Genomic DNA, 72,089 nt, shown 5'->3' on the forward strand with positions numbered 1-72,089 from the left:
CTTGAAAAGCTTTTGTACTGCTGGCGCATGGAGGTCCCAGAGCTGGCTTCAGAGAATTGGGAGGATGTTTGGGATTATACCATGCAAAGCTTGGTCTCAGCCAGACAGTCTAATCCGATTCTTCATAGAGTTTATCTAACTCCTCAAAATTTTTTATTTTGGGGTCTACATCCACTTTAAATGAAAATCTTTGCAGGCCCCTACTTTAGATTATTGGAAGTCTGTAGTCAACAAAATGATCCCATTGTATAAATTCACATATGAATCTAGGAGATGTACCCTAAAAAATGTTATGTTCCAATGTGTGAGATATCTGGACAGATTCCAGGGATACTGTTGTATCTTCTGCAATGCTTCAATAATGTGCACTGCCTTGCTTCTAAATACCTGTTTTCGCTTGGTTCTGTACACTCTGGGAAAGTTAACAACTACTTAGCACCTTCCAGCAGTTTTGAGAGAGGTTACTTTGGGCTTTGGTTACCAGCTTTTAAGTTTTATGTGTTTTGGTTATTGTCACCTTGTTCTCTGTTTTCCAAGCCTGGGTATGCCCAATGGGCTTTGTTTTATGTTTTATAATCTCCACCATTTCTAAATTCAATAAAAATTATTTGCAAATTAAAAAAACCCCACAATTGCTAAGGTATATGAATACATTTGGATACTGATATGTATCTATGTTATATCTAGCAGAATATGATACTCAATGAACGGGTCTTGAGGAAGCTACGCAGTTAGCGAAATACGTTGACCCATGGATGATCAAACCACCTACACACCTCGAGTCTATCGTTGTGTACAATAGGTATACTTGTAGAAGGTGTTATGTGATTATATTTGTGTCATATTCAGATATTATTGTGTTGTTTTTAATGGTATTACGCACCATGCATTTTTTATTTTAAAATATGTTGTAAAATAAAAATGTAATTTTTATGAATATTGTTCCTGTCTTATGCAAATGCCATTAAAGTCCATCACAAGCAGGGTTAGTCCTTGCACCCCTTTTTTGCTACCTATGAATGTTAACAAACCCATGGGGGGAGATTTACTAAAACTGGAGCACCAGGAATCTGGTGCAGCTGTGAATGGAAGACAATCCTCTTCTAACTTCAGCTTTTTCAATTAAGCTTTGATAATAAAACCTGGGAGCTGATTGGTTTCTATGCAGGGCTGCACCAGATTTTGCACACTCCAGTTTTAGTAAATCTCCCCCTATGCAATGGCGGAACTACTAAAGGTAGCACTTGCGACCGGGTCCTGGAATTCTGCCACTGTTGGGGGGGCCCCAGCAGGATTGCTTGCCGCAGGGCTCTGAGCTGAGGGCATTTGGAATACTTGCATACAGAGCCCTCCAGCCAGGGCTGTGTTTTGGCCTAGGCCTACAAGGCCTAGGCCTAGGGCGGCACTTTGCATGAGAGAAAGTCCCCCCACCCGATTCCCGGCTCCTGCGGCCGCCCCTCGCACACATGCAGCCCGCGACGGCCACCTTGGTGTTGCGGCGCTGCTGTGTATGGGTGTGCTTGGCAGAGGGTGGAGGGGCGTGTGTATGGGCATGCTTAGCAGAGCTCATGCCCCTCCACCCTCTGCCAAGCACGCCCATACACAGCAGCGCTGCCCGCTACAGCAAGGTGGCCGCCGTGGGCTGCATGTATGCAGGGGGCGGGCGCGGGAGCCGGGAATCAGGAAGACGGGTGGGGGGACTTTCTTTTATGCGGGGAGCGGCCGGTGACTGGCGGAGGTGGAGCCTTATGCTCCGCCTACCCTCCCCCACACTGCTTGACTCTTCTCCTTGGCACTGGGGCGGGGTCTGGCAGTGACGTCAGGAGGAGAGAGACAGAGAGAGAGGCACAAGGGAACCCCCCAGGACAGCAGGTAACGTTATTTAATAAATTCTATCAGTGTTATGGGAACAGTGTTGGTATTTGATGGCACAGTGGCTGCAATTGATGGGCACAGTGGCTGCGTTTGATGGCACAGTGGCTGCAATTGATGGGCACAGTAGCTGCATTTGATGGCACAGTGGCTGCAATTGATGGACACAGTGGCTGCGTTTGGTGGGCACAGTGACAGCGTTTGAGGGAACAGTGGCTGCAATTGATGGGGCACAGTGGCTGCATTTGGCACAGTGGCTGCAATTGATGGGCACAGTGGCTGCATTTGATGGCACAGTGGCTGCAATTGATGGGCACAGTGGCTGCGTTTGGTGGGCACAGTGGCTGCAATTAATGGGGCACAATGGCTGCGTTTGATGGGCACAGTAGCTGCGTTTGATGGGCACAGTGGCTGCAATTGATGGGCACAGTGGCTGCGTTTGGTGGGCACAGTGGCTGCGTTTGGTGGGCACAGTGGCTGTGTTTGGTGGGCACAGTGGCTGCGTTTGATGGGGCACAATGGCTGCGTTTGATGGGGCACAATGGCTGCGTTTGATGGCACAGTGGCTGCGTTTGATGGGCACAGTAGCTGCGTTTGATGGCACAGTGGCTGCAATTGATGGGCACAGTGCCTGCGTTTGGTGGGCACAGTGGCTGCGTTTGGTGGGCACAGTGGCTGTGTTTGGTGGGCACAGTGGCTGCATTTGATGGGCACAGTGGCTGCGTTTGGTGGGCACAGTGGCTGCAATTGATGGGCACAGTGGCTGCGTTTGGTGAGCACAGTGGCTGCGTTTGGTGGGCACAGTGGCTGCGTTTGATGGGCACAGTGTCTGCGTTTGGTGGGCACAGTGACTGCAATTGATGGGCACAGTGGCTGCGTTTGGTGGGCACAGTGGCTGCGTTTGATGGCCCAGTGGCTACAATTGATGGGCACAGTGGCTGCGTTTGATGGAACAGTGGCTGTGTTTGATGGGGCACAGTGAGGCTGCAATTGATGTCATTTTTTCTGAATTTTTTGGTTTGTTTGCACCCCCCCAAAAATTTTGAGCACCAGCCACCACTGGCATGTACATAGTGCTCCATGCATGCTAAAATCAATGCAAACCCTTTAAACAGTTCACATTTAGTGAAAGTGCATTAATATGCAGATCATGATATTGCAATAAAGTGCTCCATCAATGCTGAAATCAATAAAACTCATTAAAGAGGAGTTTCGCCCCCCCCCCCCCCCCTGAAAACATTAAAACTCAGCAGCTACAAATACTGTAGCTGCTGACTTTTAATATTAGGACACTTACCTGTCCAGGGATCCCGCGATGTCGACACCTCAGACAATTTTCGGATTGGCTCTTGGGTTTTGCCACCATCATTCATGGTAAGGGAAACCGGACGGTCCACTACTGCACGTGTGCGAAGCACGTTGCACTTTCTGAATGCCCCAGTGGAGGAAGGAGGAGGGGGGCCGAACTTCAGAGGGGGCAGCGCAGTCTCCAGGGAGTGGGGAAGGGTACCTGTCAAAAACAGGTACCCGTTCCCCCCTCCCCCCTGAAAGGTGCCAAATGAGCCTAAAGAGGAAGGGGTGTGGTTTACAGGTGATAGGGTGGGTCTTAAACAGGAAGGGGTGTGGCCTCGGCAGCAAGGGGTGGGTTGTATTTAAATTAGGGGGGGTGCATGAGTTTAGTCAGGCCTAGGGCAGCACAAAACCTAAATACACCACTGCCTCCAGTGCAGCTCTGTCACACACTTCCTCGGTTCCTGTCGCTTCCATCTTCACCCAGTCTTCCTTCCGGATTCCATATCTTCAGCTGCTTGAATGGCTGGACTGTGTTGACATCACTCCATGATACACAGAAATGCTTCCTAAATGTGGCCTGAGCTGCACATGTGCATGCTCAGATCACATTACTGCTGATAAGTGTGTGTGTGTGTGTGTGTGTGTCGGGGGCGGGGGGGGGGGTGACAACAACATTTATGACAGTAGAGATATCTAGGGTCTCTGTTTCTGTTATAAAAACCCTGCCTGTCAGTGTTTTTTTTTTATTTGTACTTTACTACCACTTTAAGACTCTATACCTTGCTTCTTGTCTGCCCATACCATGCTGTAACTCTTCTTGGACACCCCACCTAATGTTGCCTCCCAGAGACATCTGTGTCAGCCTCTTTCATCTGCCATGAGTCCTATTCTGGAGTCTTCTGTCCACCTCTAAATCTATGTAAATAAAAGTTACTAGGGTAAACCTATTAAAATATCAGATATAAAGTTGGCACTTGTAAATGTTCTTTGTTTCATCTTCAGGAAAGGACCCATCTGCAGGTGAGGATGATGCTGATGTTTGTGAGGGAATGTGAGACGTGGTTTTTGAAGAAAATAATAAAAGCAGAGTGGCAGTACGCAAGGCAAGGAAGCAGACTGAGGAGACTAAAGTGGTTATAAAGACAGAACTTTTTTTATTTTAATGCATTCTAAGCATTAAGATAAAAAGCCTTCTTTGCAGCAGCCACCCTAGCACCTCTAATACCTCTAATACCTACCTAAGGTCCCTCTAGATCCAGCGATGTTGCAGGAGTGTTTCGGCTGCCCAGGATTCCCCTCCTCATTGGCTGAGACAGCAGCGTAGCGCCATTGGCTCCCGATGCTGTCAATCAAAGTCAGTCAGTCAATGAGGAGAGAAAAGGGAGGGGGCAGGGTCAGGGCTTTATGTCTGAATGGACACAGGGAGCTGTGGCTCGGTTTGGGTGCCCCCATAGCAAGCTGCTTGCTGTGGGGGCACTCAACAGGAGGGAGGGGCCAGGATCACAGAAGAGGGACCCGAGAAGAGGAGGATCAGGGCTGCTCTGTGCAAAACCATTACACAGGGCAGGTAAGTATAACATGTTTATTTTTAAAGAAAAGAAATTTGACACTTTACAATCACTTTTTAAATGAGTGCTACATGACCTACCTGTGTATGTGGTAGAAAGAATCAGTGATAACCGCTGTGTGTGGTTTTTGGTTGGCTGTCATTAAACTGCATGCAGTTGTATTTGAATTTTATATCCAATTGAGTCCTCAAGAAATGCATTAAGGTAAAAAATGTTTACCCTTTAGAACCCATTTAAGCTCCAGCTGAGAGATGGTCTATAATGATTTGAAGGAAGTTGTTACCGAGACTGTACCAGAGGTAATGTTTGTGTTATGCATACTTGCACATTATGGGGAGCACTTCTGCAGCCCTATTTTTCCTCAGTTTCATTTTGTTGTTTTTAACCACTTCAATACTGGCACTTTTACCCCCCTCCTGCCCATGCCAATTTTAACTTTCAGCACTGTCACACTTTGAATGACAATTTGTAGTCATGCAACACTCTACCAAAAAAACACAGTCACTTCCAGCGCTAATAGGTCTTCCAAGGTGTGGAGTAACAGATAACAAATAAAATGGTGGTGTGAAAGGTATATATGGTATCCAAAACTGGGTGGATGCCGCCTTCCTCAGATGGGGTAATACGAAAGGAACTAGAAAAGAAAAACAGAAATGGAAGGCGCGCACACCTAGTGCATTACCAAAGATAATTTAATAATAAAAATGTTTTATATAAAAGTGGGTACTCACAAAATGCAACTGGCAAAAGGCCATAAAAACAATGCATGGACATGCATAGAACACAGGGTACAGCTAACGCATTTTGGGGGCACACCCCCTTCCTTAGAACTAGGCTGAGGAGCCTAGCTCTAAGGAAGGGGGTCCATGCATTGTTTTTATGGCCTTTTGTCAGTTTCATTTTGAGAGTACCCACTTTTGTATAAAACATTTTTATTATTAAATTATCTTTGGTAATGCACTAGGTGTTCACGCCTTTCATTTCTGTTTTTCTTGTAACACTGTACCCAAATGACATTTTTAGCATTTTTTCACATAGATAGAACTTTCTTTTTGGTGGCATTTAATCGCCACAGTTTTTTTTTTTTTGCTGAAAAAAACAAACAAAAAAAGACAGAAAATTTGGAAAAAAAAGTGTTTTTCTTTGATTCTGTTATAGAATTTTGCAAATAATCTTTCTTCATAGATTTAGGTAAAAATGTATTCTGCTGTATATTTCTTTGGTAAAAATAACCCAAATTCAATGTATGTTATTTAGTCTGTAGGAAAGTTATAGAGTCCACAAACTATGGTGTATATACACTATATTACCAAAAGTATTAGGACGCCTGCCCTTACATGAACTTTAATGGCATCCCAGTCTTAGTCCGTAGGGTTCAAAATTGAGTTGGCCCACCCTTTGCAGCTATAACAGCTTCAACTCTTCTGGGAAGGCTGTCCACAAGGTTCAGGAGTGTTTCTATGGGAATGTTTGACCATTCTGCCAGAAGGGCATTTGTGATTTGAGGCACTGATGTGGACAAGAAGGCCTGGCTCGCAGTCTCTGCTCTAATTCATCCCAAAGGTGTTTTGTCGGGTTGAGGTCAGGACTCTGTGCAGGCCAGATAAGGTCCTCCACCCCAAACTCGCTCATCCATGTCTTTATGGATCTTGCTTTGTGCACTGGTCCAAATCATTTGGTGGAGGGGGGATTATGGTGTGGGGTTGTTTTTCAGGGGTTGGGCTTGGCCCGTTAGTTCCAGTGAAGGGAACTCTTCAGGCGTCAGCATACCAAGACATTTTGGACAATTTCATGCTCCCAACTTTGTGGGAACACTTTGGGGATGGCCCCTTTCTGTTCCAACATGACTGCGCACCAGTGCACAAAGCAAGGCGAAAATATCAGATTATACATGAGTTTTTTACCCGTCCTGCAAGCGCACCGCCTCCAGTGTGAAAGCACTCAGACTTTCACACTGGAGCTGCAGAAGAGGCAGTTTACATGCGTTTTTCATGCGCTATTTTTAGCGCAAAAACGCCTGTAAAATGCCTCAGTGTGAAAGTAGCCTGGTTAAATTCCACAGCTTACAACCATTTGCTGAATGTTGTGACGCTTCATTTATTGTTTGCACCTGTGGGTTGAGGTACAGATGGGAGTGGTCTGACATAGCTAAAGTAATTCCCCTGCCCTTCTTCTGTCTGTTCACATAGGCCACATATATTTACAAAGGGGTTGTCAATATGTAATTGTTCTTTATGTTTGATTATCTGACATAATTCACTGCTGTTGCTGTTTTATCACCAGTGATGTTTCACCTGGAGTATTTCTATAAAGTGTACGTTTACGTTGTTCCCCTTTAAATGCCTTTATCATATCTGTAAACATACCTTCTGGTTTATCACAGATTGTGTTTCTTTTCTACTGCTGTGCTTTGCATTAATACTGCATATTAGGTGTGCCGGGGTGTTGGGACTGTTCTTGGGGTTGAGAGGCAGAGTGCGGAACCTAATATACTTAAGCGACTCCCCCGGGGGTAGCGCTACATGTGGGCACTCCTTCTTAATATGCGAACCTGCACATGTCTGAACAAGGACCAAAAATCATCTTAAAGTAGGGTATCCACAAACAACTGTTTATTTTAGAGGTCTAATTTAGAACATCAGTAAATTTGTATTTTTAACACTTAATCAGATAGATTCAGAAAAGGTAAAGACCTTTTACTACTGTCCATGACCCTGTTGGGGAGATCTTGCCTCACTTCATATCCCTCTGTCTGTCAGCTCCCAACTGTCCCCCTGATTTCGAGGGACTGTCCCTGATTTGGAGCAATGTCCCTCTGTCCCTCTTTCCTCCTCATTTGTCCCTCATTTTGGTCTGATCTATACAGATGTATATAAAATTCACTTTTTATCTATCAAAAAGTGCTTCCCAGTGCTAAACCTTTCATCTGATTTCTAAATCGCTGCATTTGTAAATTCCGAAAGCCGATATAAAGGAATAATAGTGGTAAAAAAAACACTTGTGGGTTTAACCAATCTTTTTTTTTTTTTTTGTACAATTCTTCTTTAAGCGGGTGTGGCAAGGGATGTGTCCTATGCCTGCATACTTTTGCTGATAGGGGTCCCTCATTCCCATCTCAAAAAGTTGGGAGGTGTGAAACATGGTTAGCAGTCACCAGGGGCCAGGACAGAAAGTCACAGACAGAAATACTGAGCTAACTTAAATTTGACTCTTCTCCATTTTATTGAAAACTTATGGTATGCTGCGGTTTGTGCCCCCATTGGAGAGATTCACTTCCTGTCTCGTCAGGATGGGACAGAAAATCTCCCCAATGGGGAACCAGAGCATAGCGAAAATCTACCAAAGCTTCTATGCCTTCCCCTCTTTATCTTTTTAGGAAGGCCTCATTCACGTTTAGGTTTAAAAAGGCACACATTTGAAAGTGCATTGGCAAACATTTTTGTGCTTTTTATGTATAGCAGTGTGTTTTTACATTTGATTTGATATATTAAAACACAAGAAGCAAAAGTGAGTCTGAATGCATATTAAAACATACCACAGCAAGCTAAAACACATGTAAAACAAGTGAAAGTCTCCCTAAAAACATATATATATATATATGGTGGTGCATGTATTTCTGCAATGTAAAAATGCAAAAGGGCCTGAAGAAGTCTTTTTTTACCTAGTTACTGCATATCCTTTCTGAATGCAGAACCCTATACATAGCTCCTACCTGACTTCATTCAGGACTGCAACACAATTAAAATACATCTACACACATTTATCCATGTGGATTGATTTTACAAATAAGGGAACCTGCCTAACACTCTATTAAAAATGCCCATTATATGAATTTATTTGACAGCATATCCAATAATATGAGGGTTAATAATTTTTATAGATGTAGGAGCATATATATGGCGCAGGTTGAGCTCTGAGAATTTGGCATCTTCAAGGTCCTTCCATGTAATCTTCCGTATGCTGCAACCATCAAAAATCAGCTTCCAGGTTGGATTCAGGACCTTCTGGAAAAAACTTGTCCAGCTGGACTCGTCTGTGGAGGCCACATGTTCAATGAAGTAAAAAGCTCCACCCTGGAAAATGAGAGGTGACATTATATTTATTTGAATATAAAAATGCTGTCCTGACATATTGCAATCATCCTGTTCTGTATTCTTCACATTTAGGTTCCATGCACACTAGATGCTCAAAAACCACAAAAAAAAAACCAAAAAACATGGGATATAAAAAATCTAATATTTAGCATTTTTTCCCAGAGTTTGTGCAGTGTTTAGGAGCTTAGGAGCTGACTTAGGAGATGACTCATCAGCTGTCAGCGGGATTCCCCGCTGACAGCTGAATGTAAATAAAACAATTGCTGCCAATAAAAATTGAGAAAAAAAAAAACGCATTGGGGGCACACCCAATCCATAGCAGGCCCTTGTGGGATGGATTTTAAGGGGAACCCCACGCCACAAAAAAAATGGTGTGGGGTCCCCCCAAATCCACACCATACCCTTAGGTCTGGTATGGATTTTGAGGGAAACCCCATGCCAAAATAAAAAAAAAAATGGCGTGCAGTCTCCCCCAAATCCTATTCCAGACCCTTACTCTACCATGCAGGTCAGGAAAGGGGGGAAGAGCGAGTGCCCAGCATTCCCCCCCGGTTAATGACAAGTGGGCAGGGTCAGCTAGTGACATCACCGGGTGACCCCACCCCTTAGTTTATTCAGTGGCAGGAGGCGACGGAGCTGTTCTCCTTTTTATTTTTCCGGGTCAACGCCTGATGTTCATCATTGATGATGAATCTACACCGGGGTACATTGTTTTTTTTTGTGTTTTTTTTAGTAGGGGTACAATGGAAAGAGTGTTATTAAAAATTACCTTTCCTTTTCAACCTGCAGCGCTGTAGCTTTCTGTAACATGCAATGCAATATGGCTACCTGTAGTGTTCTGTACACAGATGACGTTTGGAAAGCCCCCAGAAATGTAATTTCCTGCCTGTGTGATTGACTTACTGATTTTCCTAGAAGTTTGCACTAAGATACAAATCAGATTTTGAGCATCCCCTGCAACAAAATGTCATTTTTGGTGAGACACTCTCAAATGGAAATGTCTAAAGGGATGCAGACCATGCCACTTTCCTCATTAGATCCCTGCAGGTGCAGCAGCTGTTTGATAATTATAAAACCACTCCCATACAGATTCACCTTGCACATGGACACAGACAAACAAACAGCTATTCCTTCCCTGCAATGTACATTGACCACTCAGAGGGGAATGTTTTTTTTCTTAACAAAAGTGGAGTTACTCTTTAAGCTTGTGCAGTGGCCAGCTCCACTTGCTCTCTCGGTGGGAACATGGCCACCCCTGCAAGAAGACGTCAGTGTCTGTAACTCCGCCGGGGCTCACTGTTGGAGAAGAGGCACTGAGTGTTGTGGAGCACTTAGTACAAAACTGACAGCAGTTATAAATGGAGTGAAGTGAATCATGCAACACTGAGAACTTTATTATAAGATAAACTGGAGCACAGAATATTTTGATGTGCTGGGCACTTTGTTGAAGAATTTCTGACACTTTTTCATGAAGCACTGAGCATTATTATAGTAGGGTGTTTGTATAGCAAATATCTGTATGGTATATTCATTTAAAATAATGGAGTGCTGTATATACTGTATTTATGTTTTTAATACCATAGGGTGACTAATACAGGAGCTGGTAGAGATTTGCTAGGATAAGCATAGGTAATGAGTGTTAACACTGAAACTGATACTATATTAAAAGGAGAAGTAGGGCCATAGCTCTTTTGGTCCTACTTCTCCTGTTGGTCACAGAAGTTCACTTTATTCTGCACTCCTGTGACCCATTTTCAGCTGACAGTGGGCTAAAGTCTGCTGTCAACTGACGTAACTCATCCGGTCTAGAGAGATCTTGACTTTAAAGTCAGGATCCACCCAGATGGCTCAGCCACTCAGCATGCCACTGGACGACTGAGCCAGCCACCCCCTCCACAGCCCGGCACTCCATTGAACACTGGAGGGGTAGAGCAGAGTGCCAGTGACTAGCTTTCTGCTCACTGAAGACTGAGAACTGAGCGATCAGCGGTCTTTGATTGCTCAGTTTTTTGTCTTAGAGGCAGCGGGGGACAGATGCAGCATTAGAGCGATGCTGAATCCACCTAGGTGAGTATGTATATTTGTTTTGTTTTTTTTAAATCCTAACTAAAATACACTGAACGTGATCTTTGACCATGATATGACATTTGACCCTAACTCTAACCTTGACCCTGGTCTAGATTAAACCCTAATCTAGCTATTTTTTTGTTTACAATTTTCTCCTCTAGCAAGGTGCAAATGATACATTGTATAATTTTTCTCCATTTCATAGGAGAAAAAAACACAGTAGTGGGCTGTACAGTGACTTTTTTTTCTTTGGACAGAGTGGAGAGGGATTAGAACACCTGTCAGGTTTTTATTGCTGTCTGTGCCCCCATTAGGGAGATTCACCCTCTCTATTGGCCCCGTTTACCATTATCACTGAGAGTGAAAGTGAAAAAAAAAATCCATAATTTTGGATTTTCAACAGAGCAGGGATAGAGGGGAAATCCTCCAATGAGGACAACCAGGGATTCCTTCATCTTGGAGGGATTTCCTCTCACTTTCTGTTGTGCCTATGAAACATGAAGTGAAGGGAAATTTCCCCAATAGGACACAGATAGCAAAAAAATAAAAAATAAAAATCTGACAGGGTTATAACACTCCCTCCAATGTGAAAAAAATGTTAGTTTTAGTTCTACTTTAAAGCTGATCTCTAGGTTTTCGTGAACTTTAAATAGTTTGGTTGGAACAAGCTGGTCTAAACAAACTATTTACTTTACTAACAGATGCAGCAGTAGTGAGCGCTGTATAAACAGACAGAAACTTTCTATCCGACTCCCGGTACAAAATCAGTTGTGGCTGAGTTCTGCTCAGCCATTCGTAGTGGGCTTTGTATTCTATAAATTAATACAAAGCTTCCTCTGATTGGCTGAGACAGAGATTGTGATGTCATCTGCTTGCATTTCCACCTAGGCTCAGAGAAAGCTTTGTGAAGCAAAGCTCCTTAGCCAAATCCCCTAGACAGAAACAAGCAGTTAAAGGAGAAGCCTGGGCTCGTTTGGCTGGCCTTCTCCTATGGGTCACAGGAGTGCAATTCGCTTTGCACTCCTGTGACCCATTTTCAGCAGAGAGCGGTCTGAAGTCCGCTCTCTGCTGAAGTCACCAAGTTCAGTCCAGGCACCGCGTCATCCCAACTTTGGAAGTCTGGATCCGCCAGGTGCCTGGACTGATGGCAGTCTCAGCCTCTCAGCGAGCCAATGAGATGCTGAGACATCATTCTCCCACCCCTCCACAGCTCAGCGCTCCAGTGAGCATGGAGGAACAGGGCAGGAGAGCTGCTGATTGACAGTCAGCAGCTCTCCTCTCGGGGAGCTGAGAGAACAGAGCCATCGATGGCTCTGATCTCAGTGCAGAGCCGCCGGGGGACAGATACAGCATCGGACCGATGCTGCATCCACCTAGGTAAGCATGATTAGGGAAAAAAACCCAAACTCATACTTCTCCTGCAGTATGGGCACAGCTTGGGTTAAGTTTGGGTTTCTTGGAGTGCCACATGGAGGGGGTTCACAATGATACACATAAAACTTTTATATTGTTTGATCACGTCTGGAAGATTTTAAAGATTTGGATGAGTAATACCATCATGAAAAATGATACAGAAGAGTGCATGATAGATTTGAAACATTCGCGGGTTAACTGTTTACACATTTAAATTTTATGGATGATTTTTACTTGATATTTTATGTTTTTTTTTAATATTCACTGTTTTATGCGAGTATGTTTTTATAGCCCTGCACTTTTTATATGTTTATCTTACTAAACAAATATATAATCTGCTGCCATCAGGGAAGCTATGCCCCAGCCACACAACACCGCTACCTGAATCCTCAGTTTTGCCAAAGCCATGTACCAAAGATTGTAAAAAATAGGCTTTGGCAATATCTTGCTAAATTAGATCAGTGGCAGCTGGTGCTCGATAATTTGGGGGGGGGGGGCAGAAAACCAACGCGGGAGACGGACGTTAATGTGGCGAACACCCCCCCGTGCCGCTGTGGGAGATGTACGGCCTTTTTACCTCTGTCCTGCCAGACTCCAATCTCCCCTCCTTGAGCCGAGGAGTGCTGGATGGCTGAGCTGGGTCCGTCGGTCTTCCCTACTTCTCCCCCGGCTGCGTGTCTCCTCCCTCCTCCTCCCCTTGGCCAAAAACATTGCTTCTCCTTTCAGCCAATCGAGAAACGGGTCTCATGACCCGCTTCCTGATTGACTGGGAGGAGAATCATCATGAGAATAGCGAATATTCATTCGGTATTCTCACAAAACTGGGTGGGCTTGGAGCTCAGTGCTCTGCACCCCGAGCCCACCCTTTTTTGAAACCTATTAGAGCCTCCGGCTCGAAATAACGTGCTTAAAAAAAAAAAAAAAACCCCATTGGAATCCATGGTCCTGCGCCCTGCATGTAGGTCAGGGGCCCGGACGCATGGATAAGGGGGGCGGCGCCCTTGTGCCCCTAATGGATGGGCCATCACTGAATTAGATGTTTTTTTTAATTTAAATCACCGCATAACACGACAAATGGGTCTCAGTCAAATGTTGACCAAGTTTCCCAGCCAAAAGTGCTTACTCATCAGGTTGCTAAGTTTCTTTACCTGTAGCACATACCCAAAATTAAGCAGTAATATCCCCAGTTCCGATCCCTGTAAAGCACATGGCATCCAGGCACACTGTAGTTCACAATCACTCAAATCAAAAAACAGTCCATGCATGTCTTTTTGCACTTTATTTACTGGCTTAACTTGGGTAGGGTGCGGGTGAGCCTTGATATACTCCAAAATAACAGAAACAGAATAGAGGACAATAACTGTTCTGATTTTTCAGGATGCAACCTCCCCCTTGTATTGAGTAATCCGTGAACTACAATTTAGGGAACCCCTTTCCGAAGGTATAACCTGAGTAGGCAACTGTAGTGAGCTTTCCCAAGGGTGACAAGGACAGTCTCTAGGATCTTTAAGGCAAATACTCACTGTGCCCTGGGTGTTGTAATGTTTTCTTTTATTACCAGCCAGCCTCTGTACTGGATGCCTCAAGCCAGATCTTCTGTAGACTTCCTGCGCTGCTTCAGAGACTCTGGATGTGGGCCTCCGAGCTCCAGCTTCAGCTGTGACCCAAACGGATTTCTTCTATTCTGCAGCTAACAGCCCAGAGAGCCTCATCCCTCATAGCAAACACACAATCTCCTGCGCTTGAGAGTGGGTCCCAGGTGTCTATATTCCTGTCCTGGCTTTACTGGATATGCTTTGCCTTGCTGCCCTCTTAAGACTGGGGGAGTCTGGATTCACTAAAACAATAAAACAAAACTGAGGGCGCACTGATTTAGTGCATTATCCTCAAAACATATCTTTTATTAGTAAAATGGTGGTAAGTATTATGCTCACAAACAGGCTAACAGCATCAGAGCTTATCATGATAAAACAGTAACTTCAAATCCACAACATCTCATTAAATAATGGGAGAAATGGAAATCCAACAGGCTAACGTGTTTCCAGGGCTTGCCTCTTCCACAGAGCCAACTAACCAAACCCCTCAGGCTGGGTCTTCTCCCATTGGAATAAGCACCCTGCTGTTCCACGCCCCCACTTTTTGCCGGTGATTGGCTGAGGCTGCATGAATATGCAGGTGAGAGTTTGCCTCCTTCTCACACTAAATTCTGGAACCTACCAGAATCCAGGGAAAGCAGCAGCGCATGCAGCCAGCAGAAACCAGAACAGCCAAAAGTAATTGAACATGGCTCCTCTGCAGCAAACTAAATTTGCTTCAACTATAGCAACCGAGCTAGGAGGGTGCTACATACAGCCCTCGCCCAAAAAAATAGGCCCTGTCCTTATGGGCTGTCCAACAAAAAGGTTTTGTTCTTAAGATTGGAGTATCTCTTGCCAAAACAGGAAGGGATCAGGGAAAATAACAATGTCAACAATTTCTATGCAGCATTCCACATAACAACATTTTTGATATAAAAATTAACTTTAAAGAAATAAATAACATATTTACAAGTGGGAGGGAACACTGGTGCCTGACCAAGTAGGTGGCCGTAAGGCGTCAAAACTCCAATATAACATCAGCAAATTTAATGTATACAATCCTATTGGGAGCTATCTAACACCCTACTCCTAACTACAACGGTAGGGGGGTTAGCATTTACAAAGAACATGGCCAGGGAGAACACTTCCTCTGAAGTGACATCTGCTCAACACCTGCAAAGCAAACAGGTTAGTAGAACGCAACACTTTAAATCTAGCCCCTGGAGCATCACCTCCATGAAGGTGACCCTCAAAGGCAGCAACCCACTACACAGCCAAACACCTAATATACTAGTTTACCAGCCCTCCCAGAGTCCATGACTGGAAACCCAAATCCTGTCGCTAGACTTCTGTGTAGTAACTAATGGGCAGGAGGTTCTTGACTCGCCATCCATCCTGGACCCTGAATGAAACAGAGAGAAAGGCACCATAACTAACTAACTAACTAACCAACCCTAACTACTCTAACTACAGCACACAGAAACAGTTCCCTACCTAAGAAACCTCTGCAACAACAGTCTGTATGAGCTGCCAGGCCCTTGCTCTGAGTGCATCAGACCCAGGACTAAGCAACTTTATTTGAAGTCACTCTTCCTGCCGGGGATTGGCTGAGGTTGCATGAATATGCAGGTGAGGGTCTGCCTTCTCCACCCACAAAATACTGGAACCAACTAAAGTCCAGGGGAAAGCAGCAGAGCTTGCAGCTAGCAGAACCCAGAACAGTCAAAAGCAATTGAACACTGCTCCTTTACTGCTGGGTAGCTAAAAACGAAACTTGCCCCAATTCTAGCAACCTAGCTAGGAGGGTACTACAAACTTTAAAGAAATACTTGCTCATGCAGCTTCTCTGAGCCCAATGTATTGACCTTGCCTGTGCCCCCACTGTTTCTTACTGCACAGCAGTTGGGGATAATAGCTAGAAATTCTAGGTATGGGGAAGCCTGTGACCTTATCCCCTGGGACAGTGTCAGTGTCTTGCAGCCAATCACTAGTCTTGAGCACTGTCATGTTACCAAGGCAGTAACTTCACCACTACCCCAGGTTGTTGACAGTATTCTGGCTGTGGAGGAGCAAAGAGCTCTCTCTATGGAGATTTCCATTTATTACCAGTCCCAGAGACATGACAGGAAATAAGGGATCTCTCCAAAGCAAGACTTTTTCCCATTGGATGATTTTACCCTATAACATTTTGTATTTTTCGTCACTTTGCTATTGTTTTTTGGACAGAGAGGATGACCTCTACGCCTTCTCCAAAAAGTTTTGACTGTAGATAAAATGTCATTACTTTTAGGGGCGCTTTAGAAAATTCTCTTGTGTTCGGTGCTAGGAGTGCCACACTTAAAACTACCAGCACTTCCAGTGCCAAGAACAAGTGCTCTTGGACCTGTGATGACAGCATTAAGAGCATGAGAAGAGAAAAGGCAGAGGTAAGAGATATTTGCAATGTTTCTTGGTATCTCATGATATATTAAGAGACTGATTGTGTTTTAAAAGTAGTTATCCTTTAATGGTTGGGAAGCAAGAGAACATTCTTGAATCAAGAATTACAGCTGGACCTCCAGGGTACAGCCAGCATCATACAATGAAGAGGAGGGAATTGCCACTTGTGATAGGATATACTGTATGAGAATATCTACTGTGTTTCAAAAGTACAGTTGTTCTTTAATGGTTGGGAAGTATGAGAACATTTTCAAATCAGAGCTATAGCTGAACCTCCATGGCAGAGCCAGACAATGACCAAGATATATCAAAGAAGCTAATGTGTTTTAAAAGTACAGTTATCATTTAATAGTTGGGAAATTCCTAAATCAGAGTTGGATCCCCAGGACAAAGCTAGCATCAAATATTGACCATTGGTTGAATCGTAACTTGAATGGATGGGCACCCATACTGTGAAATAAATAATTAAAAATGCTTTATGGAGGAGGTGTAGGGGGAGGATATAATTAATGGTGGTTAGGCATTGCAGCCTAGTGCTTCTTCATGATGCAGGCCCTACACCTAACACTGCTTCCACTATTGCTACAAAAGTTTACACTTAGGACTTCACCTTTGAATTTTTGCTATAACTGGATAACTTAAAAAGCCAATCTAACTAAAGCTGATATTTCTGTTTTTGAAAGCGCTTGAACATTAGTCACATGAGTACCTACCTGTATTTCACCTTCATTACTAGGCTATTTACCAGTTTCCAGTGCTGTTCCACACTGCTAAAACCACAGCATGGGTGCAGAGCAGTGTGGCAATGACTAAGCACATGTGTGATACAACCCCCCTGTTTTACCATGTAGAGCAATGTTCCCCTGGTTTTTGTGCAGGATACCCACTATTTCCCTTAGACTTCTATTATGTCTTGCGTTTTTGGCGCATTTTATGAAAGTGCACCAATGATACAGCATGCAGGACTTTTTGTGCGCTTTCAGAAAAAGTGGCAAAAACATGGGACATAATAGAAATCTAAGGGAAACTGCGGGCAACCCACACGAAAACCGCTGGTACACTGTGCTGCACCTGCAGTGCAGCTTGGAAGCATGAAATTGGCCTAATACTTTGACTAGCAGTTACTAACTTAGGCAACACTGTAGACAAATTAATGTCAAATTATTTATTTTCAAATAGATAGAGCTTTCTTTTAATTGTGATTAATAACTAAAAATTAATTAGAATGTCAGGAAAGTGTAAACACCCCCAAAATTACCCTTTTTGGAAAATAAGATGATCTAATCTTTCCACAATTTTTTGGAAATGAAAAACATGTGAGTATCTAGGTGTTGAAAACATGGAGCTTGGTAATTGTGCAGTAGACCCAGTGCACACAGGTCATACACCGGGCAAGTAGGTGGTGAAAGGGTTAATGTACAGGTCACATATAGTGGGAGGATAGAGATTATGAGGTTATTGTGCAGATGTGCAAGATAAGGGAGGTAAATAGTTAATATACAGATTGCTGAAGAGACAGTATGGAGATCAGATTTATAGGAGAAAAGGGCGTGAAAGAGTTAGAAAAAACTTTATTTGAATTTACTGCTACCATGGAATCTACAATGATCAAGAACTAAAAAATGACTCATTCATTAATTCCTCTTTCCTCTGTTGTAAGAGTAAGGGGTGGGCTCCCAGCTGTTCTTTTTGTCTAGGAGGATTGAAATAAGCAGCATTACTTGTATCATTCCTCCTTCCCTCAGCAGCTTGCACTCTTTTCCATTCAATGGCGCTTCCATGATGTGGGTGGCCCATGGTGTTGGTCCTACATTGTTACTTATGCCGTGTACACACGAGCGGACTTTTCGACCGGACTGGTCCGACAGACTTTGACGGACTTTCGACAGACTTCCCCAATGAACGGACTTGCCTACACGCGATCACACCAAAGTCCGACAGATTCGTATGTGATGACGTACGACCGGAAGGAAGTTCATAGCCAGTAGCCAATAGCTGCCCTAGCGTTGGTTTTCATCCGTCGATCTAGCATACAGACAAGCGGATTTTTCGATAGAAACTGTGTCCGGCGGATTTCCGTCGTGAAGATTTGAAACATGTTCCAAATCTAAAGTCCGTCAGATTTTCGACCGAAAAAGTCAGATGCAGGTCCAATGAAGCCCACACACGGTCGAATTGTGTATTAGTTACATAGTTAGCCTGGTTGAAAAAAGAGAAGTCCATCCAGTTCAAGCAGCGAACAGGAGTGGCTTCAGAGGACCGGTGGTACAGCAAGAAATAAACTTGTGAGAGGAAGAAATAAGGTAAGTACTTCACCTTATTCCGATCCCTCTAGGCTAGACAAGCATTTAAAGTGGTTCTAAAGGCTTAAGGGTTTTTTACCTTCATGCATCCTAGGGTACTGGGGCTGAGACCTTGTGTGCCTGGCCACATGATGTGGGAGAGCGAAGAAATATGGGGTCTGCGCTAGTGCTTGCAGGGGCCCTATTCTGATGGGAGTGGAGTGACGGGGGTGCGCTGGACTGGTGGAGTGGGCATAGGCTCAGCAGTGCCCCTCTTAAATGCAACTACTTGACAGCAAGGTGTGGAGTAAGAAGGGACAGTAGGTTTTACAGAGGAGCTCTGTACATTTAACTACTGCACACTATGAACGGCTCATCCCTAGGCTGGGGTACAACCATAATGTTTGATTTTTACATGAACACGGCTCTGTCTGGTCCCGGGCATTAATGAGTGCTTTCACAACGAAAGGTACCCCCACGTGCAGGGTGAGTGGGCCTGCCCACAAGCTGGCCCAATAAAGAATGAACTGGTCACCTACACTAAACAGCTAGAGAGAGAGATGGAGAGAAGTGTTAGGACAATAGATGATTGCCTCTCTAAAGCATAAGCACAATGTAAAACACTGCAATCATGCAGAAAAAGCTGACAAATAGGAAAAACAGTATCTCACAAAAGTGAGTACACCCCTCACACGTTTGTAAATATTTTATTATATCTTTTCATGTGACAACACTGAAGAAATGACACTTTGATACAATGTAAAGTAGTGAGTGTACAGCTTGTATAACAGTGTAAATTTGCTGTCCCCTCAAAATAACTCAACACACCAGCCATTAATGTCTAAACCGCTGGCAACAGAAGTGTGTACACCCTTAAGTAAAAATGTCCAAATTGGGCCCAATTAGCCATTTTCTCTCCCTGGTGTCGTGTGACTCGTTAGTGTTGCAATGTCTCAGGTGTGAATGGGGAGCAGGTGTGTTAAATTTGGTGTTAATCACTCTCACTCTCTCATGCTGGTCACTGGAAGTTCAACATGGCACCTCATGGCAAAGAACTCTCTGAGGATATGAAAAAAAGAATTGTTACTCTACATAAAGATGGCCTAGGCTATAAGAAGATTGCCAAGACCCTGAAACTGAGCTGCAGCACAGTGGCCAAGACCATACAGTGGTTTAACAGGACAGGTTCCACTCAGAACAGGCCTCATCATGGTCGACCAAAGAAGTTAAGAAGGTAAGTGTGACCTAAACCCTATTGAGCATCTGTGAGGCATCATCAAACTGAAGGTGGAGGAGAGTAAGGTCTCCTACATCCACCAGCTCTGTGATGTCGTCATGGAGGAGTGGAAGAGGACTCCAGTGGCAACCCGTGAAGCTTTGGTGAACTCCATGCCCAAGAGGGTTAAGGCAGTGCTGGAAAATAATGGTGGCCACACAGAATATTGAAACTTTGGGCCCAATTTGGACATTTTCACTTAGGGGTGTACTCACTTTTGTTGCCAGCGGTTTAGACATTAATGGCTGTGTTTTGAGTTATTTTGAGGGGACAGCAAATTTACACTGTTATACAAGCTGTACACACACTACTTTACATTGTAGCAAAGTGTCATTTCTTCAGTGTTGTCCCATGAAAAGATATAATAAAATACTTATAATAATGTGAGGGGGTGTACTCACTTTTGTGAGATACTGTAGATCTAGGTGCCACAACCTCAGGGTGGTGGGTATCCCTGAGAATATCTGTCCTACAGAGCTGGCCCATTTCCACACCCATCTTATGCCATTGGGCCTGTCTGGACAGTTTAAAATAGAAAGGGGTCACTGATTAGGACTGCTACTCTTGAAAAGAGTGGACACGCATGTGATAGTTTGCTATTTAGATTTTCAAGATAGAATACAGATTCTGAGGTTGTATAAAACACAATGTAACCCAGTGGTAGATGGCCAAAAATGCTCTTGTTTTCAGATTACTCCATAAAACTTACCAAAATGTTTAAAACCTTCACCCCAGTACATTTCACAGTACTGTACATTTTGTGAAATGTAGATCAATACAAAAGATCTACAAAATAAATGCACTTAGATTTCAGGTACCAAAGGTCCATGTTAAGCAACAAGATCTGGCAAGCTCAGAAGAGCACCAGACTCCACTTGTATCTGAATGTTATGACAGTGCAGAATTGCGCTAATTGCATTTTTGTAAATGTTTCTAGCGAAATATCTACTAAGTGTCAGCAGTGGACCTTAGAAAATGTCTGTAAAATGGTACATCTGAAAACAATTATAACAAAGACACAACAGGGAAATTTCTCAGAATCAGATGAAAAACAACAGTCATGTCTGGCACATGATAAATTATTGTTTTTTTTTTGTTTGTTTGTTTTTTTGTTTTTTTACCTTAAAGCAGAACTCCAGTCAACGATAAAACAAAACATGAGTTGTCCATTAAAAAAAACAAAAAACAAAGCAGCTTTTGCTGCAATATTCGTCTTAAATCCAGAGCTATGTCATACTTATTTTCTGCCATAAGATGTCCTCAGTCTTCAAGTTGAATGAGAGTCAGCACTCATATTCTCGGAGCCGGGTTGTCATGGAACTTCCTCCAGCCTGTGATTGAACAGGGAAGGAGAAACAGCACAACAATGAGCGCTTTCTCCTCTTATCAGAATATTCCAATCAGCATAAACTGATTAGCTGCTTTTGCTGCTTTTTTTTTTTCAGTCTGAGCTCTGCCGTACAGTGATTGCAAGAAGCTGGTACCAAGTCAAATTACAGCACTTACATAGCTTGCATTTTAAAAAATGCATTTAATAATGCATTAGTGAATACAGAACTGCATTAATTTCATCTTTTATACCTGCCTGGAGTAGAAGTCCAGTCAAATACTGAGAGCAACAACAAAAAAAGAAAAAGAAATTGCGCTAGGTGCTAAATATAAATGATAATAAAGACTGAAATGGGGGACCGTGAAGGAAGTCCTGCAGCTAAAACACAATAACCCCAATACAAGGGCACATGAAATATACAAAAAGAAAAACAGTGTAGCGCTGGACTAATAAAGAGGGACACATGTATCGGTGTCTGTAATTATACAAGGACCCATAAAGTTATCATGAGTTAATAAATGATACTAAACAATAATCAATGTGATGCTGGTTTAAAGTGATCAGATGTGCATATATAATGAAAACACATGTGAATTATTCATCTGAAATCTACATCATCATGAAATAATAAAAAACACATACACAATAGTGATGGTCCTTATAAATGTGAGTCCGTACCCTAAAAAGTGTGCATAAAGAAAAGAGTACAAAAAAGTACAAAAAAATGGACAATAAAGTTCATAAGTGTATCAAATAAAAAACTGAATCCCAAAAAAATCCAAAGAGGGGTATTGCAGGGTTCAGGGTTACATGATCCACCTTTAGTGCAGCCCACCACCAGATGGTAAAATGAAAGGCTTACCAGAAAGCCTGCGACCGCCCTTACTCAGGGGGGTCAATACAGGCTTAGTAGTGGAAAATATCCAGAGATGGTATATTCCCTGGACTGTTCTCCCGTTCTTCTCACCAGACAAATGGTCCTCAGCAACGGAGACTCCAATGTGGAAAAGGTGCTCCCATAGATACCCTCAGTACTCCTTCTCGGGGGGGGGGGGCAGATATAAATGAGCCACAGATCCCAAGAGAAAAACAAAAGGGACTCCAATAGTGCAGATTGACTAAAAAGGGGGCGATTTATTGAGCTAAAATACAACAAAAGCACTTCCAGCAAAAAGTGACAGTGCAAAAACTCCTTAGCTGTTTAAAAACGGTTCGCGCATGCGCGATGCGTGTCGGCGTTGTGACCCTATGGCCATTTTGTCACAACTGACATCATCAGGAGTACGTGACCATGCTCGCGCATGCGCTATAAATACACAAGCGCTACAGCGCCATAGCGCATTCATTGACTGAAGGGGAACAGGGGCGGACATTAATCCAATATACATAATTGCTCCAATCTAATTAAAACGCCCATAGGTTAAATACGTGAATGCTCATTGGGTATAGAAGAAATAATCAGAGACATTCATACAGGGCAGAGGTGTATAATACACACTGCCATCTAGTGGCAAAAAAGGAGATATTCTCCAAAGTGAATTAGGTGCATAAATGCTCATTTAATGTGAAAAATAACTGTGTCATTCATACAGGGCAGAAGTGTATGATACACACTGCCATTTATTGGCAAAAAGAATGTTCTCCAATATAGGCAAACGCCAGAGAAACACAATTAAAAGTAATACACTTCACATAATAAGTGCATGAAAAATGTTACGTAAAATGGGATAAATACGAGTGAGGTTAAATAACCCACCAGCCATGATGCATCACTGGCCAAAGCACAAAAAAACAAGATTACAACATATAAAAAAAAATATATATTGATGTAGACACTTGGCTTATCAAAATATATAAAAATTTGTTTAAAATTACATAAAAATAAGAATTCTTTTATATAAAAAAAATAAATTTATTTTCAGCTGTTGTTAATAAAACAATTAATGTCCCACTCTATGTTCAACCCATTTGGGGCATGAGAACTAAGTCTATATATCCAATTCGTTTCGGATCTAGAGATGGTTCTTTTCCCGTTACTGCCCCGCCAATGGGGAACATATTTCTCGATGCCAATAAAAACAGTTCCCTTAGGATACCTGTTATGTACTGCATCATAGTGTCTAGAGACACTGTGTTTGTCGAAGCCCTGCTTGATATTGGTAATGTGTTCTGCCAACCTCATCTCCTGCAAGGGGAGAATCCCTTTAAATCCCCAAAAAACGTGGGGCGTGTGGGTGGAACTGGGATATTAGGTGCCAACAAATGTCTGAAACTAGTGGCTCCCCTAAATAAAATTTGTGGTTTATCAGACAGTAGGGGTCCTAAGACTCGATCATTTTTAATGACAGACCAGTGTTTTTTAATTATCCTTTTAATGGCCCAATGTTGGCTTGAATAGGTCGTAAGGAAAGCTAACCCAAAGTAGTGGACAGGGAGGACTTTGGATTTCAGATGAATAATTCACATGTGTTTTCATTATATATGCACATCTGATCACTTTAAACCAGCATCACATTGATTATTGTTTAGTATCATTTATTAACTCGTGATAACTTTATGGGTCCTTGTATAATTACAGACACCAATACATGTGTCCCTCTTTATTAGTCCAGCGCTACACTGTTTTTCTTTTTGTAAATACTGAGAGCGTTTTGGAGCTTTGGGTCAATTCATACTGGTCCGACATGCACTCCGACTTCGAGAGCACAGGTCGCATGACATGTCAAAATCAATTGCTCTCTATGAGAGCAGTTTTAACTGGTCTGACTTGTGTCGGTCTGACTTTGAAAATGCTTCCTGCACTACTTTGGTCCGACTTGGCCACAACAAAATAAAAAAAAAAAAACTGCGTGGGGCACCCCCAGATCCATACCTGGCCCTCGTGACAGTGGGTAGGTTCTCCGTGTAACATCACGTGGGTGGGGTCTCTGGGTGACATCCCCAGATGGCTACGCCCCATGGCTATATAGGAACTGGCAGACACTGGACCTGACACAACAGGGGGAAACAACGTCGGAGGAGGAGGACCGGGTCGGCGGAGGAAGAAGTCATCGGCGGAGGGAGAAGAACGTGGAGAAGAATCAGGAGAAGAAGCAGAGGGAGACGAACTGGAGGGAGAAGAACCGGAGGAAGAAGACACAGAGCTACGACGGGGAACATTCTTCATTTGTAATAAAGGACTTTTCGAAAACCGTCTCTTGTTTTATGTGAAACTACATAAGGTCTCAGGCCCCCTTGTTAAAGGGGGCTTCTATACTCTTAGCCGCCAGCCCACAGACCCCCAGAAGCACCGCCCAGGGTTGTCGGGAAGAGGCCCTGGTCCCCATCAACATAGGGACACCCAGCCCCCCATGTTGAGGGCATGTGACCTGGTATGGTCCGGGGGGTGCTTGTCCCCCCCTTCCCTACCTGCCAGGCTGCAGGCTTGGTCTGATATGGATTTTGGGGGGGACCCCACGCCATTTTTTCCCCTCAAAATCCATACCAGACCAAAGGGTCTGGTATGTTCTTGGGAGTGGGACCCCACGCTGTTTTGAAAAAAAAATTTGTAGTGGGGTTCCCCCTCAAGATTCATACCAGTCACAAAGGGCCTGGTATGGTCGGATCAAAGTTGGATCCCGTTCATTGAAGTCGCATTGAAGTCAGACATGAAATAGCATGGCAAAGTCAGATCAGAAGTCATATGACTTTTGTGTTGGATCAGTGTGAGCATAGCCTTAAACCTGTTCCCACCCCTATTCCAAGTCCTATACTAACTACCCTGTAAAGGAAAGATGTCTATACATACCTATTCTGAGGACGCTTTGGTCTGATCACTTGATCAGATCCCATAGCCGGCTTCAATGTAGAGGAGTGGCAACCCAAAACAGATGCCTTTATAGTGACTTTTCACACTGGGGCAGTGCGCTTGTGGGACATTATGAAAAGTCCTGCAAGCACCTTTGGGGCGGTTTGGGAGCGCTGTGTTTAGTGCTCTCAAAACGCCCTACCTATTGGAATGAACAGGCAGCGCTTCCGAAGCGACGGAAAAGCAATTCCGAAGCGCCTTAACACGGAAGTTTTGAACCCCTTCTTTGGGGTTAAAAGCTCCCCACTAGCGGTCGAAAAGCGCTGCTTAAACAGCGCTAATGCGCCACTAAAATGAGTGGCATGTTAGCACTAAGGTGGCCGTGGCTCAGTGTGAAAGGGGTCTAAGCCATTGTCAGCGATCTTTCTTCTTCACTGAAGTTGGCCGCTGGGGAGATCATGTGACCGGAGTGCCTTCTGAGTATAGTCATAGGTCATAAGTATAGTCATCTTTTCTTTATAAGGTAGTTGGTATAGGGCAGTGATGGCTAACCTTAGCACCCCAGATGTTTTGGAACTACATTTCCCATGATGCTTATGCACTCTGCAGTGTAGTTCAGCATCATGGGAAATGTAGTTCCAAAACATCTGGGGTGCCAAGGTTCGCCATCACTGGTATAGAGCTTAGAATGCCTTTACAAGGTAGTTAGTATATGGCTTAGAATGTCTTTACAAGGTATTAATATAGGGCTTAGAATAGGGGTGGGAGCAGGTTTAAGCTTAGATAGTTTTTGACTAGACTTCCACTTTAAGCAGAACTCCAGGTAAACAGCTAAGTACACAGGTAAAATACATATTTGGGGGTTGTTTTGCCAACCTAAGGATTTGTAATTCCATCCATTTGGTACTGACATTTTCACAGCTCTGACAGCCTTCTCTGTCGGAAGACCTGATTTTTTTCTGCTGCAGTTAAAGAAGAATGGACTTGTAAAAAAACTAAACATGCATACTCACCTTAGAACTAACTAATGAGTGATCACATGATCTTTCTGAAGCAGAGAGTGGTGACTGTCAGCCACTGCTCTCCTCACTGCCCCTCCAGTGCTCACTGGAGTGCTGGGCTGGGGAGGGGGCGGGAGCAGATGGGTCTGGCTCTTAGCATGCTGAGAGGCTGAGCCAGCTGTCGATCAGGCATTCAGGTGGATCCCGACAATATGGTCTTGGCTCCGTGACATCAGTTGACAGCGAGCTTTGGTCCGGTGTCCTCTGATTCTAGGTCACAGGGGAGCAATTGTAAATGCGCTCCTGTGACCCGGAAGAGAAATATTACCAAAAAAAGCTTTGCCCATTCTTTGCTTTTAAGTAACACTTACAGGTGTTGTCTCTCCCCTAACCTGTGGCTGGACACTGAAAGAAAAAGCAGCAGACTGATGAGGTCATCTTTCTGTCTGTTCTGCTCTCTCCTCCTATCATCATGTTCCTTGCACTGTAACATAACTGATTGGCTCCTTGTGGTGCTTCTCCTTTTTCCAGTCTGAGCTCTGCTGTACATGGCTCCTATCAAATAAAATTCAGGGGCAATTACCATGTCTTTGCATTGGGACTGCCTTGCCCAGTGCAAATGCAAATGGTGTAAATGAGCCTCCTAATCCTGCTGAGTCATAGCTAGAGTTCTTGAGTCAACAGGGAATATAAGCTTTTCTTATTGCAGAGCTATAGGTCTGACTCAACAACAGGGGGCAAGGCAGAGAGACCACTGCTTCCATTCAGAGACCAATTCTTTGCAGTGTGCTGGTAGCAGACAGGCTTTTCTACTCAGTTGGCAGAGTAGTGGAAATTTAAGACTTTGTGGGCCTTTTGCTTTCATGCACCTATTGTGCATTTAGCTGGGTTTTACCATTTTCAGCAGTGTGTTGCTTTATAAGAAGTAGAACGTAGCAATAAATATTTATTTATTAGGCATAAACAGGTATCTTACTCTAGACAGGTGCTAAAGAGTTATTACCGTCTGTCATAAAGCCAACTAGGATAAAGGTTGTAAAATTATAAAAGCTAACAGTCCAGAGCAGGGGTCTTCAAACTATGGCCCTCCAGTTGTTCAGGAACTACAATTCCCATCATGCCTAGTCATGTCTGTGAATGTCAGAGTTTTACAATGCCTCATGGGATGTGTAGTTCTGCAACAGCTGGAGGGCCGTAGTTTGAGGATCCCTGGTCCAGAGTCATTTAATATTAGTTGTCAGCAAACATTCTTTCTACAGCTATACTTAGTATCAAAGACAGCAACTTTTAATTGACATGCGTCAATTGTGTTAGTTCTTACATTTAGACAGCTGGGCAGAGAGTATAGTGCATGCAGTGCATTCATATGTAAAATATCATGTATCTTTGAAGGTTAGCCAGTGGAATGTAACTGTGAGACCTGGCCATCAAGTGAGAAAACTCTGCATTGTCATTTTCTATAAAAGGAAGGATTCCGGTGGTGTCTGTTCACTGTGGGGTTCAACACAAGCCTCTGGAAATACTGTGGATGCCTCCAGAGGCGTATCTAGTGAAAATGGCACCTATGGCAAGCACTGAAACTGCACCCCTGTCAAAACAAAAAAAAAAACACCTAACAAAACTAGAAGTCAAGCTCTTTAATCGTTCAATTAACAAATTATGGATTGGCACTACATAAAGCGCCCGATAGGTCAGTCCACCCCTGTTCATTAAACAGTCTACATTCAGTGAAAGTTCGTGTCCTGCAAAGTTTTCAGTTCATGAACTGTCACTAAATGTGGGCTGTTTAATGAGCTTGTTGCACACATCACTTTATTACACTTTATTTATGATATCTATTTATTTAATCCATATTGAGCACTATATTTGATTGGCTGCTTCTGCTTGGCACACACGCACAATCGCACATGATGATAACTTTTAGGTCATCATCACGTATGATTGTGCGTGTGTGTCAGGCCCAAGCAGAAGCAAGCAGCCAATCAAATATAGTGCTCAATATGGATTCAATAAATATGCATAGCCATAGATATCATAAATAAAGTGTAATAAAGGGATTTGTGCAGTGCAACAGCAGGTACTACTTTTAAGTAGACTGCGGATGCAACTACAGGAAATGACCAGAGACTGCAATTGTGACTACAGGAGATGACCAGACTGCAGATGCGACTACAGGAGATGACCAAACTGCGATTGCGACTACAGGACAATTTTGTCTTGTATTCCTATTTTAAATGGAATGGATTGTTTTAACCCGTAAGGGTTAAAGTGGTTGTAAACCCTCCCTCCTGACTTTTACCTATAGGTAATCCTAGAATAAGGCTTACCTATAGGTAGTGGAAATATCTTGTGCCGTTTAGGAGATATTTCACTTGTAGTGCGCCGATGATGTAATCAGCGCATGCGCTGTGAAGAAATGGACCTCCGTGCCATTTCTTCCCCAGCGTGTGGCATGACTGACAGCTCCCACGCGCATGCGTGGGAGTGACGTCACGTGGCTCTGGCCAGTCACAGAGCCAGAGTCCGCGGTAGGAAGAGGGGTGAAGATGGATGCCGCCTGCACAAGGGACAGCGCGGCATTCGTTTGCAGGTAAGTGTCACATAATGGGCCAGTATGCTATGCATACTAGCCCATTATGCTTTTAATTTGCAGGATTTGCAGGGCGCAAAAGAGGAAGTAAAACCCATCAGGGTTTACTTCCTCTTTAAGGGTTCACATATACTTTTGTTTTATCATGTAAGGGGTTCACATTTATTTTAAGTCTAATATGATTTGAGAAATGTAGTCACATGGCTAAAATAAAGATACTTGTTGTTAAAGTGATTGTTAATGGAGCCTATAGTCTCTTCTGGAAATCTAAGCAGTGCAAGTCTGATTTTGTTTTATTTGGCTTGTCACAGTGACATCAAGAGGGATATATACAACTGGGAGCCTAAAGGCCACTCTGGATTGCAAGTAAGCTGCAAAAATGCACTCTCATCTTGTTAAACGATGCTCATCCTATCCATAGATGCACATTATTGTGTTGTATATTCGTTTGTTAACTCCCCCCCCCTTTTTTTTTAGCTTGTTTCATTTTTGTGGCATCCTAAGTTTGTATTGGTAATGTTCTGGACCCCTACTAATGTGGATCCCAAGTCTGTCAACCTAGGTACAATAAGAATCATTTTTGGTTTCTGTTTTTGGGGTTCCAACCCACAAAATGCACACAGTGAAGTTGGAATTTGCGGTATGACTTCAAAGAATAAAGAACCTGATGAGGTTTAGTGCAATAACACAAATCTTAATTTTGTATTTAATCTATTTTGACATCGGTTTGCAACAAAACCATACCAGCAACAAAGCTAAAATTGACCTTTCATTTATAGCACAGCATGACCTGACCATATTCAGCACAGGTTATTCTGTATCAGTAACACTAGAACAATGTTCCCTGTTTTTGCTACTCTAAATGTAAAACAAATAAAAGGCTATCTGTAATCCTACCTGTAGTGTGTCCACGTGCACAGCTGTGTGCAGTGTGATAATTAAACTGGCCAGACTCAGGTTAAATTTGGTTTTGAAATATTGCAATTTTGAGAGAACTCAGTCACTTCCCACAGGCCTCCTAGCAACCTGATGTGGTTACTGTCAAAAGCAAGACCGCCTATTCTCTGTCCCACCCTTTCATTTTCCTTAGGCTTATGGGACAGCCTCAATAAATCTCATCTCATCTCCAATAAGCCCATAGCCCCCTTGCTCCTATCTTGTCTAACCCGTTGTTCAACCCGCGTCCAGGGCTGGACTGGGATAAAAATTTGGCCCTGGACTTCATCCAGACCGGTCCACTTTATTTGTGCAAACAAGCACAAAAACAGTATATAAACTATACCCAATTGTGCAAAAAAACATAAGTAGCATAACATAAGAAGTCCTCACTAACCTCTTTTACTATTTCACTTATTTTCCTCTGTATTTTTCTCATCTTTCTCACATCACTGTGTGAAGTTGAGGGCGAACCAAGAAAGCCATTACTTTGACAGGCTGTCACTGAAACCAGCCCGCTGAGCCATCGGCCCACCGGGAAACTCCCTGTAGTCCCGATGGCCAGTACAGGCCTGCCCGCGTCTCACCCCCCGCATTCTTCAAATGGCGGACAAATAAGGGATTTCAGCGCATAGCAGACTTCTGTGTGTGTGTGTGGGGGTTCTTTTGCTCCAATTATTACGGGAAAGACACCAACTTCCTGAAACTGAGGTCTATCATTATACACAACTGCCTCATTTCTTACAGTCAATACAATGACTGTGAGATATTGCTAGCCAGACTGCTTTTGAAAATGTATGTGTAATATGCGATATACAGCATGACTTTATATCCACAATTTACTCCATGCTATTGTCATCTTCTAAACAACGTTATATGATAGAATGGGAACAGGACCTGCAAGTGGAGTTGGATCTTGAGGATTGGCACAATCCAATGGGCAATGCATCCAGAACATACCGGTATATTACCACCTCACTTATAGAGGCAAATCACAAAGTGCTGCTTAGATGGTACATGGTCCCAATGAGACTGGCTTCCTACATCCTGAGAGCCTCCCCATGCTGTTTTAGAGGCTGCTCCCAAGATGGTTCGTCCCTCCATATTTGGTGCTAGTGCCCAAAAGTTTATCGATTCTGGATAGGGGATACAATTTTCTCTACTCGTTAATGGGCACAGATCTTAAAAAAGATCCACAAGAGGCCCCGCTGGGACGCCCAGTTTTAGAAGCTTTGCGGTGCGTGTGAAAATTGACCTCTTTTGCCTTTTTGGTGGCCTGAAAGCTAAGTTGTGAAGGTCCCCTGTGATACCGTTTGACCTGTTTAAGGCCAAGCTATCCTGGATAAAGATCAACAAGAAACTATCAACCATCGTCAATCATAAAATTCAACAGTTTGAAAAGATTTGGGAACCTTGGCTTAACTATCTGATAGGGCACTTGTAGAGTCTGAAGGCGCTTCTGGAGTCTAAGCTTGGAGTATCATCATCACAAGAAAAACACCTTACTTACCCTTTACTTTTCCCTTTTTCCTTTAGACGGCTTTCACACTGAGCCATGGGGGGCGTCGGAGGTAAAGCGACGCTATTTTTAGCGCCGCTTTACCGTCGTTTTAGCGGCGCTATTTGGCCTTTTTGTAACGCCCTGCCAGCGCACTGCTCCAGTATGAAAGCCCTCTGGCTTTCACACTGGAGTGAATGTAGCCGCTTTTTCAGGCCATATTTTTAGCGATGTAGCACCTGAAAAATGCTGGCAGTGTGAAAGGGGTCTTATTTTTCTTCTTCCTCGACTGCACCCCCAGACCGGTTAAATGGAGCCTGGGAATTCTTCTATTTAAGGGGTGGGGTAGGCGTAAAGGCCTATTCTCAGGCCTCTTCCTCTTTTGAATATTATCATTGGTTGATCTTGATGGATAATCAGTCCCTCTATTAGACATTTGTATTTGTTTGATATGCACTACCTGTATTTTACCAATAAAATTATTGGAAACGAAAAGTTGCAATTTTGGAATGTTTGATTTTCTAATAGGTAATGGGGTTGAATCAAAGCTCATTGTTGACTGTACTGACTGAGGATAAAAATTGAAGGAGCAGGGTGGAAAAATGTTCCCAAACTAATGAAATTCAAACAGTGTATGTGGTTTTTGTTAAGGAAATACTTTTCTTTCCAAAATCAAATGTTAAAAGCAAACAGAAATTTGAAGTACTTTCTAATGGTCTCTGATGACGGTATTGAATGTGCTGACGAAATGTTTCATACAATGTACATAAGAAAATTTACCAGTGTATGGCCAGCTTAAGGCAATGCTAAAGAGAAAGCAGCTCCAGGTGAGCACATTAGCTATCCATCCACAGCATAGCCAGGGTTTACATGAAGGAAGGTGCTAGCACAGTTCGTCTGCAGATACACAATCAAAAGAAACCCGGAATTCTCTGCAACACTTCACCTTTATTGATCCTTCATGCAAAAGACATTACAGACAGTGTGGGGTACAATAAAAGTTGACGCGTTTCGAGGAACAGGTCAACTTTTACAGTACCCTGCACTGTGATGTCTTTTGCATGAGGGATCAAAGAAAGGTGAAGTTTTGCAGCAAATTACTGATTTCTTTTGATTGTGTTAAGAAACAGAAAAGTGACAGCAGAAAAAAGACTGAGTAATCCATCGCATCTGCCCATTTTTTATTGTTTTTTGTTTTGTTTTTTTCGTTAACTTTATTGGTGGAGTATAGATCTATGTTTGTCCCAAGCAGGTTTGAAGCCATTTACTGTTGACTGTCTTGCTAACTCTGCTGGTAGTCTATTCCAAGCATCAACTACCCTTTCAGTAAAATAATACTTTCTAAGATTAGTTTTGAACTTTCCTCCAGTTAGTTTGAGGTCATGTCCCCGTGTTCTTGATTTTGGTTTCATATTGAAAAAAACTGCCCTCCTGAACCTTATTTACCCCCTTGATGTATTTAAAGGTTTTAATCATGTCTCCCCTTTCCCTTCTTTCCTCCAGACTGTACTTAAGGCAGTGCTCTACACATATACGTAAGCAAGTGAACTTTGTTACTGCTTTGATTTTGTGTATCTGTTAAACATTACTGTAGAAGTAGAGATTAAAGATTTACTGGGGAATTCACTTGTCTGAGATCAAAAACATGCAAGTCCTCATGTGAGGATAAAATAGAAATATAAGGGGGCAGGAGGCGGAGCCTAGCGGAGCAGACATGCATTGTTAGAGCTCCACACCGCTGAGGAGAGAAGAGAAGGACAAAGCGGAGCCTGCAGGCTCAAAAGGTATCCATTTGAACCTTTTTGCCCCAGGGAACAAACTGTGAAAGTTTGGGCAGGAAATATGGTACTGGGAGGAAACCGTGGCAGAAATAAAAATCACCTCACAAAGAGCTCACAGGCACTCACTGCAGCTGAAGCAGCTCCAGTCACCTCACAAGATACAGCATCAGGGCGCTCTCACAGACAGAAAATGTCACAGCAAGACTCTCCATTTGAGTCAGATACAGAACAAATCCTCTCACAAACTTCTCCACAAGCCTCCTCAGTATCCCCAGTAATATTATTACAATTTGAAAAGATGCTTCATAAGGCTTTAAAACAAACCTCAGACCAAATAACAAACAGCCTAACCAAAGAAATAAGAGAGCTGGGAAACCGCACCGCAGCCTTAGAAATAAAAATGGATGAAATTGAAATTACAACCCAAGAAAATATAACAGAATTGGAACAATTAAAAAAAGAGAATTTAATACTTCAAACTAAGCTCGAAGATTACGAAAATAGAGCCAGACGTTCAAACTTGCGCATAAGGGGAATACCTGAAACTGTGACAGACCTGCAATCTACTATTACTGCTCTATTACAAGAACTAAAGCCAGATATCCCTATTGAACGTTTAGAACTGGACAGAGTACACAGAGCCCTCACAGCCAAAAAGAAAGATGGACCCCCACGTAATATAATCACAAAATTTCATTATTACAGAACGAAAGAACAAATACTAATTGCTGCAAGAGAAAAAAAGGAACTTAATTTTCAAGGACACAATTATCAAATTTTTGCTGACCTATCCCAACTTACTATTACTAAAAGACGATCCATGAAACCCCAACTAATGGAACTGCAACGCCACAACATTATGTATCAATGGGGCTTCCCCTTTTCAGTCAGATTTAACTACCAAGGTACAATTTACAGAAGCAGATCAGCAGATGAATTACAACAAACCCTTTTAAAATTAAATCTGACAGAACCCACAAGCAGCAACACTCCCACACGCAGAAGAATGGCATCATCTTCACCTTCAGGCAGCACCCAGAAAATTCCAGAACAAAATGGGAATCATCATTCTCACAAAAGAGGCCGTTATGCCACATCATCCATGGACCAAGAAGATTCAATGGACTGACATCCTAATTCCTGATATCTCTTCATTTATTATACTAAGAGATGGTTCTCTATAAAAAACCTATACTTATAACTGAATGTAACTGCATTCTGATAGTCACACACTGTGTGGGATCATGTTACATTCCAGTTATATTTCTTATTACTTCTGATTCATATAGCCTTAGAATATATAAGTGAAATAAGGAAATTCTTGTTCAGTTATATATTATCAGGTAATAACAATAGATTTATTACTTTTTAGGACAAATATGTTCAATAATCCAGAAGTAATGGAAGCTCTTTTTTTTTTTTTTTTTTTTTTTTTTTCTTTCTTTTCTTAAAACAAATATATTATTACCTAACTAGTTCCTAGAATTATGTTTTTGTTTATTCTAATCTGAAGCAATACAACCTCAATTTTATGAATTAACATATCTAAACATGTACATATGAATAAAATATGTAATTGTTTACTCTAAAAGGGTTAAAATCCCAAAATAATTCAAACTATCTTCATCAATACCAAAGTTATTAACAGTACCTTTCTAACTGAATTATTTAGCCTAGGGCAAGACTAACCATATACAACCACCCTGGAATAAATAATTTCAACAAAAACTATATTCTGCACTCCAACTAATGAAACATCATTTTGATGTCTTTTGACATAGCACTTCTCTCCTGTAAGCGGAAGATCCGTGTACCCCCATTAGCCCTCCTCATTCTCCCAACCATATTATGTGGGGTTGTGACGAAGGCACTTATTCCCCTGAGAGAGATATTTATTCTCTTTCACGGGTAAATTGTGATTACTTGCGAAAAATAATTTATACAATGTATCATCTAATCTCATATGTTTTTTGTTTACTCTTTACTCCAGAATTCACTGGTTTCTTTTCTATCTATTCATCTCTTCAGTCCACACAGGTTGATCTGCGCAGTCAGCTCTGCATAACAAAAAGTAAGTCAAAACTATTTGATCTATTGCCATGGCACCGCTGAATATACTTTCCCTGAATGTTCAGGGAATAAATGTCCCTCAAAAAAGGACCAAAGCCTTCCGTACTTTCCATAACAAGAAGGCTCACATAGTATGCCTCCAAGAAACACACTTCACCAAAGATTCTACTCCAAAATATATTTCTCCTTTTTATCAACAAATTTACACGGCTTCTGCCTGTACCAAGCAAAGGGGAACTCTAATTGCATTTCACCGATCCACACCATTCACCTTATCATCAGAAATTAAAGACCCAGAAGGTAGATACCTGATACTCATGGGTTATATAATGGATACAGCAATGACGGTGATTTCCTACTACGCTCCTAACAAACAACCTACACCATTCCTCTCACATATATTACAAGTGATTAATACACACAAAATAGGAACAGTGATAATGTGTGGGGATTCGAACCAGGTCCTCCTCCCATTTCTAGATAAATCACCTTTTACACCATCCAAAATAACCTCTAGATTACCTTTTTCTCAACTTCTTTCCAAATACAATCTGGTAGATTCATGGAGAGAAAGTAACCCAATGAAAAAGCAATTCACTTATTTCTCGCACCCTCATCAAACCATCACCAGAATAGATCATATTTTTCTAACAATAGGAATGATACCAGAAATTATTGCATCAGATATAATTCCGATTCCGTGGTCTGATCATAATGCAGTATACACTACTATAGCCTCAGCCATACCAAAAGCGCATGACCCAACGTGGTACTTACCGGACATAATGCTCAAACACCCACTACATCAGATGGCCATTGAACAAGCTTTAAAGGAATACATATCAATTAATAATACAACAGACATCTCCCCAATAACACTGTGGGAAGCTCATAAGCCTGTCTTGCGTGGTACAATACAAAGACAAATGGCACTATTTAAACGGGAACGCAAAAATCTAGCAAAAAAACTAGAACTCAATTTTAATGCAGCCTACATATCATTTCAAGATAATCCATCTCAGAGTACAAAATCTCATCTGGAAAAATCTAGATTGGAATACGATCTATTTCTCACTGAGTCAGTTGATAAATCCCTCAAACGCTCCAAACACAATTTCTACATGAATACAAACAAACCAGGTACATATTTGGCTCGGGCATTAAATTCAACTAACAAATCTTTCAAACCAATACGTTTGAAATTATCAAAAAATGTTTACACTTGTAATCCAGTTAAAATAGTACATAAATTTCACTCACATCTCGCAACTTTATACAAGACAAACAATGAATTTAATCCTACAGAGGCTGAATCCTTCTTCTCAAAAATAACCTTACCTGAGTTATCTCAGAATCAAAAAAGCAGTTTGGATGAGCCTATAACTATAGATGAAGTTGCTAACACCATGAAAGACCTAAAACTTAACAAAAGACCAGGCCCAGACGGCTACTCGGCTTTATACTATAAAACATTCTCAGAAATACTCTCTCCCATTCTCACTGAAACTTTTAACAAACTTCTAGATGGACATTCTTTTCGGCAAGAAACACTAATGGCAATTGTTTGTATGATCCCAAAACCCCTTTCTGATGATACTTCCTGTGTGAATTATCGGCCTATCTCTCTGTTAAACCTCGATATTAAATTATTAGCAAAAATAATAGCAAAACGCCTCAATAGCATTATAGGAAAATTAATACATAGAGATCAAGTAGGCTTCATGCCAAATAGACAGGCAGGCGATAATATACGCAGGGCAGTGTTATTGGCACATATTGCTAAAAAACAGAAAATCCCTTTATGTTTTCTATCTCTCGACATTAAGAGGGCATTTGACACAGTATCCTGGCAATATATGCAATATTCATTACAAAAATGGGGTTTTGGACCCCACTTTTTAACATGGATCAAAGCATTATATAATAAACCCAAAGCCTATATAAAATATGCTGGATACAAATCTGAAGCCTTTAATATCGAAAGAGGTACCCGACAGGGTTGCCCATTATCTCCCTTATTATTTGCCCTTATACTCGAACCCATGGCCCAATATATCAGAACAAACCAAACTATAACTGGCATTGAAGTAGGAGGTATTACACACAAATTATGTATATTTGCAGACGATATATTACTTTTTCTATCATCACCACAGGTCTCTGGTCCTAACTTAATACCAGCTCTTGATGGATTTGCAGCCTTATCCGGCCTTATGATTAATCCTAAGAAATGCCTAGTGCTTAATATTTCACTCACAAACATGGAATTGATCCCGGCTAGGGCTTTTCTCCCATTCACATGGGCAGAAAAATCAATCCCATATCTTGGAATTCATTTAACAGCCTCTCATTCTGACTTATTCTCAACCAATTATCCTCCTGTATTAAGACAGATCACAAATCTAATAAAACAATGGTCGCAACTTCCTTTATCCTGGATGGGGAAGATTAATGCAATCAAAATGACTATTCTACCCAAATTGCTTTATCTATTCAGAGTCCTCCCTATTCCAATTCCTTCCTATTTTTTGAGAATAGTACAAAAAAGAGCAACTTCGTTTATATGGGGCTCTTCTAAACCACGTATACCTATATACACACACTACATCTTCCCAAAAATAAAGGAGGCCTGGGATACCCTAATTTTACTAACTACTACAGAGCGGCACATTTGACCAGTCTGTCCAAATACCATGCAAAACAGGAAATCCCATTATGGGTATTTATAGAGGCTTCAGAAAATGACCCTCTATTAATATCAAATTTATTATGGCTTGATCCTAAAGACCGCTTTAAAATTCATAATCCCATAACTAAACACTTCTTATCTCTCTGGGATAAACTAAAAACCAAATATCAGTTACAATCTCCACACAATCCTCTCCTTTCTTTTATCAGAAATCCGGCCTTTTATCCGGCATGGATCTACCCAAATTCTTTTAAAGCTTGGACAACATCAGGCATTCAGACACTAAATGACTTCATAGCATCTAAATCATTCCTTTCATTCCCATCGCTTAGAGAAAAATATGATCTACCAAACTCTGAGATATTTAGATATCTCCAAATCAAAAATTTCTATACACCATTCCTAAAGGGGGATACACCATTATCCCAATTATCCATTTTTGAATCAATCTGTACAAAAGATCCATTTGCTAAAGGTACAATTTCATCACTTTATAATCAATTATATGGAATACCAAATCTTAATAGACCCTCTTACGTTCAGAGGTGGGAGGAGGATCTGGGACGAACTTTAGAAGACACGGACTGGTCTAACATATGGCTCACATCTAAGTCATCTTCACCCAACATCTTAGCACTGGAGACAAATTATAAAGTCCTAACTCGCTGGTACCTTGTACCCGCTAGAGTGGCAAAATATTCACCTAATATCTCAGCTCTTTGTTTTCGAGGATGCCCAGAAATAGGCACATATTTACACATATGGTGGACGTGCCCAGTAATCCAAACCTTCTGGAAGGAAGTCTTCGTGATTGCATCTAAAATATTTAAAAAAATAATACAACCAGATCCATATTTAACTTTACTTAATCTAAAACCGGAATGGTTAACACTCTCTCAATTCAAACTTATGATCCAACTAATAACGGCTGCAAAACAAACAGTGGCCAAGGCATGGAAATCTCCTACATTGGTACTAGCAGAAACAATTCACAGAATGAATAATACAATGTCCCATGCTAAGATGGTAGCCATCGATCAAAATCAAATTCCAAAATTTGAAAAACTTTGGCATTCTTGGATAAAACAACAGTTCCTGTCAAACTTCAATGACTCTGTCCTGTTGCCATGGTAACAGATTAAATGACTTACAGAGACACCCATTCTAAGGCTTCAAAGAGAACTAAAAAGAATAATAAACTGACGAGCGGGACAACCTTGTGGACCATACCTCTACCTTTCAACCCTTTTTCTTCTCTCTCTTTCCTTTTCTCCACCTTACGATTAAAGCTCATTATCAGAATTTATTTGACCTATATACACTCTACTTGTAAACAATATGTATAGTAGGTATAAATCATTTAAATACCTACAAAAGTAACTAAGGAAATGATATATATCTTTAATTTAGGTTTACGTGAACCCAATGTTTAATATTTGAAATTTCATGATATTTACCTATATAAACCCTACTGTAAAACAATGAGCTTACTTTATAGATCCTTGTACACTTACTTTATGTGTCTTTATAACATTGTATACTCAATAAACTTCTTTTGACAAGGAAAAATAGAAATATAAAAACTAAAGCAAAAGTGGGTGTGTTGCCTGGAATTTGATAATAAAAAAACTTACCGGCCTAAGGACCCTCTGCACCTCCTTCAGTACTGCTGGTGTGCTTGGCACAGAACAAGCCAGCAGGGTACATACAACCACATCCATAGAGGCATTAGCCACTGGCGTCATGTTGTCTGCTGATGCAACTAGAAACTCATCATATTTTAGGTGGTCATTCTCTGCTTGGCTTTTGCTGAGGAATGTTTGGAGGTTTGGGTTGAGATCCAGACAGGTCACCCTGCATCCGTTGGGGTAGAATTTAAAGTTGGCACCTGTGCCACAACCAACATCTAGAAGCCTGAGCTTTTTAGATGAGCCTGCAAAATCAGATAGGTTGCTGAATAAACTCCTTTTCTGTTCTTCCATCACCTTGTTGTATGATACAGTGAATTTGGATAAAAACAAGGGAAAAATTTTCTTTACTACCAAACCCCAGATTCCAAGGTATTGAAGAATATGGAGAGGCAGCACTATAACAGCCAATATGAGCTGTAAAAAACAAATGATTGCAGACATGTTTGGGAGCTCAAGTGCTGCAGCAGGCAGTGAATAGATATCAGGCTGAGTAATCCTAGATATGTGGAAATAGATCCTCCTCTCTGAGTTACAGAAAGGGAGGCGTGGAGTGATTTAAAATGCTGACACTGTAGAAAGCTTTATTCAGCATTCACATAAATGTAACATTTGTCAGGGTTTGTTACAGTCATTTTTGAACATGCTATTGGTCAGTTTGACTTTCAGTAAGAATGTAACACTTGCATGCATGGCAATGCTAATAAGCTATGCTTCCAATCCACATGCAGAGGGCCTGATTTATTAAAGCTGAACTCCATGAAACTTGAACATCCTCCCCTGCAGGGGTTAATTGCACCTTTAGCTCTAGGGGATATAGAAAAGATTTACTTACCTGATCCTCCACTCCCCCAAAGTGTTTTTCCCCTATGCCCCAGAGATCTAAGGTCCAGACGTCATCAAGACTAATGCAGGGTGCCATCTGTTTATTTCTTTTTTATTTCTTCTTCAAGCCTGTGGTGCATAAAATACAAACAGCAGAGTGAACCAAAAATAAGCATGTGAACACATGTGGACGGGGCCGAGACAGGTGGCACAATTATTATTTTGGAAAAGTAGCAGTAACAAATAGGCATTGTTTTTTAGGAGTGAAATAATATGAATGGCATTTTTCATTTGTGTTGTGCAATTTGTCATTTTAGCAAAGCGTTCTAAAATTGCAGCAATTCTGCCCGTGATTCAAAATGCCCAGGTCTGAATACAGACTAGAAAATACAAGCCTTTGGAACACCAGGTTCCTTCTTCGGCTACATTGACAGATAAAAAAGCTGAAGAAGCAGAGTACACAAATACACATTCTATGCATTAAGGTGAAAAACCTTCTGTCACTCAGCAGCCCCCGCGAGCCCCCATTACACTTACCTGAACACTGTGTTTATCACGACGGGAACGAGCACACCAGCTCCGGCCGGTGTCTCGTGTCCTGATTGGATAGATTGATAGCAGCGCAGCCATTGCCTCCCGCTGCTGTCAATCAAATCCAGTGGGCGCTGGGGGACGGGGCCGAGTCCTGCTTTCTGTGTCAATAGATGCAGAAGCAGGACACAGGAGCATGCCCGCATGGGTGTCCATGAAGGAGAGCGCTTCTCTGACGGGGCACTCGAGAAGAGGAGGAGCCTGGAGCGCCACTGAGGGACCCCAGAAGAGGAGGCTCTGGGCCACTCTGTGCAAAACCAACTGCACAGCAGAGGTAGGTATGACATGTTTGTTTTTTGTTTGTTTTTTAAACCCTGAACCTTTGCAACCCCTTTAAAGTTATAAAAATGTAAATATATTTTTATTTAAAAAAATAGGTATCGGTAATCGGTATCGGCGAGTACTTGAGTAAAAGTATGGGTAGTCGTACTCGGCCTTAAAAAACTGGTATCGGTGCATCCCTAATATCTACATAAATGAAAGTGTCAGGGGAAAAAAGGTCTATGCAGTACATCTCTCTAATACATTCCTATTTTCACATTCCTGTAGGGCCCTGCAAGTACAGAAAACTATTGTTGAACTTTGCATGCACTCAGCTCCTAATTTTCTGTTGTGGACTGACAACACTGTGGCTTTTGTTAACTGAAATCACAAGATATGTTCTCAGTAATAAAATAATATAAAAAATATCACCCTGAGCAAAAAAGCCAAAATATATGGACGCAATAGATGTAAGCCGTGCTAGCACTTTATGTGCTAATCTAACACAAATAAAACTATACTAAAGGCTTGTTTTTTTTTTAAACAACAAACAAGTCACACTCACCTGCTCTGTGCAGTAGCTTTGCACAGCCAGAGCAGCCATGATCATCCTCTTCTCGGGTCCCCTGCTGGCATTCCAGGCCCCCTCCTCCTGCCGGCTGCTTGCTGTGGGGGCACTCGAGAAGAACCGCTGCTTTGCGTGTCCATTGTATTAGCAGGTTATTGAATAAATATGAGCTGGAAGCTTCTTGTTTCAGCAATTAGCTTTACTTTCATGGAGAAATACATTACATGCCTTTTATCATCATGGAGACAGACAGAAAGAGAACACAAACAAGTGCATACTTAGGTACAGAGGGTACTTCCTCTCATATCATAGAATACTTGACTTGAACTATACACTATAGATATATATATATATATATATATTAGTCAGTTTCTAAGCAACTTGCTGTTGTACGTTTCCAACACCCCTTCTCAACAGCATATGCTTTGTCAAATTATATTCAGCTTCTTCTGGAAATAACTATGACGTTCCCTCAATAAAGGCTTGGTGAGTGCATCAGCAGTCATCTCCTCTGATGGGCAATATTGAATGTCAATAATACCTTACTCTTGATTATCCCTCAGTAGGTGATACTTGACATTGATGTGTTTGGTCCTAGGATTGACCCTTTCTGATTGTGAAGCTTTATACATCCCTGGTTGTCTTCAAAATGGGAATTGGTTTTGACATGTCTATCCCAATGTTCACAAAAAGTTGACAAATCTATATTGCTTCTTGACATGCATGTGCTGCTGCAATGTACTCTGCTTCAGATGAAGATAGAGCGACAGTTGACCAACTTATGCTTCCTTCCCTTGCGGTCTGTACGGTCACCGGGCCAATCAACATCCACATATCTGACCAGTTTTGGATTGGATGTCGCTGGTAACCGTAACTTCATCTGAATTTTTCCTTAGAGGTGCTGCATCACTCTTTTTACTCCGTTCTGGTCACGCTGACAAGGAAAAAATAAATGAGGTTGGCCTGGATCAACCCTTGGTTATAGGTTAATTAGAAAAGACCGGCTTATGTAAGACAATCAACCGCATGAAACATGCGGGATGCTTGTCAGGGATGTCCTAGAGCATATGACAAAAAACAGAGGGAAGAATTCTCTCAAGAGGACAGAAAACCCTCAAGCATTTGTCTGAAAACCAAGCCAAATTTTATTAACAATTAGAAAAACACACCACACAAATTAGTAACAATTGGAAGCAGAGAGGGCTATAGTGAGTGACTATCACTGGCCCTTACCATAAAATTGACAACGTTGTCATTAAAAACAGGGGAAGCCATGGCCAAACATACCACAATCACACTCCATTCACCACTTGTTGTTGATTGTAATAGCAAAAAAATTGCTGAACTAAAGTAGCACAGTTTGTGGATCGCTCTTCAGGGGCATGGTATAACAGGTGTGTGGGTAGAAGTGGATATAAACTGTGATAGAGTCCATAGGCCAAAACATCAGGTAGAGGTAGGCAGGAACTGGGCAATATAGATGCCAGGGGGACACACAGCAGGGATGACCAGCAAGATCTAACAGTTCATCTATATAAGCAGATAGGTATTAGAAGAGTAGCGTCAAGCACAGCAGAGAAGCCCGCAGTAAAAAGCAGCTATTATATGCATAGGATGATTGCAGCAGGCAGAGGGGGAGGCTGGGCTAAGAGCAGTGGAGAAAGCAAATGGTCATATATGAGGGGGTACTTATCTCACCACCCGAACAGCGACCCGATTCCCTGTCTTGCCATACTTCTCCCCAGCTGGTGGCTTGGAGTATGAGTCCTAGAGCTGATGCCAGACTGCTGCTTGAGCTATAATATCCGCCGAGCGCTGCACATGGCTTCCGGGATAGCGTGCTGACGTCACGTGCTGACGCGTTTCACCAGCCAATTGTCGCTGGTTTCCTCAGAGCAAGGAGGAGTCCGTGAGTCAGGTATAAATAGACAGGGATCTCGAGTGAATTTACGCTTCTTTGCCACTAGATGTCATCCAGGATCATCTGTCGGTTTTCTAAAGGTGCTAGTACGGAATTTATTACCGGCCCTACCAATCTGTAGATCAAGGAAAGGGAGCGTCTCTTCATGGTGTGAGAAGGTCAGCCGAATATTCCTATCATTGGAGTTTAACTCAAGAATGAACTCCGTAAGTTGTTCCTCTGAACCCTTCCACACCATAAAGATGTCATCGATGTACCTTAGCCACAGGAGGGAGTGGCCAAGGTACATCAAGGACTTATAGACTATCTCCTCCTCCCACAGGCCCAGGTGGAGACACGCATAGGAGGATGCCCACGGGGCTCCCATGCTTGTGCCCCTCACCTGTTGGTAGTAGTGGCCGAGGAATTGAAAAAAATTGTTTTGAAGCATAAATTCCAAAAGTTCCCCTATAAATTCATTTTGTGCACCCTGTAGAGGGTGATGGTGGTCCAGAAAGGAACGTGTAGCCCTAATACCCCAGTGGTGAGGTATTGAGGTGTACAGGCTCTCCACATCAATCCCCACCAGTATTGTATCCTCAGGGAGTACAAACTGCGACAATTTGGCTAGTACATCTTGGCTATCACGGACAAAGGATGGAAGGTCACTTACAAGGTGTTTAATCATGGAGTCCACATATTTACCGGTTCTTTCCAAAGGGCCTTTTAGGGCTGATACGATGGGTCTGCCTGGGGGTCGGGTAAGTGATTTATGCAATTTAGGTATTATGTAAAAGGTGGGAACATTAAATTCTTCTACTTCAAGGAAGGAAAATTCCTTCCTTGTAAGTAGGCCCGCTTCCATTCCCCATTTAAGTTTATCATTAAGGGTTTTGACTAATTTCGGGAAGGGAGATGATGGAAGTTTATCATAGGTGGAACTATCTTGAAGTAATCGCAAAGTTTCTTCTTCATAAAGTTTCTCACTAAGGAGGACCACATTCCCCCCCTTATCACTTTTTTTGATTACCAGATTGGGTGCATCCCTTAAATCTTGGAGGGCCTGTCTTTCAGTAGAAGTAAAATTGTTCGGACCCAACCATTCCCAGTTAACTTTCCTCAGGTCGCATTTGACCTGATTGAGGAAAAGTTGAAGCCATTTGTGTTTGGATAGTGAAGGCATTTTTGTGGATCTAATTCTTAAAGTGGAGGGACGCCTATGTGGATGATCAGGATTTATTTCAGAATCGCTCTCATAATTTTCATCAAGTAGAGAGATGAGGTTATCTATCGCCTCCCTTTCATCCTTATCCAGGCTGAGTTTGGGGCTTTCCAAGGCAGCTGTGTCTTTATTATGCCATAGTTTGAATAGCACTTTTCTCAAAAAGAGGCTGACATCCTTGAAAACCGCCTCGCTGACAAGGAGCTGAAACGTTCCTGCATAGTATGCCCACTGCTGTGGCTATGTCTGGTCTTATCACAGTGGCAACATATAGCAGCTTACCGATTGCTCTGCGATACATGTCATTGTTGGGTAGCAAGTTTTCAGCTTCACCGCTCTTTAGATAGCCTTGTTCCCTAGGAGTTTTCACTTCCTTTGCATCTTGCATATGGAGGTGTTCCAAGATTTCTTAGATTTTCTGAGATTGGTTGAGACGATAACTTCCATCTTCTTCTCAATCTATTTGGATTCCCACATAGTAGCTAATGTTTCCTAGTTCTTTAATTTCAAAATTTTCATTCAGCTTGTAAAGTATCTGATTGTAATCCCCTTCCAAGAACATCCTTGCAGATTTCTTAAGACTGTAGACGCTCTTCTGAAGTTTACACACAAGGTTGTCTCCTTGCTCAAACCCTGGTGGTTGCTCCATGTAGAGATCTTTCTTAATGTCTCCATATAGGAAAGCAGTTTTAATATCTAGGTGTTTCACTTGCATGTCCTTCCTGGCTGCAATGCTAAGAAGCGCTCTGATGATTGTTTTTTACGATGGGAGGTAAAGTTTCATTGTAATCTTCACCGAATTTCTGGGTGTAACCCTTGGCAACTAGTCTGGCTTTGCAGTTAGGAGGGAGCTCTGTGAGTGTCCAGGTTTTATTTTCTTGAAGTGACTTTAATGCCCCGTACACACGGTCGGACTTTGTTCGGACATTCCGACAACAAAATCCTAGGATTTTTTCCTACGGATGTTGGCTCAAACTTGTCTTGCATACACACGGTCACACAAAGTTGTCGGAAAATCCGATCGTTCTAAACGCGGTGACGTAAAACACGTACGTTGGGACTATAAACGGGGCAGTGGCCAATAGCTTTCATCTCTTTATTTATTCTGAGCATGCGTGGCACTTTGTGCGTCGGATTTGTGTACACACGATTGGAATTTCCGACAACGGATTTTGTTGTCGGAAAATTTTATATCCTGCTCTCAAACTTTATGTGTCGGAAAATCCGATGGAAAATGTGTGATGGAGCCTACACACGGTCGGAATTTCCGACAACAAGGTCCTATCACACATTTTCCGTCGGAAAATCCGACCGTGTGTACAGGGCATTATTCTTCTTCTGCTGCCTTTCCCTATTTATTGGCTACACGTTTTGGCAGTTTTTCTATGTCTTCCCAGGATGTTGGTTCAAGAATGCTGTGTGTTTTGACAGTGTATGACAGCTTGCGGGGTGGTATCCCCTTTGTAGTCCGAGTAGATCTTCTGAATTCAGGCAGTTCAGCAGGATCTGGTGGGGAACTTGATTTAGGTTATGTGAGTTCCAACTCTTGTTCTGACTCCTGCACAGGTTCACTTTGGTGGACCTTTTCTTCTGGTTTGCTTGGCATATTCACTTCACAGCTTTCAGGGATTGGTTTCTGGTGATGGGCTCTCATCAAAATAAATGCTAGGGCCTAACATCCTCACTTTGTCAGTCTTTGGGTGTAGTATTCTGTAACCCTTAGTTTGCTCGCTGTAGCCTACTAGAATGCCCTCTATGGCTCTGTTCTCCAGCTTGGATCCCTTTTCCCTTTGAATATAGGCATAGTCCCCTAAGCTAGGCTTTGATCCATGCCACATTTCGAATAGAGTACTTTTAATGGCTGTGGAAGGTAGTCTGTTCTGTAGATAGGTTGCAGTCATAGCTGCTTCTCCCCAGTACTTGTGAGGTAAGTTGGCATCCGACAACATGCATCTCCCCATTTCTATAAGAGTGTGATTTTTCCTTTCTGGTACATCATTTTGTTCAGGAGTGTATGGTGTGGTTGTCTGGTGTACTATTCCTTGTCTCTTAAGAATTGAGGCCACTTCTTTGCTAATGTATTCTCCTCCATTGTCGGTGCGTATTATTCCTGGTTTGTGTTGGAATTTTTTGCTAGACATGGCAACAAACTCTTGACGTTTCTCTGATGTTTAATTCTTGTGTTTCATCAGATAAGTAGTTGTGTACCTGGAATAATCATTGGAGTTTTCAATGAACAGCATACGTCACTGTGTATGAGCTGCAGGGGGTGGGTAGTTTTTCTTTGAGATGCCTGTGGAAGGGGAGCACGTGTGGCTTTTGCTTCAATACAGCACGTGCATTTCATGAGCACTTTGCAAGGCGCTATTGACAAATCTTCTGATAAGCCTCTCTTTATAATGTCCTGTATATTGTAGCTTTTGGACTTCTGTGCTCCAGCTGCCTGTGCCATAAGTTTTGCTACATACTTTTGCTGTGTAGGTCATTAGAGGTCATCCCTGTTCTGTTTATCTGTGGAGCGATCGCGGGTAGCCGGCGGACATTGTGGCCGCCGGCCACGTGCATCGGCTCCGGTGCCATGCACGCACCCACTGTATATATTGCACGGAGCAGGTATGCTGATTTGCGCAATAGAGCCGACCTGCTGCAGTATATGTGCGGCGGCTGGTCGGCAAGTGGTTAAAGGTGCCATGATGTGTCTGAAGTTTCCTTTGTGGCTGCTTTGACTCTTTATTTTGTGGGTAGCTTTAGCCTTCGCTGCTCGGCTTTCCAGATAGAACAGTCCTTTTTTAAGTGCCAGGTCTTCTTACAACGAAATGAGGCTCTGGTTTCTTTGTTGTGCTTTATGCATTTGTACATCTTGAGAGCTTTGTCATCATGGTGCATAATTTCCTTCTTTCTGTCATATTCATCAATTAATTTCCCTTTGACATATTCCAGTGTCAGCTCCTGCTCGGGTCTAGTTTTTAGGGCATTAATAAGAGCAGTATATGTCTCTGGAAGGCTACAGAGGAACAGGGCAACAATATGGTTATCTTTGATGTCCTCTCCGATAGCACGTAGGTGCTCTATGATTTCTAGCATAGCTTTCACGTTGTCACACATTTGCTGGCCGCCTTCTAGTCTTATCTTGTATAACCTTCTTAGCAAAAACAGTTTGCTGCTTGGACTTGAACACTCATGCAGCTTTTGTAATGTAGTCCATATACCTTGGGCTGTTTTCTCTGTTCTTATGTGGATAATGTTGGCCCCATAATGTTCACACCCTAAAATGGCTGGACTATACCGGTACAGGTAAACGATGATAGACAAAATGTATAAAAGGAATTTATTACAAACAGGAAATACATGGTATACAGATTAAAATGGAAAAACAGAAATTCAAAGATCACCAAAGAATATCTGTAAATTACAAAATATTGACTGGTCTGGTTCTCGACTAGTTTCGCGATATTATCGCTTCCTCAGGAGGACCAATCTATAAGACAAATAATATGATGCAATACAAGCAAAAACAATGTACAGTACACTACAAGTAGTGATCTTAAAAACAGCATGTAGAAAGGGGAAAGAATAAAACATGATTACTAGTTCGGCTTACCCTATAATTGGGTGATCGTGTGCGGCACCGGGCCACCCAAACAACTCTCCCCCGCGGCGGACAAGGGGGATAGTTTAGAGCCCTCTAAGTAAAAAGCATAGCGTAAGTGGGGGGCTACAAAGATAGCTGGTGAAAGGATACAATGGATTTAGCCAACCACATATTGAGGGAGCGGAAAGAGAGGGGAGGGAGGGCCAAGGGAAAAGGGGGAAGGAAACTGGGGGGAGGGGGAAGGGGAGGGGGGGAAGGGGGGGAAAAGGAGGGAGAAAGGGGGAGCACCCCCTCCCCCCACACCCCTTCCCCCCCTCCTTGTTCCCTGTCCTTATTCTCACTCCTATCACTCACCAACAGGTAGCCCCAACTGATTAATGCTGTCATCTCTCAACCAGGTCTCTCAGTAGCCAATGCTGCCCCCCTCTGTTTGTAGTGCCATCTATGGGGACCAAGTCCCGTTTGTGTTTACCAACACCTTAATGGATTGAGTGGCATTTTACTGCCACTCTTATTTCTTTTACACATACTGCTATTTATTTATTACCATTTTTTGTTATGATGTTTAATGTTTCTGTTTATTTTGTTTGGCTGACCCTAGGTGCCCTGTGTGGTCCGTGGCTGCCTGTGCCTTTCCGAGCGGCGGACATGTGTTTCTCCTGGCAGGAGAAGACGCCCTGGTGTTCGTCTCCTGCTTGTCCTTGCGGAGCCCAGGGTTTCCTACCCACGGGCTCGCCTTGAACGCGCTTGCGCAGTAGCGCGGTCCGCGCACCTGCGCAGTGCGGAGAAACTGACCCGGTGACGTCAGACGCTTGCCGGCTGGCGGCGTCGTGGGCGTCTCCGGGTTGGGGAGCTCACTTAATGGGCCCTCGGGCCTGTGAGTGAACATCTGAGCTCTCCCCATGATAGACTGCTGACGTGGGGCTGGGATGGAACGGAGGCCTTCAACACCTCACTGGTGTACATCTATAGGTACGTTATGTTCTTTTACCTTGGATACTATCCTCTACCCGACGCTATCTATTTTAGATACCTTCACTTGGATTTTATCCTGTACCTCATGTTACATTTGATACTATTTATTGACAGACTGCCATGCAACCCTGTGGTTATCTACCCTTAGTGGTGGACCTCCACACATTGTACCCTTCATGATGCCCCAGTGCTTGGAATTGGTTGGTTCTCCTGCTCATTACGGGCCACCCGACCCCCACGCCATCGCAAGTCTTTTCGTGGCTAGCATATGTATTACCCTTCTTCCCAACCATTATGGTAAGCCACATCACACGCTTCTATTGTTTATTAGCCCAGTGTAATCCCTCTTGTTTTGTTCCCCTTCCCTTCCTCCTTCTACCCTCCCTGTTCCTGTGCATTGTCTGCTCCTCCTCACCCTGTCCCCTACCCCCCCTCCCCCCCTTTTTTGCCCTTCCCTCCACTACCCCCTCCCCTGGTGTCCCTCCCAGTCCCCCCCCCCTCCCCCCCCTTTCTCCTCCCCCCCCCTTCCCCTTCCCATGTTCCATTACCCTTACCCTCCTTCCCTCCTCCCTTCCCGCTCCCCCTTTCTCCCTCCTTTTCCCCCCCTTTCCCCCCCTCCCCTTCCCCCCCTCCCCTTCCCCCTCCCCCCAGTTTCCTTCCCCCTTTTCCCTTGGCCCTCCCTCCCCTCTCTTTCCGCTCCCTCAATATGTGGTTGGCTAAATCCATTGTATCCTTTCACCAGCTATCTTTGTAGCCCCCCACTTACGCTATGCTTTTTACTTAGAGGGCTCTAAACTATCCCCCTTGTCCGCCGCGGGGGAGAGTTGTTTGGGTGGCCCGGTGCCGCACACGATCACCCAATTATAGGGTAAGCCGAACTAGTAATCATGTTTTATTCTTTCCCCTTTCTACATGCTGTTTTTAAGATCACTACTTGTAGTGTACTGTACATTGTTTTTGCTTGTATTGCATCATATTATTTGTCTTATAGATTGGTCCTCCTGAGGAAGCGATAATATCGCGAAACTAGTCGAGAACCAGACCAGTCAATATTTTGTAATTTACAGATATTCTTTGGTGATCTTTGAATTTCTGTTTTTGCATTTTAATCTGTATACCATGTATTTCCTGTTTGTAATAAATTCCTTTTATACATTTTGTCTATCATCGTTTACCTGTACCGGTATAGTCCAGCCATTTTAGGGTGTGAACATTATGGGGCCAACATCAGCCACTGTCCCCTATGTCCCACTCTCTTTTCCTTGTACATATTAATTTGGATGATGGTACGGTTTAAATTTTATTACCCTTATTATTTGAGGCTATACTCACAATTTGTGCTTATGTGGATAAGCTGGTCATCTTCCACTAGCAAGCTTATAATTGCTTTTGCTTGTCTATCCTTCCTATCCCATTCCACCGTCTCTCCGTTTGTGGGTCTGTCTGTATTCAGCACTTGCCACAAGTCATCCTTGCTAAGAAACATTTGTAGTTTAAACTTCAATAGCTGGTAATTGGCATTGTTCAGCTTTGCAATATCAAACTTCACATCTGAACCACTTGCCATGTTTCAGTAGCTTGTAGACAGTATTTACTGACTTGCTGTACTCATTGAGTATTCTTTCCAGTGCCTCTGGGAGCTGCTGGGTGCCTGGAATATCCTCAACAATGACTGGGTGCCTGGGACCCATAGCACATTAACAGGTTATCGAATAATTATGAGCTGGAAGCTTCTTGTTTCAGCAATTAGCTTAGAACACAAACAAATGCATACTTAGATACAGAGGGTACTTCCTCTTATATCATAAAATACATGAACTATACACTATATAATACTACAGCACCACCTGCTGACAGAGATAGGGGCTACTGCACACAGAAGGTTTTTTTTACCTTCAAGCATAGAATATGATGATCTGGCCTCCCTCTCTCTTCCTCTGCACTGGTCACACTGCAATGATGGGCACAGACGAGGCTGCATTGGTGGGCACAGGAGAGGCTGCAATGATGGGCACAGACGAGGGTGCAATGATGGGCACAGGTCAAGCTGCTATGATCGGCACAGGTGAGGCTGCACTGAAGGGCACTGGTCACACTGCAATGATGGGCATAGTTGAGGCTGCATTGGGGGGCACTGGTCACGCTGCAATGATCGGCACAGGTGAGGCTGCATTGGTGGGCACTGGTCATGCTGCAATGATGGGCACAGGTGAAGCTGCAATGATGGGCACAGGTGAGGCTGCATTGGTTGGCACTGGTCACGCTGCAATGATGGGCACAGGTCACGCTGCAAAGAAGGGCACAGGTGAGGCTGCATTGGTTGGCACTGGTCACGCTGCAATGATGGACTGTCAGAAACCATGAACCAGACCGAGACAGTAGTACAGTAAAATCACACTTGTTTATTAATAAAAATAAAAAGGTAAATAGAGTAAGCGTAGTCATAGCATAACCAGAGTCCAATAACCTGATCGGGTAGTCAGCCAAGCCAGAGTTCAGTAACCAGATCGGGTAATCAGCCAAGCCAGAGTTCAGTAACCAGATCGTGTAATCAGGCATGCCAGAAGTCAGGGATCCAAGTAGAGGAACAGCAAGCAGGATAAGGAGCCAGAAGGGATGTCAGCAAAGCCAGTCTTTAAACAGGAATGCAGGAGATGGTTTCTTGTGATGTGACCAAGGCGAAGGCAGGAATGAAGTGAGCTGGAGATCTTTAAGTAGGCGGGACTGACGAGCAGATCCACAACAGCTGGTTAACTGTGGAGAGAGATGAGAGCTGACAATTAGCTGACAGCTGAGTGGCCAGCTCAGAGAAGGAAGGGCTGAGCCAGCTCTTACATGGACACAGGTCACGCTGCAATGATGGCACAGGTGAGGGCGCATTAATGAGCACTGGTCACGATGCGATGATGGGCATTAGTCACGCTGCATTGATGGGTACTGGTGAGGCTACATTGATGGGCACAGGTGAGGCTGTATTGATGGGCACAGGTGAGGCTTTGTTGATGGGCATCGTTGAGGCTGCATTGATGGGCACTGGTGAGGCTGCACTGATACGTACTGATAAAGTTCTTGTTCATATTTATTTTTGTAACTTAATTCTGCAAAAGACATTTAAGTGTCATTTCATGAGATAATTTACAAGGGCATGTTTAGGAACAGAATTAGGGGCGGGGCAGGGTAGAGGGTAGGGGATGGGTGAGGCAACTGGTGGCTAGTAACCTTTAACCGCTTCCCGACCAGCCGCCACAGTTTTACTGCAGCAGAATGGCACAGGCAGGCGAATCGCCATCATGTTACGTCGGGCACGCGGGGGGGGGCCACAACGATCGGATTCGATCCAGAACTGATCAATCCCCAGGCCCAGGCCAATGAAATCTGGTCTGGACCTGGTGATCGCTCCTGGCGAATAGGATCCTTCCCCTGCATGTGTAAGTGTAAACACAGCAGGGGAAGTGCTGTCATCTCTCCTTGTGTCGGTCTTTTACGTTCCAGACCGAGGAGAGGAGACATCTCACAGTAAGTGCACCAACACTACACTGACACCAGTCTATGTAGGTATACTTACCACCCCCCGATCACCCCCTGATCACCCCCCCAGTTAACCCCTTCACCCCTTGTCACTGTGTCACCCAGTGCAGCATTCAGATTTTTTTTGATCGCTGTACTGGTGTCATTAGTGACAAAAAAAACCTCTAACCCCCCCTAATAAAGGTTTGACCCCTTGATCACCCCTTGTCACCAGTGATCACTGTATAAGTGTCATGGGTGACGCTGGTTAGCTAGTTTATTTTGTATAGCATCAGGGCACCCACCGTATTTTACCTAAATAAAGGTTTAACCCCCTGATCACTCGGCGGGTGATATCAGTTAGGTTTTAGTGTCAGATAGGGTCTGCGTCGCCCCAGACAGCATCAGATCAGTGCCAGTACCGCTAACACCTACGCACGCACCATGTGCCTCCCTTAGTAGTATAGTGTCTGAAGGGATCGATATCTGATCTGATCAGATCTATACTAGTGTCCCCAGCAGTTTAGGGTTCCCAAAAACACAGCGTTAGCGGGATCATCCCAGATACCTGCTAGCACCTGCGTTTAGCACCTCCGCCCAGCCCAGCTCACCCAAGTGCAGTATCAATCGCTCACTGCCACTTACAAAAACACAACACACATAACTGCAGCGTTTGCAGAGTCAGGCCTGATCCCTGCGAACACTAACAGTTTTTTGGTAGCATTTGAATCAGTCGCTGACAGTCAGGAGCTTTTTTTCCTGTGAGTCTCACTAGTGTACCAGTAAATTTAGAAACCAAAATGTCAAATTGAAGGTACACTAGTGAAGAGGCCTACACGTTTCTGAGCATGACAGATAGTGAAGAGGAAGTCACTCATCTGTCAGATTCAGGCTCAGAATACGAACCAGTAGACAGCAGCGGCACCCTGACAGATATCTCTGATAATGGAGTTGTGGTCCCTGCCAAGGTCAGGCGTACCAAACCTGTTATTCTGCTGTCGTTGAGGTGAAGGAACCACAGGGCTCTCATATGGAGCCAGTACTAGTGCCACTCATCCTTCTGGTGAACTGGCAAGTACCAGCGGCCTAATACATCCTGGTCGTAGATCCAACACTGCTGTATCACGTGGTGACGTGGCGAGTCCCATAAGTGCAGTGCAAGCTGGTGAGGTGGCTAGCATGAGTAGAATCCCGCAGCCACCAAGAAGACAAAGACAGGCCCGTCGAGCCCATAGTGCCCTTCCTGCTGCATTCGCCAATCCTTATTGGGAGCCCACCTCTTCTGCAGCACCCATACTTCCCCCATTCACTGGCCAACCCAGAATTCAGATGGAAACAGTTGATTTTACGTCACTTGATTTTTATATGCTGTCATGGAAGATCTATATAGATTTATTGTGGACCAAAGCAATTTATATGTTGGTCAGTTCATTGCCGCTAATCCCCAGCTGACCCTTGCCAGAGAATGGAAACCAATTACGGTTTCCGAATTTAAGACCTTCCAGGGCCTATCCCTCCTCATAGGCATAACTAAAAAGAGTGAGTTGCGGTCATATTGGTCCACTGACCCAATTCACCATATGCCCGTGTTCTCTGCCTCCAGGACATGATACAAGCAGATCTTGCGGTTCATGCACTTCAATGATAATGAACTCTGTCGTCCTCGGGGTGACCCTGAATTTGATCGGCTCTACAAAATTCGGCCCCTTGTAAACCACTTCAACCAACAGTTTGCAGCCTTGTTTACTCCCGATCAAGTTGTCTGCGTTGATGAGTCCCTGATTACGTTTTCCGGCCGCTTGTCATTTAAACAGTATCTTCCCAGCAAGCGTGCCAGATATCAGGTCAAGATGTATAAGCTCTGTGACAGGGCCACAGGCTATACATATAGTTTTATGGTTTATGAGGGAAGATATAGTTACGTAGAGCCGGAGAACTGCCCACACTACATAGAGAGCGCTGGTAAGATTGTGTAGGACTTGGTGTCACCCTTATTCAGAAAGGGATACCACTTGTATGTGGACAATTTTTACACAAGTGTGCCCAGCTTACCCCAGCGGCTGCTTGAGATGTAATAACTTGCTCGCTGTGAAGTGGAGGGATAATAAGAATGTTTTTGTTCTGTTCTCCCTTCACGCAGACACAATGATCCAAATTCCTACGGTGACTGGTGTTGTGGAAAAACCCCTCTGTGTCCACGAATATAACCTAAATATGGGAGGGGTGGACCTCAAGGACCAGTTGTTGTACCCAATTGCCCGTAAGGCCAGACGCTGGTACAAAAAAGTGTCTGTATACTTACTTTAATTGGCTCTGCTGAATGCTTTTGTGCTATACAAAGCTTCAGGACGAACTGGATCCTTCCTTAAATTCCAGGAAGAGATCATCACAGCCCTTCTGTTTCCAGACGGTGCTTTGGCCCAGCTTCCCAATACAAATGCAGTGAGTTGGCTGCATGAGAGGCATTTTCCGCATGTCCTCTCTGGTACCCCTACCCAAAGAAACCCCCAAAGAACATGTTGTGTCTGTAGAAAGCATGGATATAGGCGTGACACCTGCTTTTATTGTCCCTCCTGTCCTGACCAACCTGGTCTTTGCATTGGTGATTGTTTCGAACGCTACCACACACTAGTGGAGTATTAGCGTAGGGTACAGCATTGCACAGTCCTAGGAATACTAACACAGGGTTTCGAAAGATGTGATGACCATCACATTTTGAGAGACCCTAATCTGGAACGTTTACAGTTTACAGTTTATATAAAAGTGCAAAAAAAAAAAATAAATAAATAAAAAACACAAAAAAAATGAAAGTAGGGGGAATGCAATAGCGCCCCTACCTATGAGAATAGGGACAAATCAATAGGGCAATTAGCTGTAAATTTAAAATACAGTTATTAATTGGCCACTTACCTGTCAGCTGACATTCGACTTCTAGAAGATTCTACAGTTGGTCAGGTGATTCCACGAACCTATAAGAAAGAAGAGGTTATAAAAGAAATCAGACCAACGGTTTTCATCAGAACAACGGCTGCAGCAGAGGAAAAGGCACCCCTTGTGTTGTTCTTCCTCTCACCATGAATTCTTTGCTGCGTCAGCTGATAGAGAGGGCCTCTGCTCCTGATGGCGATGCCTGGATGAGGTTCTGCTCGTCTTCTGACCCTTCCACGGCTTCACTCCCACCTCTCCCTCCTCCTTTCTCGGCTGTTGTTCCTGGATTAGCCTCTCCTCTGACCGCATTCCCTCCTGTCTCTTCTGCTCCATCTCCTTCCGTACCTGTATGTCTTCCGGTTCGTCCAGTTCCTTCTCCTCCTTTACGTCCTGTCGTTCCGTTTCCTCCTCCAGTGCATATAGATATAGATTATTCCTGCGCTACCATGTACAAACCGTAATGTTAACAACGGAAAAGCAGCCTGCACCGAATAGGGTCCAGCCTGACCCTAAAGGCAGAGAAATGTAGCAGATAGGGGTGGTGCTGCGCTAATCCTAATGTTCCTCACACTTTGCCAGAACGAGTAAATAATGGCGGTCGGTAGCTTAGGCAAACAAGCTAATACCGATGTGATACTGAGCCTAATATTCACAAGATAGCACTAGTGACTAGAGTGCTGTATGAGTATGAACGTGTATATGTGAGAATAAAATTAGTGATGTGTGAAAGGTGTCTGGTCACTCTCCAATCATGTATCTATAAATAGTAACCCAAAATATGGTGGGGTCAGGGAAAGGTTCTTAAAACGTGTGTGGTGTGTGTTGAAAATACAAAATTACACTGAATGTCCGTGGAGATCTACAGTTGCAGCAAACAATTATCTCATAACTACAATGGGTACTTCAAAACGCAGCAGCAACAATATTATAATTCCAAAAAGTGACTTGTGCAATAGAAGCAACTCCAATATTGATTCAAACGTGCCATAAAATAAAAAAGAATAAATACACCATGATTGTAGAAACAATAAAAATAAATACAAAATCAACGTGCAATATTACAATGAGTGTCCGTAGAGATCCATAGAGGATGTGATGTAATTTTCAATGCCAACAGTAAGTGCAAAAACTCAAGTTAAAAGTTCCTAAAAGAAAGTGACATTGTGCAACGATAAGGTGTTAAAAAATCCAAAGGTGATCTGTGCAATTTCAAGCAGCTCCGAATGCTTCTAAACCATGCCAAACGGTGAGGAGATATGAACTGGATTGTTTCTTATAGCAATTTAGCTGAGGTGGAGATGTGAAGTGTATACAGGTGCTTTCCATGCAGATGCTCCTACATTGTAAGGTAATGGCCCCTTACCTCATTGACCTGAGGTTACAGCATGTAATCAGTCAGGCACCGCTGGTGTCTCCTATGGGGATGAATCCTGCACACAGTGCTGTCTCTCACTCAGCCTCAGGTCCTGTATCACACAGACAAGACACAAATGTGTGATGGAGCCTACACACGGTTGGAATTTCCGACAACAAGGTCCTATCACACATTTTCCGTTGGAAAATCCGACCGTGTGTATGGGGCATTACTGTTATACTGTTATTGTTAACCCTCATTTGCTTAGCAGGTACGCCATTCAGCTGCAGCACGGGTTCATTTATTCTGACAGCAACAGTGTTTGCTCCCACGATACATAAAGCCGTGACTCCAGCGCTGTAGGAGGTGATTTCACAACCACAGTTAAAAAAAGAGCATATATGCTGAAGCATAGGGGCAGGGGTGGAGGAGCGATTTGCTCTTAACATTAGGGGTGGATTGCCCCCATGCTTTGGCATATATTTTTTAGGCACAGATTGCGTTAAAAAATGTTTTATTTTGACAATGTTTTATTGTATTTGCTTTGCAGGTATGGTAAGTCTTACTGTTATACTGTAATTCTACTTTGTTTTATTGTTAACCATCATTTGTTTAGCAGGTATGCCATTCAGTTTGTTCCCACGTAATGTAAATCAGCGACTCCAGCACTGTAGGAGGTGACTTCACCACCACAGTTAAAAGAAAATGGTGCATGTATGCCCATCATTAGAAGTGGGTGGATGAAGGGCGGTATTCTAATGGTGGGCATACCCACCAATCAATCTCTTTTTAGTGGTTTTACCAGAATGATCATCTTGGTATCATTCTTTTCAGCCAGTGGTCGGCTTTCATGTAAAAGCGATTCTAGCAGCTAATTAGCCTCTAGACTGCTTTTCACAAGCAGTGGGAGGGAACGTTTCCCCCCTCCCACCCTCTTCCATGGTTTTCTCGGGCCCTCTTGTCCCAACAGGGAACCAGGGAACCCGAGAATGCAGCCGGTGGTTCCGCCAGCTGACCATAGAGCTGATCAGAGACCAGAATGGTTCCAATCATCTCTATGGCCTAAGAAACAGGAAGCTACGAGCATTTCATGACTTAGGTTTCGCCGGATATAAACAGCGCCATTGGGAAATTGGGAAAGCATTTAATCACACCGATCTTGGTGTGGTCAGATGCTTTGAGGGCAGAGGAGAGATCTAGGGTCTAATAGACCCCAATTTTTACCTGTCACTACCTATTGCTATCATAGGGGATATTTACATTCCCTGAGATAACAATAAAAATGATTAAAAAAAATTAAAGGAACAGTTTAAAAATAAAACAAACAAGCAAAGTAATTGATTAAAAAAAAAAAAAAAAAAAGCACCCCTGTCCCCCCGTGCTCACAAGCGTCGGTCTGGTGTCATATGTAAACAGCAATTGCACCATGCATGTGAGGTATCACTGCGAAGGTCAGATCAAGGGCAATTTTAGCAGTAGACCTCCTCTGTAAATCTAAAGTGGTAACCTGTAAATGTTTTTAAAGGCTTTTTAAAATGTATGTAGTTTGTCGTCTCTGCACGTTTGTGCGCAATTTTAAAGCATGTCGTGTTTAGTTTCTATGTACTCGGCATAAGATCACCTTTTTTATTACATCAAACATTTGGGCAATATAGTAAGTTTTAGTGCATTAAAATTAAAAAAAGTGTTTTTTTTCCAAAAAAAAAAATGCGTTTGAAAAATCACTGTGCAAATACTATGAGAAAAAAAGTTGCAACACCCACCATTTTAATCTGTAGGGCCTTTGCTTTAAAAAAAAATATATAGTGTTTGGGGGTTCAAAGTAATTTTCTAGCAAAAAAAAAAAAAATTCATGTAAACAAAAAGTGTCAGAAAGGGCTTTGTCTGCAAGTGGTTAGAAGAGTGGGTGATGTGTGACATAAGCTTCTAAGTGTTGTGCATAAAATGTCAGGACAGTCAACCCCCCCCCCCCCCAAATGACCCCTTTTTGGAAAATAGACACCCCAAGCTATTTGCTGATAGGCACGTTGATTTCATGGAATATTTTATATTTTGCCACAAGTTTCTGGAAAAATACTAACTTTTTTTTTTTTGCACAAAGTTGTCACTAAATGATATATTGTTCAAACATGCCATGAGCATATGTCGAATTACACCCCAAAATACATTCTGCTGCTTCTTCTGAGTATGGGGATACCACATGTGTGATTAATCTGTACCAGAATGACAGGAAGAAAAAAGTGTGGAGAAGGCTTGGAACACCTCATGATCCAAAGCACACAGTGTCATCTATAAAACATGATGGGGGCAGTGTGATGGCATGGGCATGCGTGGCTTCCAGTGGCACTGGGTCATTGGTGTTTATTGATGATGTGACAGAAGCAGCCGGATGAATTTTGCAGTGTTTAGAGATATACTGTCATATACTGTGCCCATCAGTGCAGTCTCACCAGTGCCCATCAATGCAGTCTGATCAGTGCCCATCAATGCAGCCTCATCAGTGACCATCAGCGCAGCCTCATCAGTGCCCATCAATGCAGTCTCATCAGTGCCCATCAGTGCCCATCAATGCAGCCTCATCAGCACAGCCTCATCAGTGCCCAACAATGCAGCCTCATCAGTGCACATCAATGCAGCCTCATCAGTGCCCATCAGTGCAGCCTCACCAGTGCCCATCAATGCAGCCTCACCAGTGCCTATCCACGCAGCATCATCACTACCCAATAAGGGCAGTTCCTTTTTAAGCACCTGTTCGCATTGGGCCGATTTGGCAGCAATGGCACCTTCCAAATTGGTGCGACGCCGACTCTACGGCGCTGCAATGATTCCCAAAAGTACTTCCTGTACTACTTTTGGTGACTTTGGGGGCGATTTGTATAGACATCTGTGCATGAACCCGCACAGATGTCTGTCAAATCGCCCCCCCTCCCCCCCGAAGTCGGACTGCATTGCCAGTTTGAAATCGTGAGAGTTCAGCTGAACCCACATGATTTCTAACCCGCATCAGTGTAAACCTGGGCTTAATGTAGTCAGCAGGATAGGTAATAAAATCCAGACTGATCTATGATCAGAAATGACACTTTTCTTTATACGTCAGAAGGCAGCATTAGCCATACAGGTAGCTATTACCTTTACCTTTCTTATTCTGTAATGGCCGAGTTAATCACCTGATCTCAACCCAATTGAGCATGCATTTTACATAGTTACATAGTTAGTCAGGTTGAAAAAAGACACAAGTCTATCTAGTTCAACCAAAAAAGTATACAATCCCATATACACAATCCTTCACCCACAGTTCCAGAGGAAGGCACAAAACCCCAGCAAATCATGCTCCAATTTGCTATAGCAGGGGAAAAAATTCCTTCCTGATCCCCCGAGAGGCAATTGGATTTTCCCTGGATCAACTTTACCTATAAATGTTAGTACCCAGTTACAGTGCCTTGCAAAAGTATTCACCCCCTTGGCATTTTTCGTGTTTTGTTGCCTCACATCCCGGAATTAACATGAATTGTTTGAGGATTTGCATCATTTAATTTAGAGAACATGCTCTACAACTTTGAAGATTTTTTTTTTTTATTGTGAAGCAAACAACAAATAGGTCAAAATAACAGAAAAAGTCAATGTGCATAACTATTCACCCCCCTAAAGTCAATACTTTGTAGAGCCACCTTTTGCGGCTATCACAGCTCCGAGTCACTTTGGATAAGTCTCTATGAGCTTGACACATCTTACCACTGGGATTTTTGCCCATTCCTCCTTGCAAAACTGCTCCAGCTCCTTCAAGTTGGATGGTTTGCGCTGGTGAACAGCAATCTTTATGTCCGACCACAGATTTTCTATTGGATTGAGGTCTGGGCTTTGACTAGGCCATTCCAACATATTTACATGTTTCCCCTCAAACCACTCAAGTGTTGCTTTAGAAGTGAGTTTGGGGTCATTGTTCTTCTGGAAGGTGAACCTCTGTCCTAGCCTCAAATCACAGACAGGTTTGCTGTTGTGCCATGTTCTTTCCATTTGGTTATGATAGATTTGATGGTGCTCCTTGGGATCATCAAACATTTGAATATTTTTTTATAACCTAACCCTGATTTGTACTTCTCAACAGCATTGTCCCTTACTTGTTTGGAGAGTTCCTTGGTCTTCATTGCAGTGTTTGGTTACTGGTGCCTCTTGCTTAGGTGTTGCAGCCTCTGGGCCTTTCAAAAAGGTGTGTATATGTAATGAAAGATCATGTGACACTTAGATTACACACAGGTGGACATCATTAGACTAATTATGTGACTTCTGAAGGTAATTGGTTGCTCCAGAGCTTTTTATGGGCTTCATAACAAAGGGGGTGAATACATACGCACATGCCAATTATCAGTTTTTTATTTCTAAAAAATAGTTTTATGCATATATTTTTCTAATTTTACTTCACCAACTTAGACTATTATGTTCTGATCCATCACATATAATTCAGATTAAAAAAACATTGAACTAAAGGCTGTAATGTAACAAAATAGGTAAAAAGCCAAGGGGGTGAATACTTTTGCAAGGCACTGTATTTTGTAGATGCTATAATTTTTGAGCAAACCAATCAGTGTACATTTAAGAAAGAATCCAGGCTTTTTTAAAAGGAATCTACTGAGCTTGCCAGAACCTCTGGAGGGAGTCTATTCCACATTTTCACAGCTCTTACTGTGAAGAAACCTTTCCGTATTTGGAGATGAAATCTTTTTTCCTCTAGACATAAAGAGTGCCCCTTGTCCTCTGTGATGACCTTAAAGTGAATAACTCAACACCAAGGTTATACAGGTTTGTGGTTTCGGAAAGGGAAACACCCTTAAAGTAGGCACCTCATCCCAGATAAAGATTAGATAAGTGAAAAAGGAAGGAAAGGGATTTTTACGGTGCAATTTATTCAAATATAAATAATAAATATTATTTATAAAATATAAATAATTCAATTCGTTTCCTGAAATAACCTACAGACGTGCCCCGTCATTGAAGGACCGTCTAGTCCATAGTCATTTCCAAGACACCTCAATTAACAATAACCCTTCCCACACAGGTATCTCCCCGTGTGGCAGATGTGACATATGTCCCTATGTGGAAAATACATCACAATTCTCACTTCCCAATGGTCAATGGCATTTAATAAAATTTAAGGCTACATGTCAAACTCCAGGCATAGTCTATGTAGCTCAATGTATCTGCGGTGGATTCTATGTGGGTAAAACAAAACGACCACTATACAAACGAATTAGAGATCACATAAAGCCAATCTTGAAAAAACAAATGGACACAGCCATTGCCAGACATGTAGGATTATATCACAACTTCAATCCCAGAACCATAAAGTTCTATGCTTTGGAACATATACCACTAGATGAAAGAGGGGGAAGTGTCGATCGGACACTCCTCCAGCTTGAAGCCCGTTGGATTTACAGTCTCCAAGCCACTCACTTCCCAGGTTTCAATGAATGCCTTAGTTACAGACCCTTCCTCTGATTTAAGCTGCTCATGTCATGGGTAATGATGTCACTTTCCAACTGACACCATCCCCCTTTCATCCCTCTACCCCTTCCCCATTTCCCTCCCCCACCCCTACCCCTTTCCTCTATGCCTTTCTCATAATTTGTTATTTGTGAATATCCACGTTAGCTTATTTTATTTATCTCTTATTGATACATTTGTGTAAATGTGTAATTGCTGTCTAAATGATGTCTCACTGCTTAACCATGTTCTTTATTGTATTCACGATTTGATAGATACAATATGTGTTGTCCCTCAGTAGCACCGATCGAAATTGGCTGGTCTGTGGTCCCCCCATGTCGATCGATTACCCCTTTGACCCTTCTCAGTTAGACCACTTCAGGCCGGTCCTGTTGGGATATGTTATAGAGGGGCTGCCGCATCCACACGGACGCCCGGGGCACACCTCTTTGATGTGCCCAACCCGCGCCGTGCATCCCCTCCAAGCCAGCTTCTCGACAGGCGATGGCATTCGTCGCCCTCAGCAGAGCTGGTTCCCCTCGCAACCATTCCCCGCCCCCTCCGTCCCCGCATGATCATTGTGCGGGAGGAGCTACCATGCGCATTGGCACGCATGTCGGCTGTCTCCTCCGGCGCGGTGATTTGTGGGGATTGAGGTTCGACGAGGTTTGGCTTCCCGGGCATGCGCAGTAGCGCCATCACGTCCGCATCGAGCCGGCAACGTCACACGCCGTCTCGATGGGGAGCAGTATTTAAACCGGCTAATCTGACAGCCATGTCTGCCAGCGCCGGAGGTTGCAAGCGAAGACTTAAGCTAGGTAATGTGACTGGTGTTTATCACCATACCTTGCTCCATATTCTAGAGTTATGTTTTTATGGCTATACCTATTGAACTCTGGTTGAGTCTCTAATTTATCTATAACTTTTCTCCCTTTTAAGTTAATTGAAAACTCTATACTCTGAACAAACTCTCATTATGATGTTGATTGACAACATCATTTTTCAATACTTTCTTTATGGAGCATAGTCTTAATTCCAAACTTTAACCATATCCTTGTGCAAATTGTGTTTAGGTCCGGTTTCCCAGTTCCAAACGTATATTACATTTACCTATTTCCGGCTATTGCCATTTCTGGCGTTTAACTGCATCTCTCGGATCGCAGATGCAACTTATAATAACTCTTTGATGTAAGTGATACTCACTTAATTTTATATTCTCTACAAATCCAATTAACCCTTTATACAATGATATTTATCCCCTTATATTGAATACCCCTTTGTTTTGTACAACAGCTTCACCTGACTGCTCCCTGTGGTTGCATATTTAGCCTCCCTTGCTATCCCGCTCGGCTGTGTCTGTATACACTGGTTCTGACGAGTCCATCTAGGGTCAATTATTTTGGGGGTAAGCCTTTATGGGTGCCTCAGAGTGATAACACATTCTTTATCTCATGTTGTATTATTATTGCAAAATATATTTTTTCTATATGTAAAACCCTTTTTCTTCTTTTGTAGAATAATTTAAAAGTATTGGATGACTCGCTACTCAATTGCATACCCCTTGATAAAGCGACTAATGCGAAACATGTCGGGCTAGTATGCAATAACGACTATTTGTGAATTCGTAGCGTATATCCTATATGTTATCCTCCATTATTGACCACGCTGTTTTAATTGTATTGTCACAAATTATTGACATATGTGTCTGTTTTTAATGTAAACAATAAAACTGTTTTTTAACAGAAAGTGAAAAAAACATATAGCCTTCTCTTTTATATTTGAATAAATTGCACCGTAAAAATCCCTTTCCTTCCTTTTTCACTTATCTAAACTCAACACCAAGTTCATATATTGACCACTTATTTATTTGTATATGTTGATCATATCCCCCCTTAATCTCCTCTTCTCAAGAGGGAAAACATTCAGTTCCTCTAATCTTTCCTCATAGCTGAGCTCCTCCATGCCTCTTACCATTTTGGTTGCCCTTCTCTGCACTTTCTTTAGTTCCCCGATATCCTTTTTGAGAACTTGTGCCCAAAACTGAACTGCATTTTTCAGATGAGGTTTTACTGATTTGTACAGGGACCATACCTCTCTTAATAAAAGAAAGCACTTTGCTCGCTTTGGAAATCGCAGCTTGGCTTTGCATGCTATTATTGAGCTTATGATCCACCAAAACCCCCAGATCCTTCTCCACTATGGATCCCCCCACCCAGTTGTACTCCCCCTAGTATGTATGATGCATGCATATTCTTAGCCCCCAAGTGCATAACTTTACATTTATCAACATTAAACCTCTTTTGCCACTTAGTTGCCCAATTAGACAGTGCATTGAGGTCGGCTTGTAAATTGGAGACATCCTGTAAGGACGTTATTCCACTGCATAGTTTAGTGTCATCTGCAAAGACTGAAATGTTACTTTTAATCCCAGACCCTATATCATTTATAAACGTATTAAAAAGTAAGGGTCCCAGCACTGAACCTTGGGGTACACCACTGATAACCTTAGACCATTCAGAGTAAGAGTCATTAACCAATTCTGTCTTTTAGCCAGTTTTCTATCCATTTACAAATGAGCCGTGTGTGGGGAATTGTGTCAAACGTTTTTGCAAAATCCAAGTATACCACGTCCACAGCCACCCCTCTGTCCAAGGTTTTACTTACCTCTTCATATAACGAAATCAAGTTTGTTTGACAACTTCAGTCTTTCATGAATCCATCCTGTCTGTTGCTTAAAATATTTTTTTTGCAGCAAGAACTCATCTATGTAGTCTTTTATTAACCACTTGCCAACCGGGCCATAGCCGAAAGACGGCTGCAGCGTGGTCGGCTAGTTCTGGGTGGACGTCCATGGACGTCCTCCCAGAATACTGCTCTCGTGTGTCCCCTGGGGCGCGCACCCGAGAAATTCCGTGACCGCCGGGTGCAGAGGACCCGGCACATCACGGATCACGGTAAACGGCCGCTAATCGCGGCCGTTTACCATGTGATCGCTCCGTCAAATGACGGAGCGATCACATGTCAACAGACCGGCGTCATGACGCCGGTTCGTCCCTCCCCTCTCTGTACCGATCGGTACAGTGCGGGGGGAGAGGGGGACGGATCGGATGGCAGCACCGCTGTGGGCTGCATGTGTAGTGCCCACAGCGGTGCTCAGTGACAATTGCTGTCACATCCATCCATCCCTCCATGCTCAGCCATCCCTGCAATACTCTGCATAATACCCTGCAATACTCTGCATAATACCCTGCAATACTCTGCATTATACCCTGCAATACTCTGCATAATACCCTGCAATACTCTGCATTATACCCTGCAATACTCTGCATAATACCCTGCAATACTCTGCATTATACCCCGCAATACTCTGCATTATACCCTGCAATACTCTGCATAATACCCTGCAATACTCTGCATAATACCCTGCAATACTCTGCATTATACCCCGCAATACTCTGCATTATACCCAGCACTACTCTGCATAATACCCGGCAATACTCTGCATAATACCCTGCAATACTCTGCATAATACCCTGCAATACTCTGAATTATACCCCGCAATACTCTGCATTATACCCGGCACTACTCTGCAATATACCCTGCAATACTCTGCATAATACCCTGCAATACTCTGCATAATACCCTGCAATACTCTGAATTATACCCCGCAATACTCTGCATTATATCCGGCACTACTCTGCAATACTCTGCATAATACCCGGCAATACTCTGCATTATACCCCGCAATACTCTGCATTATACCCCGCAATACTCTGCATAATACCCCGCAATACTCTGCATAATACTCTGCAATACTCTGCATTATACCCTGCAATACTCTGCATTATACCCCGAAATACTCTGCAATATACCCGGCACTACTCTGCAATATACCCCGCAATACTCTGCAATATACCCCGCAATACTCTGCAATATACCCCACAATACTCTGCAATATACCCCGCAATACTCTGCAATATGCCCAGCAATACTCTGCAATATACCCAGCAATATACCCTGCAATATACCCTGCACTACTCCGCAATACTCTGCAATACCCCGCAATACCCCGCAATACCCCGCAATACTCCGCAATTTTTAACCGGTTCCCACCCACAGTCATATGACGTCCTTGACTTTGAGCGGGGATATCTGAATGATGGTTGCAGCTACAGGCATCATTCAGATATCAGCTTTTTCAGCCGGCAATTTCCTACACCATAAGAATGATCATAGCGGCTGTTCCACTGCTTGATCGTTCTTATGGGAGGCGAGAGGGGACGCCCCCCCCTTCCCGCCACCCTCCGGTGCTTCTACCGACTCACCGCTACGATCAAAGCCAAGATCGTTTTTTTTTTTTTTATTTCAGGCTTCCCAGCCTAGAGGTGAGATATGGGGTCTTATTGACCCCATATCTCACTGTAAAGAGCACCTGTCATGCCATATTCCTATTACAAGGATGTTTACATTCCTTGTAATAGAAATAAAAATGATCAAAAATTTTTTTGGGGGGAAAAAAGTGTCAAACTAAAATAAATAAAGTAAAATAAACAATAAAAAAAAAAAAAAAAATTTTAAAGCACCCATGTCCGTGTGCTCGCATGCAGAAGCGGACACATACGTAAGTCCCGCCCACATATGAAAACGGTGTTCAAACCACATATGTGAGGTATCACTGCGAACGTTGGAGGGAGAGCAATAATTTTGGCCCTAGACCTCCTCTGTAACTCAAAACATGTAACCAGTAAAAAATTTTAAAGCGTCACCTATGGAGATTTTTAAGTAGCGACGTTTGGCACCATTCCACGAGCGTGTGCAATTTTGAAGGGTGACATGTTAGGTATCTATTTACTCGGCGTAACTTCATCTTTCACATTATGCAAAAACATTGGGCTAACTTTACTGTTTTGTTTTTTTTTAAAGCACAAAACAGTTTTTTTTCCCAAAAAAACACGTTCGAAAAATTGCTGCGCAAATACCGTGCGAGAAAAAAGTTGCAACAACCGCCATTGTATTCTCTAGGGTCTTTGCTAAAAAAAAAAATATAATGTTTTTGGGTTCTATGTAATTTTCTAGCAAATAAATGATTATTTTTACATGTAGGAGAGAAATGTCAGAATTGGCCTGGGTGCTCCAGAACGCCTGGAGGTGCTCCATGCATGTTGGGCCTCTGTATGTGGCCACGCTGTGTAAAAGTCTCACACATGTGGTATCTCCAGTGTTTTGGGGTGTAATTTGTTGTATGAATATGCTGTGTGTGAGAAATAACCTTCTAATATGACAATTTTGTTAAAAAAAAAAAAAAAATCTTGATTTTGCAAAGAATTGTGGGAAAAGATGACAATCTCAAAAAAACTCACCATGCATCTTTCTAAATACCTTGGAATGTCTTCTTTCCAAATAGGGGTCATTTGGGGGGTATTTGTACTTTTCTGGCATGTTAGGGTCTCAAGAAATTAGATAGGCCGTCAGTACTTCAGGTGTGATCAATTTTCAGATATTGGCACCATAGCTTTTGGACTCTTTAACATTCACAAAGACCAAATAATATACACCAAGTTGTACTTATTTTTACCAAAGATATGTAGCAGTATAAATTTTGGCCAAAATTTCCGAACAAAAATTACTAATTTGCTAAATTTTATAACAGAAACAAAGAAAAATTCATTTTTTTACCAAATTTTCAGTCTTTTTTCTTTTATAGCGCAAAAAATAAAAAACCCAACGGTGATTAAATACCACCAAAAGAAAGCTCTATTTGTGTGAAAAAAAGGACAAAAATTTCATATGGGTAAAGTGTTGTATGACTGAGTAATTGTCATTCAAAGTGTGAGAGCACCGAAAGCTGAAAATTGGTCTGGTTAGGAAGGGGGTTTAAGTGCCCAGTGGTCAAGTGGTTAAACGCTTCAGCCCCGGAAGATTTTAACCCCTTCCTGACCAGAGCACTTTTTGCGGCTCGGCACTGCATCGCTTTAACTGACAATTGTGCAGTTGTGCGACGTGGTACCCAAACAAAATTGATGTCCCTTTTTTCTCACAAATAGAGCTTTCTTTTGGTGGTATTTGATCATCTCTGCGTTTTTTTCTTTTTGCGCTATAAACAAAAAAAGAGCGTCAATTTTGAATAAAACACAATGGGGGTTATTTACGAAAGGAAAATCCACTTTGCACTGCAAGTGTACTTGAAAGTTCACTTGGAAGTGCAGTCCCCCAGATCTGAGGGGTAGTTCTGAAATGAGTAGAAGTTCTGCTGATTTTATCATTCAATCATGTGCAAGCTAAAATGCTGTTTTTTATTTTCCTCGCATGCCCCCCTCGGATCTACAGCGACTTTACTTCCAAGTGCACTTTCAGTGCACTTTCAAGTGCACTTGCAGTGCAAAGTGGATTTTCCTTTAGTAAATAACCCCCAATATTTTGTACTTTTTGCTATAATAAATATCCCCATTTTTTTTTTAAAAAGCGAATTTTATCTTAGTTTAGGCCGATATGTATTCTTCTACATATTTGTGGTAATAAAAATCGCAATAAGCGTATATTGATTGGTTTGCGCAAAAGTTATAGCGTCTACATAGGAGATAGATTTATAGCATTTTTATTATTGTTTTTTTTTTTACTAGTAATGGCGGCGATCTGCGATTTGGCGATGATTTGCAATTGTTATCGGACTGCGACATTATGGCGGACACATCGGACAATTTTGACACATTTTTGGGACCATTGGCATTAATACAGTGATCATTGCTATAAAAATGCATTGATTAATGTAAAAATGTCACTGGCAGTGAAGGGGTTAATACTAGGTGGCGATCAAGGGGTTAATTGTGTTCCCTAGGGTGTGTTCTAACTGAAGGGGGAGGGAACTGACTAGGGGAGATGACAGATCGCTGTTCATACTTCGTATGAACAGACATTAAACTATCAGGTCTATAGCTACTTCGTAAAAGACTTTGATCCCTTTTTAAATATTTGCCCTGTGCCAATCCAGTGGTACCATTCCAGTCATTAACGAGTCCCTAAATATTAGATACAATGGCCTTGAAATGACAGAGCTCAATTCTTTTAGGATCCATGGGTGGATGCCATCTGGTCCAGGTGCTTTATCCACCTTTATTCTGTCTAAATATTTCTGGACCATATCACTTTTAAGCTATTGTGAATCATTTGGGGATGTGTCACTACCGCCCCCATTACGGACTTGAGCTCCCCCATGCTCTTTTATGTACACAGAACTGAAGAAAGCATTTAATAAATTTCCTTCTCTTTGTCCCCAGTCACCCACTCTAGATTATTTTGTAAAGATCCCACATGCTCAGACCTGACCTTTTTACTATTAAAATATTTGAAGAATTTTTTGGGGTTAGTCCCACTATCTTTTGCAATCTGTTGTTCGTTTTGAATTTTTGCATCCTTGAGTTCCTTTTTACATATTCTGTTATAGTCTTTGTAATATTTAAATGCTGATAGTGTTCTTTCATTTTTATATTTTTTAAAGGCTCTTTTTTTATTATTTATAGCCATTTTAACTTTGGCCATGAGCCACATAGGTTTTATTTTTTAAAGCATTTTACTTATTGCCCATGGGAATATACTTTGCAGTGAGTTTGCATACAGTCTTTTTGAAGACTTCTCATTTCTGTTCAAGTTACACCTGATGTAGGTCTGCTGGACTATATAAGCCCGCCCCTAACCAAGGCTCGGGGGTTCAAAATTTCCCCTGCAAGCCTTGTCCCTGCCTGAACCTCAGCTGTTTCCTGCCTTGTCCTGGACTCCGTTTCATGTATCCTGTCCCTGAGACCTGTCACCTGTTACCAGCTCCCAGCTCCCACTTGCTGACTGCTCCTAGTACCTGGTCATCTGTTCCCCTTTTCTCTTGTCCCTGCCTTGGTTATTTATGTGTGTTTCCTTTACTTGTATATATATTAGTTAGATAGTTAGGTGTTTTGGGGTTTGCTGTGTTTCATTACTTGTTTATGGTTTGCTTGTAGGGCATGTGTGTCTTTACCTTAATAAATATACCTTTTTTCACTTACACTTGTGTTCCTGATTCCTTAAGTGCAGCCCAGCGATCTGATCACCCCGTGCTGGATGCCTGTGCATGGCATCCCTGACACAGCTGACATTAAATAAAATCATGTTATGGTCACTGCTACCCAGATGTTCTTTTATATGAAAATTGGTAATAAGCTCTGCATGGTTTGAGATTACCAGGTCTAGGCAAAGCCTCAATAAACTGGACCATAAAATTGTCTTGTAATAGGTTTATAAATTTTTGCCCTTTAACTGTCCCAGCAGTTCCATTACTCCAATCAATTTCTGGGTAGTTAAAATCCCCCAATTTTTATCACTGTTGCAGCCCTTGCAGCCCTTTCCATCTGTGCAAGGAGCTGAGCCTCCACCTCCTCACTAACACTAGGAGGTCTATAACAAACTCCAATGACAACCTTTGTAGTACGCACACCCATGTATAGTTCCTCCCATAATGCTTCAGACTCATCACACTCTCCATCAATTAGGCCCTCTTTAACTCTCTCTTTGAGATCACTTCTCACATAGAGACAGATATTACCACCCCTCCGTTTTACCCTGTCTTTCCGAAAGAGAGCATAGCCAGGAATATTAATAGCCCAGTCATGAGAAAAATGAAGCCAAGATTCGGCAATACCAATTAGATCATAGTTCTCCTCGTGCACCAGAGCTTCCAACTCACTTATTTTGCTTGGCAGACTTCTGGCATTGGTGAACAAACACTTTAATTCATTGTCACATTTTGCAAACATATGTTGCATATTTTTTATTTTAGTACAAATAGTACCATTTCCAATGGTTGATTGTAACATAGGAACCTTCATATCATCTGCCATAGCTCTCCCCCAATCTTTCCCAATTCCACCCACCAATAGGGGCTGACCCCTGTCTGACTTGTCTGCCCCATTATAATCAAATTCACCCTCCCCCCACAATCCTAGTTTAAATACTTCTCCAGCCTTCCCGTAAACCTCTCCCCCAGCACCGTAGACCCCCCCTCCAATTAGGTGCAAACCATCTTTAGCATATAGGTTGCACCCCAATGAAAAGTCAGCCCAGTTCTCTAAAAACCTAAATCCCTCCGCTTAAAAACAGGTCTTTAGCCATGCATTCAGTTCTCTAATCTCCCCCTATCTTTCCTGTGTTGCGCATGGCACAGGCAATAGTTCAGAGACTAGCAGCTTGAAGGTCATTCTTTTCAACTTGCAGCCTAGTTATTTAAATTGGTTCCTAAGGAGCCTCCACCTTCCATATATTCTGTCATTGGTTCCAATGTGGACCAAGACAGCTGTGTCATGCCCAGCCCCATCCAGTAATTTATCAACCCGGTCCACCACGTGCTGAACCCTGGCACCAGGGAGACAGCAAGCCATTCGGTTGAGACGATCCTGGCAACTAATTATTCTATAAGTTCTTCTGATTATAGAATCCCCTATTACCACCAACTGTCTAGGCCTACCTGCACTCCCCTCACCACCCCTACTATAAATTTTATTTATGATTATGTTCATTTGTTCAATTACATTTGAACCCCTGAAAATGGGGGGACTGTGTATAAAAATGGTTCCAGTTCCTAAAATTTGTACTTGATATTTATGTTCATCCTCTT

At 42.7% G+C, this 72,089-nt stretch overlaps 1 protein-coding gene across 1 annotated transcript; it reads right to left on the reverse strand.

Annotated features, from left to right (window-relative positions):
- Positions 1-7,330: 7,330 nt before the first annotated feature.
- Positions 7,331-39,778, reverse strand: LOC141127350 (thiol S-methyltransferase TMT1A-like). Its single transcript, XM_073613690.1, has 2 exons — positions 39,198-39,778; positions 7,331-8,806 (listed from the first exon to the last, which is right to left on the reverse strand). Exons 1-2 carry the CDS (start codon positions 39,693-39,695, stop codon positions 8,567-8,569), a joined length of 738 nt encoding a protein of 245 aa, XP_073469791.1. The 5' UTR covers positions 39,696-39,778; the 3' UTR covers positions 7,331-8,566.
- Positions 39,779-72,089: the final 32,311 nt, after the last annotated feature.

The sequence above is a fragment of the Aquarana catesbeiana genome, linkage group LG02 (genome assembly GCF_042186555.1).
Source record: "Aquarana catesbeiana isolate 2022-GZ linkage group LG02, ASM4218655v1, whole genome shotgun sequence".
Classification (NCBI taxonomy): Eukaryota; Metazoa; Chordata; class Amphibia; order Anura; family Ranidae; genus Aquarana; species Aquarana catesbeiana.

Coding starts and splice junctions, on each gene's coding strand:
- LOC141127350 (XM_073613690.1), bottom strand. CDS start 39,695: ATGTCTGCAATCATTTGTTTTTTACAGCTCATATTGGCTGTTATAGTG. Junction 8,807..39,197: donor TGCAGAGGGTCCTTAGGCCG/GTAAGTTTTTTT, acceptor CTCATTTTCCAG/GGTGGAGCTTTTTACTTCAT.